This window comes from Hibiscus syriacus, unplaced genomic scaffold (genome assembly GCF_006381635.1).
Source record: "Hibiscus syriacus cultivar Baekdansim isolate YM2019G1 unplaced genomic scaffold, ASM638163v2 tig00111810_pilon, whole genome shotgun sequence".
Classification (NCBI taxonomy): domain Eukaryota; kingdom Viridiplantae; phylum Streptophyta; class Magnoliopsida; order Malvales; family Malvaceae; genus Hibiscus; species Hibiscus syriacus.
In genome coordinates, this window is record NW_024063186.1 from 174,885 (window position 1) to 246,973 (window position 72,089).

Below are 72,089 nucleotides of genomic sequence, written 5' to 3' on the forward strand. Positions count from 1 at the left end.
TAGATTGGTTTAAGTATGTGTACTAGAGTTAAGAATGAAAAGGGGATGATGATATATGAAGTGTTTGAGAGGAAATAAAGTAATTTTCGAGTTAAAAATATGATTTCTGGGCAAGAGGAATCGGTACCCATTCAAGGGGAACCGATACCCCTTCAAACGAACAAAAATTTCCAGAATGTCATGAGGGAATCGATACCCCCTTAGTAGGGAACCGATTCCCCCTAAAGGAAAATTGTAAATATTGGTTTAATAAGTTCGTTTAAGTTGCTAGTATCCAACTACAAGGTGTAGGTATCTAATGATTGCCTCAAAATATACATTTATGTAGATTCTGCGCATAAAGCAATTCCGGAACATTTGGCAAGTAAGATCGATCAAGGGAAAGATAAGAGATTGGAATTTACTAGTGAGGCCAAGGTGAGTGCATACTAGTGACATGTAGTGTTTAATGGAAATAAGACTTGCGATGAGTCTATTTCCTAGAGTAATATGCATGAAGTCATGGACATGGTTATGTGTGGTTATAATTATATATGTGATTATCTGTATTACATTGATTGTATGTATGCATGACTAAAGATAATGATATGCTTTGTATATGCTATATGATTTATGTAAGACTTTATTATGTAATAATGGAAGAACATGGAATAAGTTATATGATATGGTATAAGTGATTATACGAGAAATGTTAGGAGACTCTAAGAGAATAGTATGAATTCGAGGGCATAAATAAGGATACATAAGTTATATAGGGAAGATTGATAAATTAAAGGAAACTATGGTTCATGTATTATAGTGAAGAGCTACAAAGTTTTATTAAAGAGTATTGTAGAAGTCATGAGAAATTGAACTAAATAAATAGATGGTTTATGTGAGTGGAAAAGGAAAATGATATAAAATAAATGGAAATTATTTATAAGATAGCATGAGACTAATTGAATATGTAATATAAACTTTATAAAGGAGTACTTGGGTAAAATCATTATATGATACAATTATAGAGTATTACTATACAAATTATATTAAAATATGATATATGAGAATATGAGTAAGTTTATAGGATATTGATAGGACATATAAGAATATTTAAATGTATGATGATATGAAAAAAGGGAATACAAAGAAATGGAGCATCAGGTAGATAATATGATATCAGTTATTATATATCTATATGATATATGCCATCAGGTAATATGAAAGGACTCTGAAAATTGATATAAGCTATGAGAAAGTGTTATAGGTGTTTCTATGTGTTATATGAAGCATATATGATCATATGTGAACAAGATATGATATGTATGTTTATATGAATATCTGAGAAATGATCTAAGCTATATGATATGTTATGTGACATGTAAATGTGACTCATATGAAAATGTTCTATGAGTAATTGAACTATGTGTTATGTGAAATGATAAGTATAAAAGAAAATGCCCATGTTATATGTCTTGAGAGCTAGGGGTATAGTTGGCATGCCAAGAGTCGAGGGTTTACCTATGTTCTACAGAACATATGGACAGTTTTACCTATGTATTTCGAGACATATGGACAGTATACCTATGTTCTAAGGAACATATGGACAGTTTACCTAGGTTCTTCAGGACCTATGGACAGTTACCGAGGATCTTTATGACCTCTGGATAGTTACTGAGGATCTTTATAACCTCTGGATAGGTCCTTCGGGACATTATATGAGCTATGATGACAGCATAGTGGTGCACAACCTCAATAGACTCACATATCTACAGTTCTCACAGGTGTACATGGGCTAATCAAGAGATATAAACAAATATATGTTAGTGATATGATAAATGTATTACAAATGATATGATGTTGTGTGTGTATAGTGTTTGATTGAAAAGGTTAAGCATAAAAGTATGTGATTACATGATAAACTGCTAATGATGATTTATGTGTATGTATGTATTTATTGTTAATTAATCTGATATAATTTTATATGATATGAGGAAATCATGTAATTTGGTATAGCATGATAGAACAGAACATGCATATATTGATATATGTTATAAAGTGCATTATAAGTTTTTATGCCTCATTAAGTCTTCGACTTAGCGTTTGATTGTTTCACACGTAGGTTTCGAGAAGAGTAAAGAGTAATGCGGAGCAAGACAGGTCAGTTCTCCTTACCAAATGTCAGATTAGAAAATATATGTACTGTATATAGAGTGTGGTTGGCATGTACTCTAAAGATATAAATTGTATGAACTCTGATATATTTTGTAAACGTTTTGAATAAGTTAAGTGTTATCAAAGTTTTTAAATTACTCACTATTTTATACGAATAAATGTTTGAAAAGTCAATGTGACACTTCGAACTCGTATCCGGGTTGGATACAGGTTGGGGGTGTTACATTTAATGGTATCAGAGCTAAGGTTTAGCCGATTCTTGGCATAAACCGAAGTCCAAAGTGTCATAAAAGGTGTACATGCCAACATAGATTGAAAAATTTCTAATCTGATAGTGTAAGGAATATGTTGTCTTGCTAATAGAATAAGAATAGTTTAATACAGTAGAAATCCGATCGTGATAATTTCGAAGTAAGTGAAAGGTGATATTCCTGATTGTGATAGCTATTCACCTTCATTCATTCGATCTATCTCTCGATGTTATTAAATATAATTTTTCATTTGTTTCATAATTTTGGAGGTAGGTAGATCTTATGAAATCAAGATTATCTAGTACAAGCTCATAACGTGTAACATCCGCAATAACGGGTTAGTGACTAAATTGAAATGTTTCAGAATTTGATGACTAAAGTAGAAGAATGAAATAATTCAATGATTATTAGAATATATATAATGAAGGTTATTTAGTAATTATTAAAGGAAATTAAGGGTATTATGGTCTTTTCCTTTAAAAGATATTTCCCCCCTTTTATAAGAGTGAAAAACGTGGGAAGAGAGCTATCTGGAAGCTTTCTTCTTCTTGCTTTCTCTTCTTCACGTGGGGCTTAGCTACAATAGGTAAGTTTAATTTCAGTTGGTTAATTCTTGAGTTTTAAGCTTAGTTTTGATTCTTTGGGTATTAAATAAGCTTAAGGAAAGCTTATATGGGATTTAAACAATAAGATAAATGAATTATGAAGGAATTTGCAATATGAGTTTTAAGATGAAATTTTGATATGGTATGGTTGTTGAAGTTTTATGGATGAATTCGACTTGTCATCAATCTAATTAAGAAGTATGAAGTGTTAGAATTGGAATTAGAACACATTGAAAATTTGGTATGATTCTTGAATCTCATATGGAAGATAGGATTTTGAGGTTTAAGATGAAATAAATGAATATAGATTGGTTTAAGTATGTGTACTAGAGTTAAGAATGAAAAGGGGATGATATATGAAGTGTTTGAGAGGAAATAAAGTAATTTTCGAGTTAAAAATATGATTTCTGGGCAAGAGGAATCGGTACCCATTCAAGGGGAACCGATACCCCTTCAAACGAACAAAAATTTCCAGAATGTCATGAGGGAATCGATACCCCCTTAGTAGGGAACCGATTCCCCCTAAAGGAAAATTGTAAATATTGGTTTAATAAGTTCGTTTAAGTTGCTAGTATCCAACTACAAGGTGTAGGTATCTAATGATTGCCTCAAAATATACATTTATGTAGATTCTGCGCATAAAGCAATTCCGGAACATTTGGCAAGTAAGATCGATCAAGGGAAAGATAAGAGATTGGAATTTACTAGTGAGGCCAAGGTGAGTGCATACTAGTGACATGTAGTGTTTAATGGAAATAAGACTTGCGATGAGTCTATTTCCTAGAGTAATATGCATGAAGTCATGGACATGGTTATGTGTGGTTATAATTATATGTGATTATCTGTATTACATTGATTGTATGTATGCATGACTAAAGATAATGATATGCTTTGTATATGCTATGATTTATGTAAGACTTTATTATGTAATAATGGAAGAACATGGAATAAGTTATATGATATGGTATAAGTGATTATACGAGAAATGTTAGGAGACTCTAAGAGAATAGTATGAATTCGAGGGCATAAATAAGGATACATAAGTTATATAGGGAAGATTGATAAATTAAAGGAAACTATGGTTCATGTATTATAGTGAAGAGCTACAAAGTTTTATTAAAGAGTATTGTAGAAGTCATGAGAAATTGAACTAAATAAATAGATGGTTTATGTGAGTGGAAAAGGAAAATGATATAAAATAAATGGAAATTATTTATAAGATAGCATGAGACTAATTGAATATGTAATATAAACTTTATAAAGGAGTACTTGGGTAAAATCATTATATGATACAATTATAGAGTATTACTATACAAATTATATTAAAATATGATATATGAGAATATGAGTAAGTTTATAGGATATTGATAGGACATATAAGAATATTTAAATGTATGATGATATGAAAAAAGGGAATACAAAGAAATGGAGCATCAGGTAGATAATATGATATCAGTTATTATATATCTATATGATATATGCCATCAGGTAATATGAAAGGACTCTGAAAATTGATATAAGCTATGAGAAAGTGTTATAGGTGTTTCTATGTGTTATATGAAGCATATATGATCATATGTGAACAAGATATGATATGTATGTTTATATGAATATCTGAGAAATGATCTAAGCTATATGATATGTTATGTGACATGTAAATGTGACTCATATGAAAATGTTCTATGAGTAATTGAACTATGTGTTATGTGAAATGATAAGTATAAAAGAAAATGCCCATGTTATATGTCTTGAGAGCTAGGGGTATAGTTGGCATGCCAAGAGTCGAGGGTTTACCTATGTTCTACAGAACATATGGACAGTTTTACCTATGTATTTCGAGACATATGGACAGTATACCTATGTTCTAAGGAACATATGGACAGTTTACCTAGGTTCTTCAGGACCTATGGACAGTTACCGAGGATCTTTATGACCTCTGGATAGTTACTGAGGATCTTTATAACCTCTGGATAGGTCCTTCGGGACATTTATATGAGCTATGATGACAGCATAGTGGTGCACAACCTCAATAGACTCACATATCTACAGTTCTCACAGGTGTACATGGGCTAATCAAGAGATATAAACAAATATATGTTAGTGATATGATAAATGTATTACAAATGATATGATGTTGTGTGTATAGTGTTTGATTGAAAAGGTTAAGCATAAAAGTATGTGATTACATGATAAACTGCTAATGATGATTTATGTGTATGTATGTATTTATTGTTAATTAATCTGATATAATTTTATATGATATGAGGAAATCATGTAATTTGGTATAGCATGATAGAACAGAACATGCATATATTGATATATGTTATAAAGTGCATTATAAGTTTTTATGCCTCATTAAGTCTTCGACTTAGCGTTTGATTGTTTCACACGTAGGTTTCGAGAAGAGTAAAGAGTAATGCGGAGCAAGACAGGTCAGTTCTCCTTACCAAATGTCAGATTAGAAAATATATGTACTGTATATAGAGTGTGGTTGGCATGTACTCTAAAGATATAAATTGTATGAACTCTGATATATTTTGTAAACGTTTTGAATAAGTTAAGTGTTATCAAAGTTTTTAAATTACTCACTATTTTATACGAATAAATGTTTGAAAAGTCAATGTGACACTTCGAACTCGTATCCGGGTTGGATACAGGTTGGGGGTGTTACATTTAATGGTATCAGAGCTAAGGTTTAGCCGATTCTTGGCATAAACCGAAGTCCAAAGTGTCATAAAAGGTGTACATGCCAACATAGATTGAAAAATTTCTAATCTGATAGTGTAAGGAATATGTTGTCTTGCTAATAGAATAAGAATAGTTTAATACAGTAGAAATCCGATCGTGATAATTTCGAAGTAAGTGAAAGGTGATATTCCTGATTGTGATAGCTATTCACCTGCCCTGGCCAGGCAGGATGAAGAGCGGACACCTCGGGAAATGCCTAGTAAGATCAAAAGTTGATTTCAGAAAGCTGAAATCATATCTGAATAATGATAGAAAGTTTTCATTGTTTTGAATCGGAAACACGATATAGAGTAGTTTTGTTATTATGTGGATAAGATAGAATATGGTGAACAGGTGTCACCATAAGAATGTTAAAAAGATCTAATGACATGGTGAGTACGTATAGAAGAACTCAAGGATAAGTGCATCAGTGACAAGTGTATAAGATGTATAAAAGTCAGAGCTTATGAGTTTGAAACAAAAGTGATAGTATTGCGCATAAACAAGAGTATGTTTATAATAAGGATTTGCAATTAAGATGGAAAGAGTTAGCATTGGGTAACTAGAGTATGTGATAAAAATGTACTGGAATTATAAGATTATAAGATATTGTCAGGATATGATAACCAAATCTGCAATGGATCTGGATATAGTTGCATATTTGGATAGTAATGTGGTATAGTAAAGGAAAAGGAAGTAAGAATTTGTATATTTAAATAAAGCTGAGGATTGATAAGAAGAGTTTGAGAATATGTATATCGATGATCAGATTATAGGACACAGGAAGTCAGAATGTTGAGTTTGAGCAAAAGAAATTTCAGGATGTATGAGAATAGAGGTGAAATTGATAAGTTGAGTAAGCGAATTTTGAGATAATTTAGATTGGAAAGGATGTATATGATTGGTATAATAAGGCTTGTGCCCTAGATTGAACAAAAATTATTATCTAGCTGTCAGAGTAAAGGTGCTAGAGTTATAAGATTGGAGAAAAGATAAAGTGGAGTTAATCAAATATGATAAAGGGTTATAAGGAGGTACAAATTATAAGTTTGATTAGAAGTAATAAAAGTATGTAAGGTTATATGAAGAGATTATGTGTATCGTAATACAGACAAGGATGAAAGAATGAGTAAAAGTTTGGATTGTGGAGAATTAATTAGAGAATGAGGAAAGAAATCAATTGATTGATTTTTGATTTTGAGTTATAAGAATTGATGTTACTGTCTACAGGATAAGTAACATTATATGAATGAAATCAGAGTTATGAATTTGAAACAAAGGGGTAGTATTGTGTATAAAAAAGAGTGTGGAGATGATAAGGATTTGTACTTTAGAATGAAAGAGTTAGCGTTGACTAACAATATTTGTAATGAAATTGTATTGGATATAGTTGTATATTTTGATTACGTAAATGTGATATAGTGAATGAAGTGAGGATTCGTATGGAAGTATAAATGATAAGTTCGATATAGAAACACGAAAAGTGTGCAAGGTGATGTGAAAATACTGTTTGACTCCTTAAAGTATATGTTTAATCACAATGGAAGAAGATTTAAAGTTGTGTTTTGGTCAAATGATGACGAAATACAAGTTTGGTATGGTTATAAGGTAATTAGAGAGTTATGAAGAAATAGATGGATTTATGATATAGAGTGATGAGATGAATGTATAAACGAAAAAGATAGTTGGAAAACTAAAGGATTGTAAGTTTCTGATGATGACAAGAAAGAATAAGTCAGGGAAGCAACATAAGAACATTAGAAGATATGTTCTTATTAAGATGTTCAGTGAAAATTCGAGGGCGAATTTTCTTAAAAGGAGGGGAGATTTGTAACATCCGCAATAACGGGTTAGTGACTAAATTGAAATGTTTCAGAATTTGATGACTAAAGTAGAAGAATGAAATAATTCAATGATTATTAGAATATATATAATGAAGGTTATTTAGTAATTATTAAAGGAAATTAAGGGTATTATGGTCTTTTCCTTTAAAAGATATTTCCCCCCTTTTATAAGAGTGAAAAACGTGGGAAGAGAGCTATCTGGAAGCTTTCTTCCTCTTGCTTTCTCTTCTTCACGTGGGGCTTAGCTACAATAGGTAAGTTTAATTTCAGTTGGTTAATTCTTGAGTTTTAAGCTTAGTTTTGATTCTTTGGGTATTAAATAAGCTTAAGGAAAGCTTATATGGGATTTAAACAATAAGATAAATGAATTATGAAGGAATTTGCAATATGAGTTTTAAGATGAAATTTTGATATGGTATGGTTGTTGAAGTTTTATGGATGAATTCGACTTGTCATCAATCTAATTAAGAAGTATGAAGTGTTAGAATTGGAATTAGAACACATTGAAAATTTGGTATGATTCTTGAATCTCATATGGAAGATAGGATTTTGAGGTTTAAGATGAAATAAATGAATATAGATTGGTTTAAGTATGTGTACTAGAGTTAAGAATGAAAAGGGGATGATATATGAAGTGTTTGAGAGGAAATGAAGTAATTTTCGAGTTAAAAATATGATTTCTGGGCAAGGGGAATCGGTACCCATTCAAGGGGAACCGATACCCCTTCAAACGAACAAAAATTTCCAGAATGTCATGAGGGAATCGATACCCCCTTAGTAGGGAACCGATTCCCCCTAAAGGAAAATTGTAAATATTGGTTTAATAAGTTCGTTTAAGTTGCTAGTATCCAACTACAAGGTGTAGGTATCTAATGATTGCCTCAAAATATACATTTATGTAGATTCTGCGCATAAAGCAATTCCGGAACATTTGGCAAGTAAGATCGATCAAGGGAAAGATAAGAGATTGGAATTTACTAGTGAGGCCAAGGTGAGTGCATACTAGTGACATGTAGTGTTTAATGGAAATAAGACTTGCGATGAGTCTATTTCCTAGAGTAATATGCATGAAGTCATGGACATGATTATGTGTGGTTATAATTATATGTGATTATCTGTATTACATTGATTGTATGTATGCATGACTAAAGATAATGATATGCTTTGTATATGCTATATGATTTATGTAAGACTTTATTATGTAATAATGGAAGAACATGGAATAAGTTATATGATATGGTATAAGTGATTATACGAGAAATGTTAGGAGACTCTAAGAGAATAGTATGAATTCGAGGGCATAAATAAGGATACATAAGTTATATAGGGAAGATTGATAAATTAAAGGAAACTATGGTTCATGTATTATAGTGAAGAGCTACAAAGTTTTATTAAAGAGTATTGTAGAAGTCATGAGAAATTGAACTAAATAAATAGATGGTTTATGTGAGTGGAAAAGGAAAATGATATAAAATAAATGGAAATTATTTATAAGATAACATGAGACTAATTGAATATGTAATATAAACTTTATAAAGGAGTACTTGGGTAAAATCATTATATGATACAATTATAGAGTATTACTATACAAATTATATTAAAATATGATATATGCGAATATGAGTAAGTTTATAGGATATTGATAGGACATATAAGAATATTTAAATGTATGATGATATGAAAAAGGGAATACAAAGAAATGGAGCATCAGGTAGATAATATGATATCAGTTATTATATATCTATATGATATATGCCATCAGGTAATATGAAAGGACTCTGAAAATTGATATAAGCTATGAGAAAGTGTTATAGGTGTTTCTATGTGTTATATGAAGCATATATGATCATATGTGAACAAGATATGATATGTATGTTTATATGAATATCTGAGAAATGATCTAAGCTATATGATATGTTATGTGACATGTAAATGTGACTCATATGAAAATTTTCTATGAGTAATTGAACTATGCGTTATGTGAAATGATAAGTATAAAAGAAAATGCCCATGTTATATGTCTTGAGAGCTAGGGGTATAGTTGGCATGCCAAGAGTCGAGGGTTTACCTATGTTCTACAGAACATATGGACAGTTTTACCTATGTATTTCGAGACATATGGACAGTATACCTATGTTCTAAGGAACATATGGACAGTTTACCTAGGTTCTTCAGGACCTATGGACAGTTACCGAGGATCTTTATGACCTCTGGATAGTTACCGAGGATCTTTATAACCTCTGGATAGGTCCTTCGGGACATTTATATGAGCTATGATGACAGCATAGTGGTGCACAACCTCAATAGACTCACATATCTACAGTTCTCACAGGTGTACATGGGCTAATCAAGAGATATAAACAAATATATGTTAGTGATATGATAAATGTATTACAAATGATATGATGTTGTGTGTGTATAGTGTTTGATTGAAAAGGTTAAGCATAAAAGTATGTGATTACATGATAAACTGCTAATGATGATTTATGTGTATGTATGTATTTATTGTTAATTAATCTGATATAATTTTATATGATATGAGGAAATCATGTAATTTGGTATAGCATGATAGAACAGAACATGCATATATTGATATATGTTATAAAGTGCATTATAAGTTTTTATGCCTCATTAAGTCTTCGACTTAGCGTTTGATTGTTTCACACGTAGGTTTCGAGAAGAGTAAAGAGTAATGCGGAGCAAGACAGGTCAGTTCTCCTTACCAAATGTCAGATCAGAAAATATATGTACTGTATATAGAGTGTAGTTGGCATGTACTCTAAAGATATAAATTGTATGAACTCTGATATATTTTGTAAACGTTTTGAATAAGTTAAGTGTTATCAAAGTTTTTAAATTACTCACTATTTTATACGAATAAATGTTTGAAAAGTCAATGTGACACTTCGGACTCGTATCCGGGTTGGATACGGGTTGGGGGTGTTACATAACGAATAGGCATTTATAAATGTCTCTCATTCCATTGTTGTATGTATATAGCGTGCTTCATCAGCCAATCATTTTTATGCTTCCTAAGCACATCTATTTTGCAGATCAATGTTAAATATTTACATTGTCATCGGCTGATGGGACCTAACCTTTCGCAACACTCTATCTACGATGTGAATCTTAACAATGGTGAAATTAAACAATGATGGTATGATACACCTAGTCTTTGCTCGTTCAAAAAAGAATGGTGGTAGACATCGTTGAATCTCTGACTCATAATATGAAATCCAATTAAACTGTAAACATACTACATTAGTATAAATAAAACAACATTCTCTTAATTATACAAAAATTTAGATTATTTATCGCATGTCTACAGACAATATTGATCCTCATGTGTACATTAATTTTCGTTGCACATGCCAACTCTTTATCAATAATTCTATACTTCCATCTAAACAGCATAATAAATACAAATTAATAACTACAATATTGATTCAAATTTTCTAAACATATTAATTGATAATATAAATTTACTAAAATATTAATTTAAGAAATTACTTTACAACGTGAAGAAACTCAACCGGAGCTATTGTAATTGGCATCAAAAATGGAAAGCGGTAACCATGCCCACGGTTGTAACAAAACTAGACAACCCACTACATCCGTTTTTTGACCCCTTTTGACGATTGTAGTATTGCAAATTTCACAGTATAAAAATACCAAAATTGTAGAATCCTAATTATATTGACGACACTCACTAAAAACTTTTAGCATCGAAAGATACCGAGTGTGCACAAAATTATCAAAGCAATCAGTTGGAGAATATATATTCAGGCTGTATACATGACCTTTTACTCGTAGAATGTTCATCCACTTGAAATACACTCTCAAACCACATCATTCATATTCAAAACCTATTTGTGATATCTATCGGTGTCACATTTCCTAATAATCGCTCGCAATTCTCGTCTTGCTTGTAATTGTTATGTCTCACCAATGTCGCACCTTTTGTCGGAACATCGAGTTGGTAAGCCACATCCTCTAAAGTAATTGTCACTTCACCACTAGAAAAATGAAACATATGAGTTTCGAATATCCAACGTTCAATCAACGCCAAAATTAGTACAAACATCACCCTAAACCCACGAAGAAATATGGTAGGATACAATCAAGATTGTTTTATATAAATAACAGTACGCTTATATGGCTCATTGTTTAGTTAATCGATCAACGAATATAGCCAAGAGGGGGTGAATTGGCAATTAAAAATTTGGTGGATGCTTTTGCAGAAAATTGAAAATATTTGCACAATGATTTAGAGTGGTTCGACTTTCTCAACCAAAGTCTACGTCCACTACCCTAGCTATCCACACTAAGGATTTTCCACAAATTCACTAATTTGTCTTTCTTTTGAGGACAAAGAGTAACCTTACAAATCCCTCAAGAATTATACCTCTAATTCTTGAGAACAATCTCCCAAAGAGAACAATACAAATTTTGCAAACTTACAAGAAAATCCTCACAAGGCAAGATGTTTGCACAATTCTAGAACAAAGAAAGAACACTCAAGAATAATACAATTGAGCATAATAAGTGTTCTTGAAAGCAAGGATGAATATTGAATGAAATTTGGCTTGAAATTGCTCAAACTTGAGGTTTGATGCTTTCTCTTTGATTCTCTCTTGATTCTTGTTTCTTGTTATTGATCAATGGCTCCAAAGCTTGTTTAAATACTCCTTCAATTGATTTTGAATGTTAGGGATGATTAGTGGGGTCAATAGAGCCATTTAAGTGTGAAAACAATTAATAAAATCAGTTGGGAGTATGTGTGCATCGATGCATAATCAAGGTGCATCGATGTATCAAGTGTAAAATTCAAATATTTCAACCCTTGGAACACTTTGTGCATCGGTGCACTAAGGGTGCATCGATGCATAAAATGCATTTGATGTTTTCATAAAAACCTGAGTGCATCGATGCATGGCAGTGCATCGATGCATAAAATCCATTCAAAATGGTGTGTGCATCGATGCATCAATGAGTGCATTCGGTGCATCCCTTCACAAATTTTATTTTTGGCTCGTTTTTTGTTTGAAATACATTGTGAAATTTGTTTCAAAAATATTTTAAGTATAAAACACAACTTTACACTTTAGTAAGGATTGAAATTGAACTTTGAAAGACTTAGAGTAATATTTAGATATTCGAATAATTATATCGAATATACTTAGAAAATCTTTTATAAAATCTTAAAATTAATTTATCTTAATTTGTTATATCGAAACATCAAAATGTTTTCAACAATCTCCCCCTTTTTGATATAACAAAACATCTAAGTAATTTTAATATTTTTAAGAAAATCATTTTTGAAATCAAATTTGAAAATTACTCCCCCTTACTATGATACATCTTCTCCCCCTTTTTGTTAAATAAAAAAGACTCTAAAAGGATTTCAAACAAGAAAAGGAAAATTCTAGCCAATTGATTTTCGTAAATATAGCTTAAGCTGCAAATATCACAATCAAGAGAAAGGTTAGCCATTAGTTTCATAATTCAATATTCATAAAAAACGTATAATGGAGAATTGGTCATATATGTCTAAATGATGTAAAAATTAAGATAAAAATTCAAACACACCAAATATGAATTAAGTTCAAATATCCAAGCATCCAAAACATAAATCCAAACATATAATCATCCAAAATCAAACAATCCAAGAACATCAAAATGTTTATCAATCCAAGTTCTACATCCAAGAAAGCAAGGCAAGAAAAGACTAATGAATAGAAGGGATACGTTCATCTCGAATTTTGTAGGATTGAAAATGTCTAACGAACCTATCATATAAATCAACTATACGACGACCGGGTTGGTTGAAGCAAGACTTAAGAATGGTTAACTCGGGTTCGTTTGGGTTTGGATTTTGTGGTGGAGGAGGAATAGGAGGGCGGTTAGATCGACTTGAAGAGGACCTAGGTCGTTTTGGATTAGACATGATTTAAGGAATGGAATGTGATAGGTAACATGCAATTTGAAAAACATGTATGCAATATAATCAATCCCAAAACTCAATTGAGTCTGCAATAATTCAAGGTTCTCTAAATTGAATCCTAATGGGCAAAGTTTTTGAAAATTTTTGAAAACAACGTTTGAAAAATCAATGTGTAGTTTTCAAATCAACATAATGAAAACAAAAACATCAAATTTAAAATTAAATTAAGATTCTCGAAATTTTTTTTTTTGAAATTCTTGAATAATTCTTGAAAATTTTAGTGTTTTTGATGAAATTGATTATAGAATCTAGTTTCTAAACACTAAACAATCAATGCCCGATGTTCATCTTAGAACTAATCAAAACTAATTCTAAGTTCATAAATCAATAAAATAGAGGTTTTGAAATATTACATTGAAAAAATCGGATTGAGAGGAATGTGATGTTGTTTTGCACGATTTAATGATACAAGCAGCATTTGGAGTTGAAAACGATTGAAATCTATCAAAAATACGTTGATTTGAGGTAAATGGAGAGTTTAGAGAGAGAGAGGGATGAACGGCAACTTGGGAGTGTTTAAGAGTGTTTGAGAAAATGAAGAAGAAATAGGGTTTTTAACCAAAAACCCGACGGATGCATCGATGCATGGCATTGTGCATCGATGCACATTCAAGGAGTGCATCGGTGCATCTTCATGATGTATCGATGAACATTCAAAGGGATGCATCGATGCACATTCATGGCGTATCGATGCATTATGCACAAAAATGTCAAAAAGCCGTTTTAAACACTTAAAATGCTAAATAATTTAGCTCTAGTGGTATTGGCAACTTATATATTTAAAATTAATCATGTTCAATCACTCAATTTTATCTTTAAACTACATTTGAACATATAATTAATTCTCACCAAAGATCATAAACTCTCCCTAACTATTAGCATGAAATGCATTCAAAATGTTATTTTATAAGCATTTTCAAATCTAATTTAAAAGAGCTAAAATTATTTTAAACACTAAGTGAAGATAGGTTAGTTAAACCTAATTCTCTCCTAAGTGTCCAAAATCTTTCTTTGTCTAAAGGTTTTGTAAAGATATCCGCTAATTGGTGCAAAGTATCAACAAATTCTAGAACTACATCTTCTTTAGTGACATGGTCTCTAATGAAGTGATGTCTAATTTCTTGTGCTTAGTTCTAGAGTGTTGGATGGGATTTTTAGTGAGAAAAATAGCACTAGTATTGTCACACTTGATAGGAATGGTACCTACTTCAATTCCATAATCAAAAAGTTGTTGTTTCATCCATAAAACTTGTGCATAACAACTACCGGTTGAAATGTATTCTGCTTCAGTGGTAGATAATACAAAACAATTTTGTTTCTTTGAAAACCAAGAAATCAGCATATTTCCAAGGAATTGACAAGTACCGGAGGTGCTTTTCCTATCTAATTTACATCCTCCATAATCCGCATCAGAGAAGGCATGCAAGCTAAAACTAGAGTCACTAGGATACCAAAGTCCTAAACTAGGAGAGTCCTTAAGGTATCTAAAGATCCTCTTAATAGCTAGTAAATGTGATTCCTTAGGACAAAATTGAAATCTAGTACATAAGCAAACACTAAACATAATGTCCCATCTACTTGCGGTTAGATAAAGAAAAGATCCAATCATTGAACTATATAATTTAACATCCACACATTTACCTCCTTCATCTTTGTCAAGCTTTGTTGATGAGCTCATTGGAGTGACATGAGGTTTCCCATTTTCCAGTCCAAACTTCTTGAGCATATCTTTGACGTACTTACTTGATTGATGAAGATGCAATCTTTTCTTTGCTTGATTTGGTGTCCCAAGAAAAATGAGAGCTCCCCCATCATGCTCATCTCAAATTCACTTTGTATTAGCTTAGAAAATTCTTGGCAAAGAACATCATTAGTAGAACCAAATATTATATCATCAACATAAACTTGAACTACTAATAAATCTTTACCTTTATGCTTTAAAAACAATGTAGTGTTAACCTTCCCTTTTGAAAAACCTTTTTCAATTAAAAATTTTGACAATCTTTCATACCAAGCTCTAGGAGCTTGTTTTAAACCATAAAGTACTTTTGTCAATTTAAAAGCATGATTTGGAAATTTTGAATCTTCAAAACCAGGAGGTTGTTCCATAAACACTTCTTATTTTATAAAACCATTTAAAAATACACTTTTAACATCCATTTGATATAATTTAAACTCGTTGAAACATGCAAATGCTAATAATATTCTAATTGCTTCCATCCTAGCTATGGGAGTGTATGTTTCATCATAGTCTATGCCATCTTCTTGAGTATACCCTTGAGCAACAAGTCTAGCCTTGTTTCTCACTATATTGCCACTTTCATCAAGCTTATTTCTAAATACCCATCTAGTACCTACAGTAGACTTATTACTAGGCCTTTCAACTAATGTCCATACTTTACTTCTCTCAAATTGATTTAACTCTTCTTGCATAGCCATAATCCAATGTTCATCATTTAATGTTTCTTTAATATTCTTAGGCTCTATGCATGAGATAAATGCAACATAATTACAAATATTTCTAAGAGAAGATCAAGTTGTTACCCCTTTGGATGGATCACATATTATTTCACCATCCTTGACATAGTTGTATTCCCTTGGGTAAGAGACTTCCCTTTCTTCAATGATTGGATTCTCGAGAGGATCTTGAGTTTCCTCATCTTTCGTTTCTTCCTTTGATGATAGTTCTCCAACGTTATGTCCAATGGCATTTATGTTTATAATACCTACATCATCATTCACACAAGAATCCTTCCTCGGAAGGGGATTATCATCGAAAACAACATGTATAGACTCTTCTACAACTAAAGTTCTTTTATTAAATACTCGATAAGCTTTAGAATTTAATGAATAACCCAGACAAATTCCTTCATCACTTTTAGCATCAAATTTGCCAAGATTTTCTTTACCATTGTTTAAAACAAAACATTTACATCCAAAAGGATGAAAATAGCTAATGTTAGGCATTTTATTTTTAAAAAGTTCATATGGAGTTTTCTTCAAAATAGGCCTAATCATTACTCGATTAATAACATAACAAGCGGTATTGGTGGCTTCCGCCCAAAAATATTTTGGCAAATTGTTTTCACAAAGCATGGTTCTAGCCATTTCTTCTAAAGTTCGATTTTTCCTCTCAACAACTCCATTTTGTTGAGGGGTTCTAGGTGCTGAAAAATTATGGCTAATACCATTAGAATTACAAAATTAAGTAAATCCAAGATTTTCAAATTCAGTTCCATGATCACTCCTAACACTAGTTATAGAGTAACATTTTTTATTTTGAATTACTTTTGAAAACGTGATGAATTTTTCTAATGCTTCATATTTAGTACTTAAGAATAGAACCCAATTATATCTAGAATAGTCATCTACCAAGACAAATGCATATTGTTTTCCACCCAAGCTAGTAGTCCTAGATGGCCCAAAAAGATCTAAATCGATCAATTGTAATACTCTACTAGTGGATACATCATTAATGGATTTAAAAGAAACTCGCTTTTGTTTTCCCTTAGCACAAGCATCACAAATTTTAGCTTTGGCAACCCTCGAACTAAATCTCCTTGAATTATTCGTTGCAAAACACTCATACTAGCATGTCCTAGTCTCCTATGCCATAACATATTATCATGCTCATCCTTAGCAACTAGGCATAAATTTGTCATATCTATAGAATCTAAATGCACCATATATATGTTTCCTATTCTATGACCAATAAGCATAATCCGATTAGATGCAATGTCAATGACTTTACAACCATTAGTTACAAATATGACATTGAATCCCTTATCGCACAATTGACTAATATTCAATAGATTATGCTTTAATCCATTCACATATAAAACATTATTAATTTGTATGGAAGAGGTATTACCTATAGTGTTTATACCTTCAATGTGACCTTTTGATTTATCACCAAAAGTCACCTCTCCTCCATTTTTGGCGTTGAGCTCTATGAACCGGCTCTTGTCTCCGGTCATGTGTCTTGAGCATTCACTATCAAGGTACCATGAGTTTGAGTTTGTTTCCCGTGCCTTGTAGCAATGCTCCGTTTCCTACAAACATAAATTAATTTCTAATTTTTGGTACCCAAATTCTTTTGGGTCTATATTCATTAGTTTCCAAAATCCTAGTCCCCTTAGGTATCCATTTGTGTAGGATATCTTTATCTTTAGTAGTAATGAGTTCTTTAGGAACCCATATGCTTCTAACAATTTTTCCATTAGAGGTTCTTCGGGGACCTCTATGATTATAGTTTTAAAACTTTTTCTAACAAAGTTGGAGCTTGAACTTTCTCCATTTCCAAAACATTTTATTCCAACTTTATCAAAAGAAGCTTTAAGATCATCAATTTTCTTTTGATGATCATCATGAACTTTTGAAAGTAAGTTATGCAAATCATTATTTTTATTTTCAAAATCATCAATTTTGATTTTTAATTCTTTAATCTTACTTTCAAGCTCCTTGTTGGTTTTGGACATAAGACTGTTTTCATTTTTCAATTTTGAAATATCATTTTTGTATTTTGAAAATAGAGTCTTATAATCCGAAGCTAACCCATTATAATCCTCTAATAACTCATCATAAGATAAAACATCTAAATCGAATAAGTTAGAGGTTACCTGAGAGTTTTCCCCGATAGCCATTAAGCACACGTTTGTTACTTCTTGTTCCTCTTCATCGGATCCTTCTTCATCCCTCCATGTAGCTATATGAGCCTTATGCTTCTTATTTGATTAACCCTTTTTCTTTAATTGAGGGCAATCGTATTTGCCATGCCCCGACTTTTTGCATTAGTAGCAAATGATCGGGTTCTTCTTCTTTGGTTCAGTTTTGAAGCCTTTATTTCGTTTGAATTTTCTTCCTCGGTTGGGCCACATTAATTTTCTGAACCGTTTGGCAAATAATGTCATTTCCTCGTCATAGTCATCTTCATCCGAATCACTCTCATCTTTTGTGGATTTAAGAGCAACTCCAATGTTCTCCTTCTTCTCCTTCTCCTTTGGTGTCTCATCAATCTTATCGAGGTCTACCTCATCTTGAAGCATCATTTCATGAGTGAGGAGTGAACTGATTAGTTCTTCAAGGGTTAAGGACATTAAGTTCTTAGCCTCGATGATTGTCGTCTTCTTTATTGCCATGATTTTGGAAGTAAGTAAACCAACTTCCTCATAAGCTTTTCATTTAGAATGATCTCTCCATATGATTTGAGACCATTGACAATCACGGAAAATCTATCCATCGTAACTTTAATGTCTTCATCTGGTTTCATCCTGAAATTTCCATAGCTATAAGTTAGAAGACTAATTTTAAATTATTTTACCTCGTCGGTGCCTTCATAAGTGTCTTGTAGTTTGTCCCATATTTCTTTGGCAGTTGTACAAGATGAAACTCTTCCATATTCATCTGGTCCAAGAACACAAAAAATAATATGGATGGCTTTGGAGTTGAGCTGGAACATTATTGTCTCTCATTCACTCCACAATCTTTGATGAGTGGAAGGTTTGATGAATCCATCTTCTATGACATTCCATGCTCTCATGTCACTTGCTTGAACGAAGTACATCATTCTATTCTTCCAATAAGCATAGTTAGCTCCATTGAAGAAATAAGGCTTGTTGACGGGCATTGAATCGAGAACGAATTCAGAGTTTGAAGCGTCGGCCATTGATGACTTGAATATCAATGTAACTCTTCCCGAATAGACTCAAAAGGCGATTAAACCTTCAAATGAGTGAGGCTCTGATACCAATTATTGAGTTAATCGATCGACGAATATAGCCAAGAGGGGAGTGAATTGGCAATTAAAAATTCGGTGGATGCTTTTACAGAAAATTGAAAATATTTGCACAGTGATTTAGAGTGGTTCGACTTTCTCAACCAAAGTCTACGTCCACTACCTTAGCTATCCACACTAAGGATTTTCCACAAATTCAATAATTTGTCTTTCTTTTAAGGACAAAGAGTAACCTTACAAATCACTCAAGAATTATACCCCAAATTCTTGAGAACACTCTCTCCCAAAGAGAACAATACAAATTTTGCAAACTTACAAGAAAGTCCTCACAAGGCAAGATGTTTGCACAATTCTAGAACAAAGAAAGAACACTCAAGAATAATACAATTGAGCACAATAAGTGTTCTTGAAAGCAATAATGAATATTGAATAAAATTTGGCTTGAAATTGCTCAAACTTGAGGTTTGATGCTTTCTCTTTGATTCTCTCTTGATTCTTGTTACTTGCTTGATCAATGGCTCCAAATCTTGTTTAAATACTCCTTCAATTGATTCTGAATGTTGGGGATGATTAGTGGAGTCAATAGAGTCGTTTAAGTGTGAAAACAATTAATAAAATCAATTGGGAGCGTGTGTGCATCGATGCATAGTCAAGGTGCATCGATGCATCAAGTGTAAAATTCAAATATTTCGACCGTTGGAACACTTAGTGCATCGGTGCACTAAGGGTGCATCGATGCATAAAATGCATTCGATGTTTCAAACAAGCTTGAGTGCATCGATGCATGGTCTGTGCATCGATGCATAAAATGCATTCGATGTTTTCATAAAAAACTGAGTGCATCGATTCATGGCAGTGCATCGATGCATGACAGTGCATCGATGCATAAAATGCATTCGAAATGGTGTGTGCATCGATGCATCAATGAGTGCATCGGTGCATCCCTTCACAAATTTGATTTTTGGCTCGTTTTTTGTTCGAAATACTTTATGAAAATTGTTTCAAAAATATTTTAAGTATAAAACACAACTTTACACTTTAGTAAGGATTTAAATTGAACTTTGAAAGACTTGGAGTAATATTTTGATATTCGAATAATTATATTGAATATACTTAGAAAATATTTTATAAAATCTTAAAATTCATTTATCTTAATTTGTTATATCAAAACATCAAAATGTTTTCAACACTCATCATTTTTAATTCCTCGATGACATATGCCTCGTTCTTCTTTCTACAATTTAAGACTCAAACAATTAATAAATTTTTGTTGAATTATGTTTCGATATAACAAATTTAAGGAAAAATATTTTTGGACTTGAATTGATTTTATTCAAAGTTTTAAAAAGGTTTCAAAAATAATTCAAAGTCCATTAAATTCAGATTTGAGCAAAAATGCTAAAGGGTATCCATACACCCAGCCGTGTATCCATACACTGGTGTACCGATACACCCTGCAGGTGTATTCATACACCTATGACTGCTCAAACACCGATTGCAAAAATGGTACCGATACCCATATGAGTGTATCATACACTGGTGTACCGATACACCCTGCAGTGTATCCATACACTCTGACTGCAACGACTAGTAACAGCTAGTTTAATTTGAATTTAATGAAGGGGTACTGATACCCCCTGTTATGGGCATCCTATTTTTGCAGAAAAACAATCCTCAAACGGCTCCAAAACATCCACATTGGCTATATACGACTTTAAACTTATTTCAAGCTATAAATACAAGCTGACGACACTTGAAGAAGAGAGAGAACACCTATCCAAGCATTCAAACACAAGAGAAGAGTTTTTCAATCTTACTTTTCTATTCTCTTATAAATATTTTGTTCTTGTGAGCTTAAATTTTGTAAACACCCTACATTTGAGAGGTTTTCTTGTTTACTTCTTTTATCCTTTTGTAAAAGGAAAGGTTCTAGCTGAGCCCTTGAAAAGCTAGGGATAAGGTTCTAGTTTAGCCCGTGAAAAACTAGGGAGTTGTAAAGGTTATCTCTTTGTCCTGCAAAAAGAAAGAACAAATTAGTGAATTTGTTGGAAAATCCTTGGTGAGGAGCTAAGGTAGTGGATGTAGACTTGGTTGAGAAGTCGAACCACTATAAATCGATGTGCAAATTTTCTATCTTTCAATCTCCTTACTCCCTAAACACAATAATTATCCCGACCCCTCTTGGCAAACTCTTTCGGTTGTTGATTAAAGCTTCTGCAAATCCCAACAATTTTTCATAATAACAGCATTAGTATTATAATTTGAACTTTTAAAAATATAAAAATAAATCTTATACCAGTCACTTCAAGTGATTAAATACGAACATTATCATAATGTAACATTTATTATCGGGTAGACATTTTACCGCAAAATCTTTAAAAAAACATTTTTTTCTCGCAATCATCTATTTTTCTCCTCAACAAATCACAATACAAAGCTTAAACCCCAAGTTCCTATATATAGTATCAAATCCAAAGGCCATAAATGACTAGTTCATGGAACTCGTCACGCCCACATGACGAGTTCCAATGGACTAGCTGTTATGGCCGTTGAAATCTGTCTGTTGCCTAACGTTTAGCTAACAACTATAAGTTTTAATTTTAAGTAGAACTCATCACACTCACATGACGAGTTTTAAAAAATATATTAAATAATTAGGTTCCACAGGCCCCACAGACATGGATCCATTAAAAAATAATATTCGGGTAAACTTGTCATGTGAACGTGACGAGTTTGTCTTATATTATAACAAATGTCGTAGTTTAGAAATTAATGTTAGAATTGACCTATTGAAACGAGTAATTAATCCACTTGGATTATTAACCCAATTGGATTATTAACCCAATTTTAATGTTATTTATATATGGAGAAATATGTGTTTTGTAGAAATCATACTCATTGAAAATTTTAATTTTTTTATTGAAAAACACAATAATAATATTGTGCCTTTATTCTATGGGATTGAAAAAGATATTATTTTTTATTAATTTATTGACAACATACAATATTATTTTTGATTAATTTATTGACAACATACATACTTATTATGTAGATACAATTATTTAAATTTAAATGATTTAAAGAGAATAATATCTTATTTCATCACTAAAGTTTTAAATTTTAATTATCTTATTTATAAATAATATATTAGAGCTAGATAATATTAAATTATTTTATTTATTAATAGTTGTAATTATCCTCTTAAATCACCTTTTTAGCTTATAAATTTTATTAAAGGTTAACTCGAATTAGTTTAGAGATGATAATTTAACCCAAATTCGATGGTTCTTACTCGACCCGACTTAGTATGATTGGATTTTTTTTAAACGGGTTCAGGTCGGGTTGGGTTGGATATTTTAAAAGGCAGGATCAGTTCGAGTTCGGGTAGAGGGTGAAAAAACTCCAACCGACATGAGGATGATAATGTAATTTTTTAAAAAATATTATTATTTTAATTAAATCATTATTTTTATCAGATCAAGTCTAACAATACTCTAAAATTCAGGTCAGATAAGAGTTAGATAAAAAAAATATTTTTTCTGTTAAATTGAATCTGGTAAAAATTATAAATTTTCAAATCAAATCAAATCAAATTCGAATGATAATAAATATTTTCAAGTTAAATCAAATCATTTAAAAACCAGGCAGGTTGTCATTCCTAGATTAATCTACCATCATTACCATTTCTCTGCCTATGATTTCAATTTTCACCATTTTTACCAAAATGTCTTCGCGAACTAACAAATAGGGGCCCTACATTTTTGCAAAATGCATGGGCAGAAAATTTTGTTTAAGCGAGAAGGAGACCGATTTGTACTTTTTATAGGTGAAACTACTTGTTAAATCCCTCTAATATACGAATTGATTTAAATTAATCATTTCCCTATAATATTTAATTTTATATTAGTCAAAAATAAAATAAAGTTTTAAAAAAACTCATATGATTTATTTAATATATTTTATTTACATTTAAATTATAAAATTTATAAAATTCCATACATAAAATTATGATTTATCTTCAATTAAATTGATTTCATTTAAACATAAAAGATTAATTTCAATCGATCCCACTATTAGAGGGATCTGTCTGGTAGAGTACAAGATTTTTAATCTTGGGGTCGTAGGATCGAGTCCAACGGATAATATTTCATAATTTGGATGTCTTTTACAGAAACTGCTCTCAACCTGGTGTTAGGGACAACCTACTATCCTACCTCTCTCTTATCACATTACATATGAGAATAAGAGTTAGCTAATTTTAAAAATTGACTCGACTCCCTCCGTTCAGTTATCCGTCGTTTTAATGTGACCGCTCACCATTAACGCGCCAAAATGTCATAGGCGGGAAAAACGATGAGGAAAAACTTTTTCATTTAATATTATAATACTTTTCTTTTACCAGTGGCCGTCACTATTTCTTTCTTCAAGGGGGAAAAAAGAAGAGCGAGAACCCAGCTTCATTTTCCTTTTACTGGATTTGGATTTGGTGTGTTCGGGTTACAAACTTACAATGGCGACTTCAGCGCCGATAACCGACGTAGTTCATGATCCGAAAGATCTCATAAGGGGCGGCCAAGATCAACGCAAGAAGGGCCAGAAGCGAAAGAGATCGTCATGGGTTTCGGAGACACTGAGCGGCGAACAAAAAGAGGCACAGATCAAGGGATTGGAGCAAGAGATGGAGGGGCTTTTTAGGTGTTACCGAGAGATGATGGAGCAGAAATTGGGTTTCGGAATGGGGTACAACATGAGATCGGTCGACTCCGGTTGTGCTTTAATTTCAGTGGTGGCGGTTCTGATGGAGGAGAGCGACTTGCCGCTGTCGAAATTGGTGGAGGCGATTCATGATAAGGTCAAGGACAGAATTGGAAATGTGAGTTCAGCCGCGGTGAAAAGCGCCGTGTTATTCGTAGGTCAGAGAGTGAAATATGGATTGGGTGATGAAGATGCTGATGTTTTGGAGGATGATTCTCACTCTTCTCTTTGGTGTTGGGAGGTATTTTTTTTCTTTTCCGTTTTCTTTTGTTTTTCTTTTTGTATTGAACCTATTTACACGCGTACTTATATATATGTGATAGATAAGAGATACTAAATTTATACCAAAAGCTCAGAGAGTCACAATTAAAGCTCGGCGTACTTGTAGAAGGAAGATTAATGAGACGATCACTGCTGTTTCTGGTAAGAAGAAGAAATTTATCCGAATTCTTTGTTATTTGATTCTCTTGTATTGCCCTGATGGCCATCTCCCATACATACTTGCATGGACGGACGGATGCTTGATTTTATATTAGGGGTGCAAAATTATGAATTTAAATTAGAAATTTGGGGTGCAAAATTATATAATTTTAGAGGGTGTGAAGTTAGATTATCAATAGAAAATATAAAGAAAATACCTAAATTATGTGGAAATTCCAAATTTCCTGGTGTGAGATTGTACCCCAGCACCCCCTTGGTCCATCCCTGCTGTCATGTGCTTTGCTTTTAACTAACGGATATGTTCTTTTAATTGATTTACAATTATGTTTAATTCGTTCTCTAATGTTCTCGCATGGAATACAATGAGAAACTTTTCAATTGCAATGCCTTAATTTTATTCTTCAAGTAGCTAATGACATTTGTGGTTCATTTCAGCCATGTTATCTCTGTTACAAAAGCAGGAGAATGGTAATAACTGCAAGCGTGATTTCGTGAAAGCATCAGAAAAGCTAGCCAAAGTATTAAGCGAGGCGGACATTCGCTTGTTAATGAGTAGCATGTTTCAGGAGACTGGTGCTGAGATGTATGTTTTTGTACAGTTCTACAGATTGTGTTTGAATTATTTCCTAAACGGTAAAAGTTTTATCTGTTGTAATAGGGCTGAGAAAGAGAAATTGTTAATAAAGCAACTGGAGAGAACTAAAAGGGAAATTGAGAAGGAGAAGAAGAAAGCTGACCGCGAACTCCAGAAGGAAATCTTGCAAAATGTATCTGCAAAATTCCAAAGCTTGTACATGTGTGAAACTGATTATTATCAAATGTTTTTGTATCTTTAGCATTGACTGTGCTATTGTAGTGTGTAAATCTGAATTATTCCAGGACAGTGCTTCTGTTGAGTATGTTTGCAGTTACAATTCTTTTTACTTGGATTTTCACGAGTGTAGTTTGTTTCAGGAAAAGGAGAAAAAGCGATTGCAGAATGAAACAGAAAAGGATGAAAAGCGTCGTGAAAGAGAGGAAGCTGAGATGAGGAAGCAGCTGCAAAAACAGAAAGAAGAAGCTGAGAGAGAACAACGACGACGTGAGAAGGAAGAGGCTGAACTTAAAAGGAAACTTTCAATACAAAAACAAGTTTCAGTTATGGAACGCTTCCTCAAAAAATGTAAAACATCATGTCAGAATGGGGAAATGACTAAGCCAACCATATATACTCCATCCACCAAAAAAAGTGAAAATGTGCCTGAAACAATTACCCTCTCCATGGACATGACTCTCTCATCTCCAGAAGAAGCTGATACCGATGATCTTCGCAAGTGGGTTTTTTTTTTGTTTTCTTTGACTTGTAAAATTTTACAGGCTTGGATTATATTATATTTCAAGTAAACTTTCTACTATTGTACTTCTCAGGTTGCACTTATCTTCTTGGCGTCACTTAGGTTATTCTCTTCGTTCGAATCAAAAACAGTGTTGGGGGGTGCGAATGAAACCCAAGAGAGAATTGTTTAAGGAACTCAAGTTGACTGTCAATAAAGAGTTATCCCATGATGACTCGAGTGTCGAAAGGCTTGCAGATGGCCGGGAAGAACAGGATTCTGATGATAGATCCTGCCATAATGATGCTGATGTTTCTGTTCATGATGTTAAGAAATGCTGTGTAAGGAAGCAGTTGTTACAGTTTGATAAAAGCAACAGACCTGCATTTTATGGTATTTGGCCTAAGAAAAGGTAGGCTCCTATTTCTTGCTCTTGTTTTAATTTATTCTAAATTAAGCTATATTCAGCCAAGAAAATTAGGATCTGGTTGAAAGGTTCATTGTTAAATATAAAAGAACTCAATTGTTATATCAATATGAGTGAAATTGTCATTTAGGTAGTGTTCTTTGTGACATTGGTTTTGTTGTATCTTCAGTAATGTAGTGAGACCACGATGCCCATGGAGGAAGGACCCAGATTTAGACTATGATGTGGATAGTGATGAAGAATGGGAGGAGGTATTGTAAATTTGTTATTCTCTGAAAATTAGATGTAAACCTGTAAATAACATTTTCATTTAACAGGAGGAGCCTGGTGAAAGCCTCTCGGATTGCGAAAAAGATGAAGAGGAGGAAAATTATGATGGATGCTCCAAAGCTGATGATGAAGATGAAAGTGAAGATGGATTTTTTGTACCAGATGGATATCTATCGGAAAATGAGGTAAAAACTGACATGGAAGATATTCTACCTTGTTACTAGCTTAAAAAAATAAGAATGAAATACCATAATGCAAAAAGCACAGGATCGAAGTGCTTATTAGAGGCTTATATGCAGGGTGTAGAAGTTGACAGGATGGAATCTGATGTTCCAGTTGTGGAGACCCAAACTTCCAATATTAGCGAACAAGACGGGCAAAATGAGGAGTTTGGTGCATTGCTTCGGCAACAAAAGTATCTAAACAATTTAACTGAGCATGCACTTCAGAAAAATCAACCATTGATTATATTAAATTTATTGCATGAAAAGGCATCACTTCTAATGGCTGAAGATCTTAATGGTACTCCTAAATTGGAGCAGACATGCTTGCAAGCTCTGAGCATGCAGGTATATCCTTTTGGTCCATCCGTAGAGATATCTATTGATAGCATGGAACATGACAATCAAGAAGCTTGTACGTCAAGTGGAAAGGCTGGTGCAACTCCAGCCTTAATTCTGAATTCAGATTTGCCTCTTATTGTAAGTTGCAATTCTAACCAGCGTTTAATGTAAACTGTCCATTGCTAATCATATTTGGGAATGATAGCAGCTGTGAGGTGATCTTATGATGGAGCTTACTAAACTGTTGTGATGATCTTGCTGGTTTTAGGTATCTACAATCCAGTCATGCTCCCATGGTATCAGAAGGTTGTTAGAGTCTTTGCAAGAGAAGTTTCCTGAAGTACCAAAGTCTCAGTTAAGAGATAAAGTGCGAGAAATTTCCAATTTCTCTGATAATCGTTGGCAGGTTTGCGACTCTATTAATTTACTTATTTTGATATTGATATGGATGAACATGGAACTGTACCTCCTTTTGAGAATACTATAATACCATGCTTTGGTTTTAAGTAGTTGATTAACCCCTTTAATACCAAGAAGAAAGGATGTGATAGACTAGGGAAACATAAAATCAATGATTTGATACTATGAAGAATGGTTTTAAGTAGTTTATTTCATTTCTCTTCTTGCATTATCAACAGCTGCAAAGGTTCTGATTACTTTTGATTATCCCTGTTGAACATGAAATGACAAACAAAGCTGACCATTATGGCATTATATATGTCCTGATATCACACTGCACATAGCTACTTATGTGGAAGGAAAGGGTATCATATCAAGACATATTGTGAGAGCTGCTAACTGGGAAGCGGATGAGTTGGCAAAAGCTGGTATAGGATGATCTGTGGTTATGAGTTATAGTTATTAAGCTGGGGTGTTCATTGTGTTTTAAAAGGGGTTTGGTTTTTAGTGCTGCAGTTTATGTTTAGGTTGTTAAGTCTTATGTTATAAGCAGACCATGGTTATGGATTGGTTGTATGTTATGTTCAAGATTAATATAATTCAGAGGCGCTCTTTTCCTCCTTCCTATGTCCTTCATGTTACTTATATAACATGTAGGATATGAAGGGGGTTTTTAATGAGGCCTATATTCTATCAAAAAAAAAAGAAATGGTCTTTGATGGCAATGTCAGCTCCCCTCTTGAGTTGGAGGCAAGTTTTTCTACTTACATGGAACGATGTTTCCTTTGCAGGTGAAGAAAGAAATCTTAGTGAAGCTTGGCATGCCGATTTCACCAGGTATTTAACTGATTTGTCTCAACTAGTTTAATTGTTAATTTTTCTTTCAACTGAACCATATCTTCGGACCCGACTAACAGAGAAGGGTGGTGGACATATGAAAAGTATAGCGACATTTTTCTCAAAAAGGTGCTTGCCGCCTCCTGCTGATAAGAGCCTTCCCATTGAAACCTCACCTCTGAAACCAGGTTCTGCTGCCCAGGAGCAACAGGGTTGTGCCTTCGACCATGCATAAAACTAGTAGCTATGGCCAAGTTATTTTGTTAAGAATGAAAAAAGGGGGCGGATGTTGTTACTTGTGTACGGCCAAGTTTTGGATGTGTAATTTACAGTTACAGGACAGCCACCCCTTTACAACTCGCTTTTAATTCTAGAAAACTTTTAATGGAATTTTGAATTCATAAATTTTGGCGGTTGAACTCTTCTTTCTTCTGTTGTAGAGTGTTCACTTTGTTGGCAAAAACTTCCTTTTTCGGCTTTACAGTTTTATTTACAAAAGCTAGCTCAGAATTTACTCTTTTTATTTGAAAAAAAAGTGAGGCCTCGTTAAAAAAAACCCTTTTAACAAGGTTGGGTCTTATAAGGGAAAAAGAATACACAACGATTTATTAATCAATGTTAAAACATGTCCGTCTTTACATCGTGATCAATAAACTTGGGATAAACTGAGCCAAAGAAGAAAGACACCATAGAATGGAGGGCTTGCATGAGCCACTCTATTGGCTTCTCTACGTACAAAATCAATATTACATTGGGTGAAATTAACACGGTTATGATAAATAGACTGCATATGAATCCCTGAAGGAGACCGTCAACAGATTAGCTATGAATTTTGTTTACGACCACGGTAGAATTAAGCTCAAACACGGTCATCCATCATGAGCAATGGTAACTGCTGTAGCGAGTCCACGAAGTTCTGCAAGCCCGGAGTCGAAGCAACCAGCAGAAGGAAGAGCTAGACCTCTAAGAACAGCTCTACGCGCATCACGCACAATGACCCCCACCGCCACCGTACGAGAGATTGGGTCGAATGCTCCATCCGCATTTATTTTGATTGTTCCAACAGGTGGAGGAATCCACTGCTCATCGTGAGACGGTCTGGTAATCGGCAGTTGACAGAACTATGAGTAGCAAGAAAATTCCGGTAAAGTGCCCGAGCATTAGCTACAAGTACCCAGGCAGGTTGAACCCGCCCATCATGAACAACCGAATTCCATCCATTCCACACGTTCCATAGGATCATTAGAAAACCTGCGAATGCCTCAAGATCTAACATAGTGACTGCCGTTTCTAACCAAAGTAAAGGAAAAGTACAAACTGAATCGATAATCGTACCTGGTACAGCAGCAAGCTGCAACACTTCCTTCGCAAAACTGCAGTCTCGTACCGCATGTAAAGTTGTTTCCACGTCAAGTCAGCAACAAGGACATAGTTCATCGCCAATGCCCGCCTCCCGGACCCTAGAACCCATGAGCAAGGCTCTATGCGCTAAACGGCATGCAACAATGCATGCTTTAGGGAGTATCTTCAACCTGGCCATGGTTTTCCATAGCGTGGACACAGCTTAAGAAGAATGGGTACGAGTTTGGAGCCACCAATACCCTGAGCGAATAATTGTCGGAATCATGATTGCTCCATACAATGCTATCATGGAAACACGGAGCTATCAGCATATGAAGCACAGTATCCACATCTTGAGGATGGAAAAAAGCCATGACCTTCGCTTTATCCCAGAAAGGGTGATCATGCATCATGAAGTCTCCACATCGTGCCTCCCTTGCGAAGTCGCTATCGTAGGTACCTGTAAGCATAGTTACCCTAATACCACCTCATCTATCCCTGAACGCACGGGTATCATTGTTACAAGTAATGCGCCAGAAGAAAGCATTCGATAGGGCCTGTAATGCACGTAACGCTCAAGCTAACAATGAATCTGGTACCTTAATAAGCCTCCAAATTTGTTTACCTAACATTGCTAAATTAAAAGATTGGAGGTCGCGGAACCCTAACCCACCCACCCGCTTAGGCTTGCAGATAGCATCTCATGCAAGGAGAGGCTAACCTCGTTCAGATATTTTCCATGTCCATCAGAATCGACGCATGATTCCGTTAATTTCGTTGAGAAGATGCTCTGGCAACAGATACATAACATATTGAGGTAATGCTTGAGTGATAGCTTTAAGAAACACCTCTCGACCTTCGTAGGATAAAAGTCGTTTAGTCCAACCAATAACCCTAGTCAAAACCTTATCACGTAGATAACCAAAAGTCTTCGTTTTATTTTTCTCAATTTAAAGCGGAAGACTAAGGTAATGACCAAGAGAATCAACTGCTTTAATACCAAAAATCTTCATCATTTAAGCACGATGGTTGGCTATCGTGTTGGGACTAAAATAAATAACAGATTTTGAAAGATTAATCCACTGCCCCGAGGACGGCGCTCAGGATTTACTTTCTTTGTCCATTTAGCATACATAATTTGATAGGTCTTGTAAATATCAATATCCATCCATGGTCATCTCACTCGTATTCTGTCCCCTCAATAATGATAATAATATTCATGAAAAAATTTAAATCAATTCTCTTTCCCTTTCCTAGTACATAATTACATCCCTAACAGTTAATTAGTGTAGTTTTTATTACGCTTAATTCAATAAAATCTACAAATTACGACGATCATCTAACCACATTACTACATAATTACACCAATTATACCTAAATTTAACTTAAAATCCAATTACAATATACTCAATTACACTCAAATCCAATTACAATGTCCTTCAAAGTAATAATAAAAAACTTGCATATTTCAGAATTCAAGGCACTCGTGTTCATGAGTTTACAACATAATTGGTAACTTAATCGGCTCAACTCAAACGATGAATGTTCATAATTCAGACTCAAAAACGGTAAAAAAAAAACCTTTTATTTAACACTACAAATGATAAGAATGTCAAGGAAATGGGCAAAGTCAAAACAAAGAAACTAGCATCTTCAACAGAAAACTGAGATATAATTTTACACATTATATATACATACAAATTATCATCCACCTTCATACACTCAACATTAGGACGTGCTATCCCCTCCCCACAGTTAAGCTAACCTATTCCATGACCTAAACAACTAAGTATCAGAAACATTCTGAACAAAATAACTAACCACGTGGACTGAGCCTGAGCATCAGAGACTACAATAAATCACTTTTCCCTGAAACAACCTTCCTATCAGAAACTCGATTTCATGAGCTTTGCTCGAGGCTTTATACAGATATTGTCAAAGGGTTTCACCTGTTCCACATGGATGTAATCTCTTGTTTTAAGAACCTGCAGGTTGCCGAACCAAACATCGAGAAACAAAGAGGATAAGTTCACATTCTTCCACGCCATAGCATCAAACTAACTAGGACAGCATCATTCTTGCTTTCCTACTTCCAACTCTTTTTAAGATTCAATCTTATTATCCATCATGTATTAGTACTAGTGCAAAAGTTATGTACTCGTATACAGGGAAGGTCAGGCTTACAATGATACGATTTCCTTACATGCCCATGTCTTCTTATTTTCCGAAATCAAGTAATGCTCGTCATAAACGAAAAACAGAGATAAAATGAAGGTTTTTTTACTTTAATTTACATGCAAGGTTTAGTATGCTACCCTTGATTAACGAATAGATGGGTGTTGTGCGTTTTAAAAGTTACTTTATAGTTAAGTTTAGTGGACATACCAGTGTTTCAAAAAACATTCTCGATGCTTCTTTTCTTGTTTTACGACCCAATAGACCGTCCATAGAAACTACTTTTTGTCCATTTACAGCTTCATCCTCAAATAATTTCTGGAGATACTTGGCAACAGCCCTGAAAGAAAAGGTATGACCAAACATCAAGATGTGAGCTAGCCTCATTCCAGTTATTCAACTACAAGAAATAATTCGATAAGTAATTCCAAATTCACGTTGAAACTAAAGGGAAAAAGTAAACTGTAAAACAATTGACTACATGGAGCTTACAAACCTGGTACGAGAAGACCATCCACTATTTTCAAGAAGACGACCTTCATCACCACATGGCATGTCATCTTCATCATCATCACCTAGCTCATTATCATCTACATTCAGAAATTCTGGAAGGAAAGATAAGAAAATAAATACTTAGCAACCCAATAGCAGTATCAAGGTTGATTAAGGTATAAATTGAAGTATACAAAAGACAGATTTTCAATATATATTAACATTTTCAATATATAAGTTGAGGGTGTTATTAGATGGGTTGCTAGGGCAGCCAATATCGAGGCTGATGGGTTGGCTAAATCTGCCATTGGCTAATTCCAGTGTATCTTAGGGGTATTTTATTTTGGGTTTTTCAAATTGTTGTAAGGGGCTTATCTTCTTGTTGTAATCTTAGGTATTTTCATTATTGAAGTTTAAGGCACTCTTTTCCTCCTTCCTCTGATGAAGGAACTCATTATAAGTTCCTTATTCAAGAAGGGGGTTTTTAATGAGGCCTACAATTCCTATCAAAAAAAAAAAGAGTTCACAGATTAAAAGAAAATTTTACATCTAAAGTATAACACATTCAGTCAAAAGCTCTTAAGTCATGTCCAAATAAATAAATAATTATAATTTTCAAACTAAACAGTCAAAGACCCAAAGTAGAAGCAAAATAGAAAGAAATAAGATCAAACCTGTATCATTTACAACTGCAACATCCTCACGTTCCTGCAACACACAGGGCCAAATAGTCATTTAGAGATTCTTAATGCCTAAAATAAAATACGAAAGGCCAAAGCAGAAATAGTTTTCATGGGAACATAATAATTAATGCGAGGAAAGCACATCATCAAGACATGAATATAAAGTTGAGAAATGAAAAAGTTATGAGAACACTCAAATGTCCACCATGCTCGCTAGAACATAACAAAGTTATAGTCAACAGTTAATAAAATATATTTCAAAAAAATAAGTTTTTACTTGAGGAAAAAAAAAACCATATTGATGCATAATGCATGTATATACACTATCTCAATTACTGTAGGTTTTCTGCTATAATGGTAGAGCGTTAATTAAATCCATACAAGAATATATATCACCACCAAGTACGAAAAAACTAAAGATGGCAATTTAACCTGAATCCGACAAGTTCCGACCCGACCCGATCTGATAGGTTGGATTTTTTTATAAAAAAATCAGGTTCAGGTTGGGTCGGGTCGTATTTTTAAGGGTTAAATCAGGTCGGGTCACGTGGAGGGTGAAAAAACTCCGACCCGAGGATAATAATTTGATTTCCTTTAATTTTTTATTATTTTTTTAATTAAGTCCTTATTTTATATCGAGTCGGGTCGGATTTATACTCTAAAAATTCAGGTCAAGTCAGAGTCGGGTGGACGGTATAAAATTTTCAGGTCGGGTCGGGTTCTAGTCGAGGGTGCATATTTTCAGGTCGGGTTGACTAAAAACCCGACCCGTTGCCATCTCTAGAAAAAACTCAGCATTTTAATATTTTTAGATCGATAGAAAGTTTTACATGTGTTAAATAACTTACAGCTCGATTATCTGCAAGAGAGATCATTTCCTCATTGACTGCATCAACTTCCTGAAAGATTGGAGTTTCTCCATCAAGTAATGAAGTATTTTTCAGAGCCGTATGGACCTTTTCTGAATACGTAGAATCCAGTTTACATTCTTTGCTATCCTTACAGATAGTGCCTTTGTCATCATGATACAAGACTGCATCCTCAACTTGAATCTCATCTGCTACACCAGCCTTACCACGTCCAGTTTCGTATGCATTTTGAGCGACATTCACAGACTCACCAGTTTCTATAGTTGCACGAAAATCAGTTCCATTCCCAACAGGTGAAGGGTAGTCTGTCATACTAACCTCAACTGAAGTATTGGTTGTACTTTCTTCTAACAATAACTCATCAGTAGCCTTTGACCCAGTTTCAGTTGCAAAGATACCTTCAACATCATGTTCTAAAACTTCAGTAGGATGAGATACTTTGTCATTTCTCATATCCGATTCAGAAGCATCCTCTCCAGGCTGAGTGCCCATCTTTTGATCAGGTAGAAGGCATGTCACATTGTTTAAGATGGAACCATCCATGGTGTTGGTTACCTCCCCAGCTATGATGTTACCGGCATCTCCAGTAACAAGATCAGTAAGGGATGATACCCGTAACTCAGTCAGAACAGAATGATTTGCTGCATTAGCAACTTCAATATTAACTCTGTCAATTTCCATTTTGGTGATCCCACCAAAAGGTTCATGTTGCAGAAGTTGAGGTACATCATCAACAGCATAGCTATCCTGCTGAGCATTTAGAGTGCCAGAAGATCGTGCTTGCTTGTCATTTCCAAGAATCACAAGCACAGAACTCCCTTCAGTTCCACCTTCAGCAATATTAGGTTTAACTGAACACTCTGGGTTCTTAGCTACTTCAGATGATGCATGGTTTTCCTCGCCTTCAGAAATCCTAATACTGCTTAGATCATAGGACTCACTGTGCAAAGATGCCAAGTCACCCGAGATACCTGAAAGGTACACCATGAATTAGTAAACGTATAAAGTACTAAAGTTACAATCACTATGTTAGAAAGTTCTTCACTAGCAGAGGAAGAATGATTTCAAGAATCAAGACGTGTGCACAAATATTGGGATGGATCACAGATAAATCTGGTCATCCATACCATTCTAGAACTTGAGTGATCATTCATACATTTGACATCAGTACCACAAAACAGAACTCCACATTTATAAAATTTTTATTATGTCCACAGAAATGAGGCAACAACATACAAGCTTATAGGAAAAACATATGTAGAAATAGGATCCTGTCCTCACTAAGGCCTGAGAATGCCCAAGATTAGATAAACATTAAGAATAACTATAACTTTCCTCAATGAAAGAAATCCACTTTGATCAGGGCCTTAAGGAGATATATTTTGAGTTGTATCCATACATTTTCCTCCTCTTGGAGTAGTAGTAGATGTGGTTTACGCATCACATGACATCATTCTCCCTCTTTTCCTACTTGTATTTTACAAACCCCAAAGCATATAATGGATTTTCAGGCCCATTGTATTAACTGACAAGTTGAAATTCTTCCTAATCAACGCAACAAAAACACAAGATACAATGAATTATAAGTTATAAGCACTTGCTCTCACCAGTAAATATAGGTTCACTAAAGATTTCATCTTCCAAGAATTTTCTCTGAATCAATGAAATTTCAGGGCGAGTGCAAGGTGCTTTCTTGCGTATGCGGCGTATATCTTCAGTATTTACCAACTGCTGCCGTATTGTACTTGATAGGGGGGGGGGAAAGCCAAATCAGTACTTAAGTACATGAACCAGAATTCAAAATGCATAATTTAAAAAATAAAAAATGCATGTCATACTGCAAATATATTGCCATTTTCTATGCTCAGCAAGTAATAAAGAGTTTAATACCGTCAACAAAAGCCACTACTGTAAAACTTGTTGACTACAGAAGAAAACAAAAAGATAATTCAAAGGAATACAAGTTGAAAGATATAAACATGAAAGCACAGAAATTTCCAAGTGCATGAATTCCGTAAACAAAAGTTGATTCATTAACTCATAGACGGTAGAGGGCTCAAATAAGATAAAATTTAATATTGACCATGCAAGAAGAATAACGGTGATAATTATCAAACTTCAAATAAATTAGAGAAAAGAACCAGTGATAAACATAAGTTAGTAAGATCTCAAAAAGTGTAAGGAGCACTAGAAACACATTGAAACTTACTCGCCATGTAAGACCATAGTATCGTCCATAAGAACTTTTCTCTTGGTGACACGTGATCTTGGTGCAGATCGTGCACGTTTCATTGATGCAACTTCAAGACGAGGAGTCGGTTTCATCTTGAAAACGGAAGATCTTCCAACTGCAAAAAGTTATATCATTCATGACAGCACATTATAAAGAACAATCCAAGCTATTCTAGTCAATTCTTAGAAGGCAAGCAATAGAAAATTTAGAAATAAAAATGCTGTTACCTAGAATAGAAGACAACAAGTCATCATCATCAGGAACTGAATCTGCAGTTCTCCTTGATCCAGGCCTTCCAAATGATTCAACTGAGTTTATACTCTCTATAGTTAATGTACTTTCAGTTAAACTTCGTTTTTTTCCTGAAATGAGTTTGGTTCCAGCATCAATTTCATCATTCTCTGCTAGTACTTCTTTGTCTGGGGTAGAGTTGCCCAGCAGATCACTTGGTTTATTGAGAGGTCCTTCTGGTGCAGAGAGTAACTTTTCAGGTGCAGGCAAATCATATTTAGCGCAATTATTTGAATTTTCCAACTGATCATCACATAGAGCAGGTTCTGACATCTGAGTTTGGCAGGCTTCAACTGAAAAAAATGGTAGTCAATCAGGAACAATATAACATGAAAGCATCCTAAGAAAATATGGCAACATATGTAAAATTGGGGAAAAATCTACACAATACTACTTTCACAAAACTAGTAAAACAAACCTTGCACCTCAATGGAAGCTCCAGGTGCACGAACTTCCTCCTCCCTTCCGGACAAATCGACCAAGTTTTGCTCTGCAGCAGCCAAACTATCACTTCCAAGAACATGAAGAGACGAGAGGTCTTTGTCAACAATGGGGTTTTTTAAATTTTCAGAATCATTTCTTTCCTGACAAGCTTGAGCTTCACCATCAACAACTGTTGGTCTACTGGGCGACTCCAACGGACAGGAAGGATCTGAAGCTATTGCTTTGGCAGCTGAGCATGGCTCTTCTAAATTGTCAGTGGTTTGAGCACAATTGCCAATTTCAGATTTGAGTGAGGCTTGACCATTCTCCAAACAACCATCTGATGCACGCACATAAATGCTACTTGAACATGTCCTTCGAGAATGGTCCTCCAAATCAAAGGTGACGTTGGAGCAGTTAGGAGATTCTGCACATTCCCCATCAGTTCTATCCATAGAGTGCATAGCACCATTATCCATATCTTCCACCTTATCTAAACCATCAGATCCTCTGATAGTACCAACAACAGATGTGCACTCCACAGACAAGGCATCATGGACAGAATTTCCTTGTTGTTTAGTTTGCTCTTTCTCCATGTCACTAATGTGGCAACCATTTTCAAGAGGCACATGAACTATAGCATCACAATTTATAGCATTGTGCAAAGACTGATCCACTGGACCATTATCCCCATGGAGAAATTTTGATTTATTAGAAGCATTTTCAACATACCAATTTTCTGTTAGATTGTGATTTTCTGATTCCACGTGATCAGCCAATGCCTTGTGAACGCCAGACAAGGAAGGCACTTCCTCTAATCCAGGAGTACCCACATCCTCATCGTTATCCACAAATCCAGAATTTGCAGCTAGACCTTCAACCTAACCGCAAGCAGAACACATTAGTTAAAGCCAAGATGTCCAAAAATCACTAGAATATATAATTTTCTACATCATAAAATCAAATTAAAAGGAAAATGAGATGTCTGTTGAATTGAACTAAAAAAAACCTGATCCCCACTGCAATCCATTGGCACAGCTTCTAAATCACTTGGGTCTTGTTTTTGTGGTACATCTGACCCTTGATCATACCTGAAATGAGAGAAACAAGTAAGGTGAGCCAGAAAATTCAATATTATCCTAATGGTTGCATAAATTACCTAGTGAAATTAATAATGACTCAACAACTGGCAGTGTTTAGCAACCTACCCATGAGGGAGTCAAACGACTACACTATTCAAAAAAGATTAAAGGGGAAATATAGGAGTATGAACATTTCATAAACATGATGATAGGATATATATACACACACACACACACATAGATAACGCTTACTCTGAAACTTCTACAGATCCCGGCAACACAACCTGATCTAGGACGAGCTCCTGCTCAAGATTAATCCAAGACAAGGAATTTCAGAAGGTGATTGACATGATAGGAAAAGAGCACAAATAAGAAGTGAAAAATGGTCAGTCATCTCATCAAGAAGACAAGTTTAATACCACAAACCCAAAGATATCAAACTTTGAAGGGCCTATGAAACCATTCATTCAACAATCCAAAGGTTCTATAGACCAGAAAATGCCAGGAAGAATTTTTCAACTTTAAGGACCAAGTGATCAGGGTTTTAATGTTCAAACCACCTATGAAATAGCTTCAGCGAATGACCCACTTCATGCCCACAAACCCATCCCTAAAAGGCTTGATGCAGTTCCACTTAAAGTAAGAATATACATTAATGCCAATGCTCTGATGATATTATTGCATCAGCTGACAGCTGTTTCCCACCACTGTTAATTCAAATAGAAGCATTTCCTCCTAATTTGTTTGTTTTATTTTTCATCTTGTTTTTTTAGGTATGACCCCTAAATCTTTGCTACGTTGGACAGTATTTCTGTCTTGGCCAAAAAGCTTTAAAGTTTAAACACGTATGAACCTTTCTTTTGTCCGATATTAAGACCATCAAAGTCTACCATCAAAAGCCCAAGTAAATTAGCTAAAAATGTGGAAAAATTGACAAGGTATTAAACAATAGACACTAAATCATGAAAAAAATTGCATTTATATTAAGGGGGAAAAGTAAAATATTAATTAATGTACAATTGGTAGTCTTAAGTCACCTATAAACTAGTGGTGAAGTTTGTAAACCTCACAAGCAAGGTTAGAGGATTGTAACATATTCGATTATGGTATATTTAAGAAAATCATTAAATGGACATGTCACGACATTCTAAACTCACTTGTGGTGAATTAACTCCAACTTCGGTGTATAGAGTGATAATCTTTTTTTATAGTGATAGCCAGTTACAGTTAGGGTTTGTCAACACTATTCAAAATTTTCATCTTTGCTGATTTTGGGTCTGAAGTTCTTTATTTTAAGCTGTAGGATCATGTCATTAGCTTATTATACGTCCAAGAGCAATTTTTAATAGTTCCTACCTTGGATCTCGCCTCCTCCAAAGAACAGAAGAAATACTGAAATACGAATATGATTTCTTCTATTAAATGGAGGGGAGTTTATGAAAAATTCAATAGCTATTATGAGTCTGTTTGGTTGTATAAGGAAACAAGCAACCAGTACACAAGCGTAGTAAATATTGCTGCACAGACTAGATCTTCATCATCTTCTTATTCCTAAACCATCAATCCAACCCTAACTATCTTAACATCGTATTTCAACTCTAAACCTGAACACCATTCATTGGTACAATTCACAGATGCTAACAACGTCCAAATCAATTTGGTAATTTTTGTCACACTTTAAGCTTAAATCCTCCTATCCTAAATCAACCATCAAAATATTCAAAACAAATCATATTTTCACATTTATGTAGGCCCTTAAATAAGAAAATCTTTCTTGCTATATAATCACCTTTTCTAATTTCCAGGTCCTACATCACTAAGCCTCCTGCTGATTAGAAACCAATTCCAAAGCAATAACCAAATATCGATGACAACATTACCTCATCAAGAAGACCAATCTGAGAAGTGTCACCATCACCAAACCGCTCTGTAAGTATTTAAAATGCAGAATTTTAGATTTAATAAATTTTGCTAAGCAGATGTAGCTAAAACTAGCATTGCCACAGTTAAAGCATGCACAAACCATCCAATCCAAATTGTGATGTAGAGTAAACCATGTCACCCATGGTATCTTGAAGTGTAATCTGCTCTCTTGAGCTAATGTGATGGTCAACGTAGTTACTGTCAAGAAAATTATGTTTAATCAACATATGGTGGTGCTTCCACAGTAATTTATGAAAATATTCAATGTGTATCTCATAGTACCAAAGCAACACATACAACAAGAAAGGCAATCTAAAAGGTAAAAATATCAGGAACTAACCCCTGAAAAATCTCATTGTCGGGCAGCTCAAAGTCGTCAAGATCAAAAGTCTCGGGCAAAGTGATTGAATGGTAGGGCGCAGTCGATTCTTCCGGTGGTAAGTCAACTGCAGTGGAGCGAAATGCCTGCTTTATCTTAAGCAAGGCTTCGCTGCAATCATCAAAAAGGTAATTCACCTTTCGAGAATATATCCTCACTACTCCAAGTAGAAGATGACTGGACAATCGCAGTGCAATTGGTACATCAGGAAACAGAATAGAGTCTGTTCAAAGGCCATATAAACAACAAAAGGCAATCCAAAAAGTTAGAAGAGCCTAGGCAACTTATCCTCTGCCACAAGGTTGCTCATGAACATGAAAGAAAATAGATAATAGAATGTGAAAAATAACAACCATATCCTTTATCTAATTTTATAACTGCAGAGATATGCATGAGTAACAAAATCAAAGAATGGGCTGAACACGCTCAAAGAAAATTTGCTCCACTAAGTAACCAAGTAAACCACATTTTAAGAATATGTAGTTACCATGTTCCAGAGGAAAATTACTCCTACATGACCACAGGTTTCCAAAGAAACCAATAGAAATTCCAGGAACCCTCCATATATGCCAGAAAGGAGAAGAAGCATAAAGGACTTAAAGAAGATTAGTTCATGCATCACTAGGAATGGGAGAAAAAGGATGCTATGAGCTTCTAAAAATTATCCCATAATAAAATTTCAAATGGAACTAAGGAATCAGATTTTCTGTTTCAAGAATCGAGGAACAAAATATATGCATACTGCCCCATAATTTTCTGGAGTGTGCATGTTTTACTAAATTGACTGCCAGATTTAATAGTATGACCATGCTACCAAGCATGCTGATTTTCGAACTAATCAGGAATCTATGATTTTCAAATCTAAAATACCACTTTTAGAATTTAGTAATATAAGAGCTGAAACTTTTCTAATTTCATGAAGCTGCTGGAACTTGGAAGTACTCAACACATAAAACTATGTCCAAAACATTCTAGAGCGAATTAGCCATAAGAAGATTTAGATATTGCATCATTAAGGGGAAATGAATAAATTAATACAAGTAAACCGAGATAGATATATTTGTAATTTAGATTCAAAGATATCAAGCTAACGAGTAAAAGGGAACTAAAAAGTACTAACCAACAGAGTCACCAATATCGGTATCAGCCACCTGATTCTTTCGCAGCTTCCTCTCCAGGTGTGCTGCTATCCATATTGTCCCCAAGGGGCCTTTCTTCGCCAATATAAACTGTGAATAAAACATTTCTCTCCCACTATAATCCTATTTTTTCATACAACTTCCTGACTTCTAAATATAACAATACACTGTTTTTATAGCCTACAAATTCTTATCCTATTAAAAATAACAATTTCAAATTTTCACTACAAAATTCAACAATCTAGCAGAGCTCACAAGAGAACCCTAAATTTATAATTCTCTGACAGATCCCTTAAAATTATCCGCTTCAGCTATGGAAATAAACAGATTAAGTTGAACACATCCCAAATAATGAATAAAAAACAAAGAAACCCTAATTAGTCCCCATCCACCAGACAACCTTTGAAACCCTCCCAAAACTCCGTAATCCAGGAAAGCGATACCATTCCAGTTTAATTCATAGAGCGGCCACTTGGTAGAACTTCAAAATACCAAACTTCAAGAATCCGATAGAGAAATTCCAACTGAACTTCGTTATCTAAACCCTAGGCTTCGACGGAATGGCTGCGTTTAGGGGGAAACCTCGGCTGAATAATTGAGTCGAGGGAGGAATTGGAGAGAGAACGAGTTAGAGTAGCAAGCCAGATCGGACAGGCATTACATAAACTCAAAGGAGAAAGATGTTTGAATCGAGTCGTGCCGTGTGTGAGATATGTTGGAAATTTTTATTTCTAATATTAATTCATATAATTAATTGATAATTGTTGTTGTACAAATTAATATAGTAGTAAGGAGGTAATTATTTTGTATAAATTATTTCGTTTCAGGCTTTTGAGCGAAGTTATGTGTAATTAAAAAGTAAATGGGTGTTCTCGTTATTTTAGTCTTTCGATTATTTTGTTATTTAAAAAATATAATGAAATCAGTTTTTTAAAATTTCATGTACCATATAGTTTTTTTTCAATGTTCTCATTTTCTCTCTTAAAAAAAATAAAAACAAAGAAAACAATAACACTCCCTGTTTTGGAGTTCTGATTCTTTAATCAATAATCAAACAAGTTTTGATATCATCACAAGATAAATTGAAGATTATATAATATTAGAATTTGATAACATTTATTATTTCTTGCTTTTGGGATATTCAAATATCATAATAGAATCATCAAGTAAGTTTTTCATTTCTTTTACTGTAATTCTTAATAATTATGTCATGAGCTTGATTTTGGTGATTTAATTACCCTATTAAGATCCTTATGTGTTAATTGCTTCCGTATACAAGATTAATTGATTTTAACATTTGGCCTCAAAGATAGGTTTAATAAGAATTAAATCACCAATTTAGATTTCATAAGAAATTTGAGTATTTTTTCTTATAAAGGTTTCATTAGAAATTTTAGTATTTTCTTATTGAAGATTAATTGAAGTTGCAAACTGATAATTGATTATGATATTAATGTTAGATTTATTGTGAATTGATAAGGAACAATGATATGATCCCAGTTTGATGGTGAATGATGTTGTCGTGGCAAGTAGAGATGACGTTGTCGTGGCAAGTAGAGATGATGTTGTCGTGACAAGTGAAGTTGTCGAGGCAAGTAGAGTTAATGATGTTACCGTGGCAAGTGAAGTTGTCGTGGCAAGTGTATGATCACATTAAACAATTTTGGATCATAATTTAAATCATTAATATTTTAGTGATTGGGTTAGTCACCAAAGTAGCCCACTCGAAATTCATTAAATGATTTATATTATGTTTATATATGTTTATTTGATGTAGCATCATAAATGACATTTAAGAATAATAAACATTTATAGTTATTAACATGTAGTTATACGATTTCCCAAAAGTAGAACTTACTCATGATTAATAACAATTGAAGTAGGTTATGAACTTTGTTTAATTAATATATAAGTTACATCCAAAAATGACTTGTATGACTCAATGATTGACCTTATATATGTTATAAGAATGATGCATGTTTGATGATTGTTGGTTATGTTTAGATTTAGCCCAAAGGTGAATTTAAATGCAATGTTTTGTTATATATTATAGTTGGAATTGTGGTTTAAATTCAAAGCAATTAATATGTAAGATGTAAATGTTTGCAGTGGTCTTTACTATGTCAAATATGATTGTCAATGGTATCAAGTTTAATGGGCAGAACTATGATGATTGGATCTAATATGTCAAGCTAAATGTTGGCCTTTTGGGACTCGATTTAGCTCTAGTTATGGATGAGCTCACTAAATCAATCGATACTAATACAGAGGCAAACAAGAAACTGTGGGACAACTGGGAGAGGTTGAATAGGCTTATGATGAGCTTTCTTAAGCTTAGCATAGCACCTAATATTAAGCCTTCCCATCCCAAGACTGAGAATGTGAGGGAATTTGTGGCTGAAATTAAGAAGTGTACTATGACAGACATTGTGGATAAGTCTGTTGCTGCTCTTATTGATGATTTGTCTAATAGAGAGTACACTATAGCTCAGTCAATGGAAGAACACATTAGTCACATGGTGAATACCTAGGATCTTGGTGAGAGGGTGATGGTTGAGTTCATGCTGAAATCATGTAAAGGTGATTATTTCAAGCAATTTCGGAGAACATACAACCAATTTAAGAAAAAATGGTCTCTTTCATATACTAAGGCCATGCTCTTGCAAGGCAAGGGGAAGACCTTAAGGTCAAACTTCCCCCAAGCCAACTTTGCCTATTGTGGTAATTCAAATGTTGGTTCTAGTGGCAGTAAAGCTCTATGTAAGAAATGTATAATATCCATTATTCTTCTTTAGTCGGGAGTTTGATGTTTGCTCAGACATATACTAGGCCGGATATAAGCTTCGTGATCTGTATGTTGGGTCATTATCAATCAAATCCTGGATTGGTTCATTAGAAAGCTGCAAAGAAAGTTTTAAGGTACTTGCAAGGCACTAAGGATTACATGATCACATATAGAATAACTAGTGACCTTGAGGTTGTTAGTTACTCGGACTCGGACTATGCCGGATTTCGGATACACCATATTCGACTATGTGTTCCTTATAGCTAATGGAGTTGTCTCATGGAAAATTGGTAAGTCGTTTGTCATTGATATTTCCACTATGGAGACTAAATTTTTAGCATTCTTTGAAGCTACATTTTAATCGTTATGGTTGCGTAATTTTGTTGATGGTTTAGGCATCGTTGGTATCATTGCTAAACCGATGAGGATTTATTATGATAATGTGGCAGTTGTATTCTTCTCTAAGAATGATAGATACTCCAAGGGTGTCAAATATATGGATTTAAAGTATCTTTCTTTCAAAGAAGAGGTAAACTCAAAGAGTTCAAGTAGTGCACATTGGCATCAATAATATGATTGCAAATTCGTTGACTAAAAGACTAGCTCTTAAGACATTTATTGGCCATGTTAGTGAATTGGGAGTAGTCGTGAAGTCCTTGTATAGCGGATGATTAGTCATACATGTATGAATATATGTCTTACACATTTATGTTTGTTTGATACTCTAGATATCGATATTTGTTTGGATTTTTCATATCTATGAATCATATTTCAGTTATGCATATTTTGTTATGATTATAGATGTTGGATCTTATTTTAAGACATTGTCGGACAAGATATTTTCGGGTGTCATCTTATTAAATTGTGTCTGTTTGAATTGGATTGACTTGTAATACATGGAAGGAATCGAGACGTTTTCTAGGCCCGTGACCGCTATGAGTCAGTTGGTTTAGTTCTTACGAAGTTGTGACTTGTATATTACATTATTTACGTGAGCCCAAATTCTGTTAATATGTTATATACTTGTCATATATGAATCAAGTGAGAGAATGTTGGAAATTTTGATTTCTAATATTGATTCATATAATTTAAGTAATTGATGATTGATATTGTTGTACACACGGTGGTGATTAGTGTAGTATTGAGAAGGCAATTATCGGGTGTAAATCCTTCCGTTCCATACCGTGAAAATATAAGTTTGAGTGGTGTTATGTGTAACTGAAAAGTAAAGGAGCCTTTTAGTTGTTTTGGCCTTTCAGTTATTTGTGATTTAAAAAATATAGTTGAATTAGATTTTTAAAAGCTCGCGTAGCAGACATTTTTTTTTTCAAGACACTCTTTTTCTCTCTTAAAAAGAAAATATCACTCTCTGTTTTAGGGTTTTGATTCTTTCATCAAAAATCAAACAAGTCTTGATATCATCACAAGGCGAATTGAGAATTATATAGTATTAGGATTTGATAATATTGATTATTTATTGCTTTTAGGATATTCAATTATTATAATGAAATCATCAAGTAAATTTTCATTTGTTTTACTGTAATTTTTAATAATTATACTATGAGCTTGATTTGATTAATTTAATTAATCTATCAAAATCCTCATGTATTAATTACTTCCACATGCAAGATTATTTGATTTTAACAAGAGAAAGACAAGCGGTCTTTTGAATTTTGTATTAAGGATAAAAACACCTTCTTCTTTTTTAGACTTTCAAGCCTTGCTGTGTACATTTCGTTATTAGTTTATCATACAGTTCTTCTCGTTGGTCAATCAGTATTTATCATCTCAATTATTTTAATTACAGTAATTTATGGAAGTTAACCCACAGTTTTAAAAGTTTAAATACGAATATCTCATTTTAGCAATTAATTGTTTTATTAAAAAAATTAATTTTTATTCATTATTTTTTTGTTTCAATAACTTAAAAGTTTATGTCAGGGATGGCTTCCCAATTCAGGTTCAGGCATATCTAAGACCCAATTGAGATTTACATAGTAATTTACAAATTGTCCACCAAAAGTGACGGCGGTAGAATTCGAACTTAGCTTTACAAACTCAAATTCTTGAATCCCAACCACTTGTACCAACTTTAGTTGCCAATTTTTTATTCATTATTAATTGATCTAAAATGATAAGATGTTTGTGAATAGAGAAAATTAAATTGCACTCGTGATAAGTACATATCATATTCAATTTAAATTAATCGATAAATAAATTGAATACAATTAATTATACCAAAAACTCATGAATGAAAAGAATTTTATACTTAAATATACATTTGATCCTCTAATTGTATTGAAAATTAAATGATTTTTTATTTAAGAATTGTATCAATTAAATCGCTCTAATTGCAATCATTATTAATTACACTGACGACTATAAAGTTTATTGATTTTATAATATTTAATTGATTAAAAATTGTTAATTTCTTAAGAATATTAAACATTTAAAAATGAAAATTAATAAAATTTAAAATAAAAGTTTACTTCAAATTATAAATATTTTTAATGATTATAAAATTATTAGTAATTTAATTTCATTAATTTTATTTATTTGAGAACATAAAAAACAATTAGAATACTTTTCGTGTGGATGTGATAATTATATTTAACATTGTAGTAAAACAAAGTAAATAAAAAGTTTAAGGGTAAATTACTCACTTAACTTTATTCTTTCCTATTTTATTCACTAATTTAAAAAATTTCAATTTAATAATTAAATTTTATATATTGGGTTTTATCATTCGGCCTTTAACTTTATGAAACTATTATGACGTGACTTGTTTTATTAATAAAGCTCAACTATATATAGGCAGTAAACGAATTGAACGTTCAGCGAACCGTTCATGAATCGTTAGGCGAGAAGTTCTTTTATGTTCGTTTATTTATTAAACAAATGAACACGAACAAGATTTTGTGTTCGTTTAATTAAATGAACGAACACTAATAGAGGGCTCGTTCGTGAACGTTCGATAATATGTTTGTTTATGCTCGTTCATTTATGTTCGTTCGTTTATGTTTGTTCATTTATGTTTAGTCCAATGTCTCTAGACCCATTTAAAATATTAAGACCCAATAAATTTTAATCTGATACCCATTAATATTTTAAATTTAAATAATTTTAAATACAAATAAAAAGCCAAAACAATTAAATACAAATTAACTATGAAGTTGCAACTTATACTAATGAATTTATGTGATTATTGTTGTTAAGCGTATAAAAGTATCATATTTTCTACCCTTTTACCCATAATTATTGCTAGATTTAGGTTCGATTTAGTTGCATTATTAGTCATTCATGTATAATTTCATAGTTTCCTTAATCGTTAAGTTTGATATTGCATTGTGGTTGTTTTTATGGAAAAAATATTGCTGGTGTGTTAATTTGTATATGATAATGTTGATTGGATAAATTCACCTCATCTAACTCAAACTCCACAAAACAAGGGATAAATCCTAGAAATCCAGTTTTCACCATGGCACGAATATTTCTTGGTGGAAAAGCGAGTGAATAAATAAATGGTTTTTGAAAGAAATGTTTTGGAGTCGTCATCGAACCTTTTGGATTAGGTAGGTTGAATACCTAAAAATCATCTTTTAAAAGAGTTTTTAAGAAAAAACTATTCAAAAGATAAATCGGTCTGCGTATAACCAAAAAATCATTCTTTTTAGTATATAAGAGGGATTCGTGGTCGGTTATGTTTGGGGAAGGATTAGGACCCCCACAACGCCCAAAATTGATACCCGTTGATTATAAATTGTCTCTGATAATATAAATTTAAGAATTCGAATATAAATTTAATTTACGGTTCTATTATTTCAGATTCAATCACATAATTTTATTTAACAGTAAATTCTAAGGAAAATAGAAAATATTCCAATATTTCCAATCGAAGAGAAACTAATCCCTAAAATAATTTAGGACGAATATTTCTCTTTCTGACTGAAATAATAAGAATATAATAATTCTTCCTAAAAAATAATTTGATATAACTAAAACTAAAAAAAATATTTTTTAGTTTTTTTATAAGAGAAAATAACCTCAGTGACCAAAAATCCCATATAATATACGATTTTAACCAACTTTTTTCTGGATTTGCCAAAATGACCAACAAAATCGCAATGCGATCGCTAATTCGCAACGCGATCTCCATTATCGCAAATTCGCGTTGCATTTTCGCAATGCGATAGTTGGAAATCGCATTGCGATGGTCTACAGTGTCGTTGCGATTTTCCCAATTCGCAATGCGAATAAGTAAATCGCAACGCGAATTGGGAAAATTGCAATGCGAATAAGTAAATCGCAACGCGAATTGGGAAAATCGCAATGCGATACTGACTATCGCAATGCGATAATACAAAATCGCAACGAGATACTTACTTTCGCAACGCGATACTGACTTTCGCAACGTGATTCTGACTTTCGCAACGAGATAATACATAATCGCAATGCGATTTTCAAAGCGCCATTAGTATCCTGGCCAAGTATTTTATTTTTAAATTCCAAACACGAATATTAATATATTGGAACACTGAACCGTCTACAGTATATCCCGTAATCGCAACTCATAACTTAAAACCTAAAATCACAACTCAGTCCCATCTCCATCTCTCACTCTCTCACCCATCTCCGACGAAATCCGTCCCCATCTCCGGCGAAATCCGTCTATCTCCATCTGTCAGAGCCACCCTCACAATCAGAAATGGAAAATCAACCAAATCAACCAACGAGGGTTAGTTTTTTTAATTATTTTCTTTTTAAAATTTTTGCATTATTATTAGGTTTTTCATATTGAAATTGATGATAAGTTTACTGGTAATTTCAATAATAGATTAACCATTTCACTTAGATTGCTTATTAAATCAACCGAGAATCGCAACGCGAAATGAAAATCGCAACGCGATTTTAGTTTCGCGTTGCGATTCTCTCGTTGCGATAGTCATTTTCGTGTTGCGATTTTCATTTTCAGAAACTATTCTTCTTCTGCAAATTGAAACTTGAATGAATTGCATTACTTCAACCAAAAAACAAAGACAAATAAGAAATTCACAGTGTTGCAAATTTAAGTTTGAAGAATAAACTACTACTCTTTATGTTTATTATTGTTTTTGGTATATCTTCACAGTGTAGTTTTTGGTATATCTAACTTAGTATGTTTATTGTTTTTGTAGAACTTTTATTCGGCTCAATTAACCTTAAGAAATAAAGTCAGCCTGGCCAAAACAATTGCGTCGAAGCTTTCACCTGCACAAAGAAAAATGTTTGAGGATACTTGCTTCGGGCCATGGCTGAAAGTACAACATCCCGGTGGAGATGCGATGTTGGCACACCTATTTCTTCAAACCATGACTAGGGATCTACCAGATATTATACAACGTCGTGATGAAGAGATATGGTTTGATTTTCCATCGGCGTATACGTGTTTTGGGCGGGAGGAGTTTTGCTTAATCACCGGTCTACGCTTCGGACACGATGATGTAGGTCGGTACACTAGACACATTACCCGCCCATCATGGTTATCCCGGGTTTTTCCTGAGCTGGAGAGGCCGAATCTACACGTGGAAGACCTGACGATATTATTGAATAAGAAAGATGGTTTTACTCGGATGGATGACGTCGAACGTTGTCCGAGTATGCCTTCTAATTCTTTTGCATGCCGGCTTTTTAGGCAGAGAGGCCAGACAACCTATTCCAAATGATCTAATCAAATTGGTAGAAGACCTAAATGCGTGGAACCTGTTTCCGTGGGGCTCGTATTTATGGAAAGCTACATGGAATAAGTTATCGTCTGCCTTGTATGATCGAAAAAGTTTGCATGGCGATGGGTCCAAATACACTTTGACAGGCTTTATTTGGGCCTTTAAGGTAAGAATTTTTATATAATGTTTCCAAAATTATAAGTAATTATTTAACAATTACTAATGTTTGTTATTATATTGTTTGTAGATTTGGATATTTGAGGCCTTTCCCGCCATGAAGACATATGCAATAAAAACTTCAAATAATATTCCTAGGGCTATTTCCTGGAAGAGGAAACGAACCTTGCAATGGGAAGATTTACTACGGTATATGACAATAAATAATGTAAGTTAACATAAATACTACCATATGTTTATAAACAAGTTATTACTAGTACACGTTTAACTTTGTTTGAGCTTTTATATTGTTAGGAGGCCAACACTCCTCTACAGAGGCTGACACCCACGGAAGCTGAGCTTGCCACTGATTGGTGGCAAGCTAGTAAGCGTTTTTTTGATGGAACGGTTGATGAGCAGCCTCCACTTCGGGAGCCATCACCTCGCCCAGAGCTATCACCTCACCCAGAGCCATCATCTGATCGACCCGGCTATACACCTCCACAACGATAGCCATCACCTATTCTGTCACATCATCGAGCCTCTTCTCCACCATCACCGCAAGATAGGCGACCGGCAAAGATGCCACGACGTTTATCTCCCTGTTCTCCACCTCAACGGGATGAGTTAGGGGAGTTACGTGATGAGGTCAATGCCTTGCGTGAGGAGGTCGGTACTTTACGCAAAGACGATGGTGCATGGCGTGTTGAGGTGTCTACATTACGCGGTGAGGTAGCCGATCTACGTGAGATGGTAGCATCGTTACAGAATGAGGTTCATACTCTACGCAACGAGGTAAGTTTAAGATTTTTCATACTCGTAATTCATTCGGTTGCTGCCAATACTGCTAAACTGTTTTTGTTAGTATTTGTTTTTGGTTTTGTTTTTGTCTTTTGGTTGAAGTAATGCAATCCATTCAAGTTTCAATTTGCAGAAGAAGAATAGTTTACTTTCGCAACACAAAAATGACTATCGCAACGTGGAAATGGCTATCGCAATGCGAAATGAAAATCGCAACGACAAAATCGCAACGCGAAATGAAATCGCAACGACAAAATCGCAACGCGAAATGAAAATCGCAATGCGATTTGTGTTTCGCGTTGCGATTTCATTTCGCGTTGCGATTTCATTTCGCTTTGCGATTTTGTCGTTGCGATTTTCATTTCGCATTGCGATAGCCATTTCCGCGTTGCGATAGTCATTTTCGCGTTGCGATTTTAAGTTTCGTGTTGCGAAAGTAAACTATTCTTCTTCTGGAATGTTTATATATGTTGTCCTTTTAAATGTTTATATAAGTGCTTACTTCTGGAATGTTATCTGAGCATTTTGTGAACTATGATAGAATAATGACTTGGGTGAATACAATGCTAGTTTGAAACATATTTGTCTTTGTTTAATATCATGTCTGTTTATTTACTGATTTATGTATTAATTTTTTTAGCGGCCCGATAAGGTGGATGCTTTACGTCGGGTTTTCCTTGCACGACGGAGTTCACGCATCAGACGGCGTGGACGTGCTATTACGTCTCCGTTCACCCCAATGGTACGAAGACTCCGCAAGAAGAAGCCCGACTCACCAGTCATCCCTCAAGAGTCCCCTCCAATCGTTCAAGAGGCCCCTATTCTCCCTCAAGATTCCCCCCCACCGTTCAAGAGGCCACTGTCATCGTTGAAGAGGTCCCTCCCACCATTCCAGAGCCCGATTCACATGGGGTAATATATCGAAGTATTGAGAAACCCCCACCGGTTCCGGACATGATGGATGAGAGTTGGCTCTCGTATGAGTTACCGGCTAGTACCCTTCCGGTATCTGAAGTGGAGAGGAGACAACTACCGGAAACAATTGTGGATAATACCCTTTGGGCTAAGACCGCAGTTGATTTTTATCTACATGAGCGGAGCCAAGGGTGTTACACTGACATCAGCAAACTCAACGATGAAATGTTTTTGTTGCTTGATCGGTCTTGGTGGGGTGTGCTATTAGGGGTTGAAGACAGTGGCTATTTGGATGGGGAGGTAAGTCTTATATTTGTCTTATATATGATTTTGATTAATTTGTTTAAAAATTAATGTAATTCACTAATATATGTATTTTTTTGTAAAACAACATATCGATGCGTGGGTGTCACGTCTACTAATAATAAGGAAGCTTAGGAAAAATAAAAAAATTTCGCTATATACAATAATGCCGACGGCTTTTCACGCAGTTCACTTGAAGAATCAACGAGATGAATCATTTTTGTTGGGCAATGGACAAGCTAAACTTTATCCTGCATGGTGGGAGGTCGATAAGGTTAGTGTTTATTTTTTAAATTTTTTAAAGGTGTTCATAAATAAGTGCGCAAATAAATGAATTATTACTTATGATCGCAGGTGTTTATCCCTGTTTTAGAACGTCGTCACTGGCTTCTCGTCCAACTTCAGCTCCCATCCCTGAAGATAATAGTGTATGACAGCATGATCAATTACATATCACTGTCTGATTTGAGAGATATTTTCAAGGGATGGAGCTCTCATTTGGCTAAATTCTTGGATGTGATTAAGTATTGGAGTCATTCTGGACACAAGAAGCCAAAGAAGTTCAATGTCACAATTGTCAGAGACGAGACCGCGCCACAGCAATCGCCGGGAGCTAGAGGGGATTGTGGTCCTCTCGTATGCCTTTGCTTGGCGCGTTTGACGACGGGAAGCACAGAGTTTTTACCTCCCACCGATAGAGATAGAGCTGCAGTAGGCTTGTGGTTTCGGCATTATATGGCTAGAGCAATATATTCGAGACGCTGCCTACCTGCATCCACGTTATGAAAGTGTCCATTGTTAATTGGTAAGTCAAATGCAAGTTTTGTTAACATATATACTTCTTTTGGTTTGAAAATGTTTGGTTAAGTACCTAGAATTCAATAATTTGTTGTTTGTAGGTTTTAGATGTGTAGGAAGTCTTGTTTGAGAAAATGTTTGGTTTCTGCAGGTTAATCCTTAAGTGAGCTGCGTGAAATGGATGTATGGGGTCACAAAGTTGTGGTTTCATTGATTCAATAATTGATGAAGAAATAAGAATTATTATTATTTTTTGATTGTTTAATTGATTTGTAAAAGATGATTTGTAAATGTTGATTTGTTTAATTGATGTGTACATAATTTGTGTTGAAATGTAATAGTTGATTTGTTGATTTTCAATCTGCTTTATGTTGAAGGCAAAACAGACTATCGCAACGCGAAATGGCTATCGCAACGAGAAAATCGCAATGCGAAATGAAAATCGCAATGCGAAATGAAAATCGCAATGGGAAATGAAAATCGCAACGAGAAAATCGCAATGCGATTTTCATTTCGCATTGCGATTTTCTCGTTGCGATAGCCATTTTCGCGTTGCGATAGCCATTTTCGCGTTGCGATAGTCAAATGAATGTCTAATAAGTGATAACAACTGAACAGATCATAGCAATGTTCAAACTCAAGTTACTAATACATGCCTAACTGAAAATGTCAAAAGTGCACACATAAAATACACATAATGCAAGTTTTGTTAATATATATACTCCTTTTGGTTTGAAAATGTTTGGTTAAGTACCTAGAATTCAATAATTGTTAAAAGTTTATGCATGTTAATCCTCGTTGCCTTTTTCATTTCTCATTGCGATTCTATCGTTGCGATTTGCATTTCGCATTGTGATGGTCAAATGATTGCCTTTCGCAACGCGATTCTGACTTTCGCAACGAGATAATACAGAATCGCAATGCGAGTTTCAAAGTTCGCAACTGGTTTTAGTTTCGCAAGCCAAATTTTTTGTGTATATATCTACGCAGCAGCAACAACTCATAACCTAAATCCCTAAATCGCAACTCATTCCATCTCCATCTATCACTCTCTCCGGCGACATCCGTTCCTATATCCAACGACATCCTTCCCCATCCGACAACAGGTCTTAGTTTCGCATCTCGTTTGTTTAGTTACAACCATGAAATCATCTAATGTTGATCATGTTTGGATAGATTTGTGTTTTGGAGGGTCATGGGAGAATGTTCATGGTGTTTTACAATATATGCCTTTACCCATGAATCTTCAACTAAAACTGTCATTAAAGAAGTTAACTTATGAAACCCTAATGTTATGTGTTTCAAAGAAATTGAATTTAGAGCCCCTAAGTGGATTTAGGCTATCTTATCAGAGAAATGGTAAAGTTTATTTGTTAACCGACAATGAAGATGTTGAACGATTCATTGCTCACATTAATGTTTCAAGTGATGATGTTACATTGTATGTTGTTGAACCTAGAAGTAGTATTGTTGGGTCAGTAGCGGGTAGTAATCAACTAAGTGGGTCTCAAAACCCACAGCCTTTCTCTAATCCAAATCCAAATCAACTTTCAGCACCAAATTCCGGTTTTCGTATTGACCAATTAGACGATGATGAGCCAAGAGAAAAAATTGTGAGTACTAGTCAGTATTCGAAATTTGATCTTGGTCAATACCCGGACTTTGATATTGGTCAATACACGGATTTTGATGATGTTTCAGAAGAAGAAACAGACCCTGCGTGTAATGATTTTGATATTGGTCAATACCCGAATTTTGATGATGAAACACCCGTTGCCGAGGAAGATGTTGTTGATGATAATGAGGAGGAAGTTACGACTGTGAATGAACATGTTGAACATCCATTCTGTAATTCATATAATCCTGAAGATGAAAAAGAAGAAGAAAAAGTCCCCGAAGAAAAGAAAATGCCACAGGAGTATAACTGGAATATGCCAGAATTACTTCAGCTACCGGAAGAAGAGTTGGCAAAGAAAGCAGTTGATTGTTACACAAAAGTTATTCGTATCAAGAAAGATGATTGTTTTGATACAAAGGAAGACTTGAAGATAGCTTTGTATACGAAATGTGTGGAAGATGGCTATCAACTAAAAGTTAACAAATCAAGCAAAGATCGTTTCGAAACAAGGTGTACGATTGACAAAAACTGTACGTGGCGTATGATTGTAAAGAGGATAAAAGATTGCGCAATGTTTCAAGTTAGGACTTTTATTGATAAACATACATGTTCAAGAACCCAAGTTTTTCCTCACCATAGACAGACAAACAAAAAGGTGTTGGGTGGTTTTCTGGCTGAGTTAATATTTTTGAATGGCAGGGTATATCGGGGACATGAAATTATGACTGACATGAATGCTCGGTTCAAGATTAGTATATCATATTCTCAAGCTTGGAGAGCCAAATGTTATGCCTTGGAATTGTTGAGGGGGTCGCCAGAAGCATCGTTTGTCCAACTGCCGGCTTATTGTCACAATTTAAAGCTGAAAAATCCTGGGTCGGTAACTCATATCAAAACAGATAGAGATGGACGCTTTAAGTTGCTGTTTATCGCCATTGGTGCTGCGGTTAGTAAATCAATATAATTCTGTTGACTCATTTCTGTTAGTTACATGCATTTCACATTTAAATGATTATATTTCTTGTGTATATTATTTTGTAGATTCGTTCGTTTATTACTTGCATGCGCCCAGTTATTATAGTTGACGGAGCACATTTGAAAGGTCGATACCTTGGAGTAAACTTATTAGCAGTAGCCATGGATGCTAACAATGGGATATTTCCAATAGCTTACGGGGTTGGCAAATCTGAAACCTCTGATTCATGGACATTGTTTATGGGGCATCTTAGGGATTGCATAGGTCCTATTAGCAATCTGACAATCATATCCGATAGGGCAAACTCAATTGACAACGCTGTTAGAAGGTGTTTCCCAGATGCTTTTCATGGACTTTGTGGTGTTCATTTGTATAGAAATCTAAAATCAAGGTCTGCTGGTATAAAAAAGCACAAATGGACATACTGGAAGGCTGTAAAGGCTTATCGGGAAGTGGATTTCAATAAGCATATAAACTGTTTAAGACGTGTTTTGCCTCAGTGTGCTCAAACACTAGAAGATGTCGAGTTTGAAAGATGGTCAAGAGTACATCAACTTGGAGCAAGATATGGTTTCATGACGTCTAATAGTGCAGAATCAATTAACGCTCTAAGTCGTCATTCCCGAAAATTACCCATTACTATGTTAATGGAGTTTTTTCGAGCCTCTATTCAACAGTGGTACTACAAGAAAAGAAACCATGCAGGTATTATTTCTTTGAATTCGTAACTTATCATATATTTTACTAAGTATTATTTATTTAAATTTACAGGAACATTGGAACATCGTGTTACACCATGGACAGAAAAAAAGATAACGAAACGTGTTGTGAAGTCAACGTCATGGAGAGTTGAACCATGTTCAAACACTTTGTTTGAAGTACTGGATAATAACTTAAATGGGCTTGTCGATCTAAATGCAAGGACGTGTAGTTGTATGAAATGACAAACATCTGGTTATCCGTGTGGCCATGTTATAAAAGTTGATCTTCATCTAAACCAAGATGATTCAAGCACATACGCTATGGATTGCTACACTACAGAAGTATATCGACAGACTTATGCCGAGATTGTCTACCCTATTTCACATCCTTCTGAGTGGGACATACCAGATGACTTACAAACAGTTTTGCCACCAGCCATGGACAGAAGGCTACCTGGCCGACCAAAAAGTCACGATCGTATACCATCTAAGGGTGAAGAGAAGAAGAGATCGACATGTAGTCGGTGCAAGGAAAGTGGTCATACAAGGTTGACATGTCGATCACCAGTGCCATCACAATCATCTTTTCCTCTACCAAAATATGGATCATCATCAAAATCCAAAGCTCATATGGTGTCAAGAAAAAGGCAATCAAAATCGCAATCATCTTTAAAATCCCAATCACAACTGGCTTCACCTTTTGGGACTGTTAACTTAGGTGATTTTTAAATGCAAACATTGTATTATGTAGATTTTATGTGTGAACTTTTAACATTTTCAGTTAGGCATGTATTAGTAACTTGAGTTTGAAAATTGCTATGATCTGTTCAGTTGTTATCACTTAATAGGCAATCATCTTAATGTCTATCGCAACGCGGAAATTACTATCGCAATGCGAAATGAAAATCGCAACGAGAGAATCGCAATGCGAAATGAAAATCGCAACGCTAATTTCGCATTGCGATAGTACTTTTTGCCTTCAACATAATGCAGATTGAAATCAACAAAATCAACCATTACATTTCAATCAATTAAACAAGCACAAATAAGAATTATGTTAACATCAATTAAACAAATCAACTTTTACAAATCACCTTTTACAAATCAATTAAACAATCAAAAAATAAGCAATAATTATTAGAGAAAATAACACTTCTACTATTGAATCAACTTTTGCAGCCATACATCATTTTCACGCAGCTCACTTCTGAGATTAACCTGCATAAACCAAACATTTGCTCAAACAACACTTTCTACACATCTAAAACCTACAAACATCAAATTATTGAATTCTAGGTACTTAACCAAACATTTTCAAAACACAAGCCTATAAACATACCAATTGTTTATGGACATTTTTATAACACGGATGCAGGTAGGCAGCGTCTCGTATATATCGATCTAGCCATATAATGTCGAAACCACAAGCCTACTGCAGCTCTATCTATATCGGTGGGAGGTAGATACTTTATACTTCCTATGATCAAACGGTCCAACGCCAAGCATACGAGAGGACCATAATCCCCTCTGGGTCCTTTCGTTTGTTGTGGTGCGGTCTCGTCTCTGCTAACTGTAATATTGAGCTTCTTTGGCTTCTTGTTTCCAGAACGAGTCCAATAATTTATCGCATCCAAGAATTTAGCCAAATAAGAGCTCTATCCCTTAATAATATCTCTTAAATCAGCCAATGATATGTAATTTATCATGCTGTCATATACTATTGCCTTAAGGGATGGGATCTGAAGCTCGACGAGAAGCCAATGGTTACGTTCCAAAACAGGGATAAACACCTGCAATCATAAGTAATAATTCATTCATTTGCGCACTTATTTATGAATACCTTTAAACTCAATCTAAAATAAGCACTAACCTTATCGACCTCCCACCATGCAGGATAAAGTTTAGCTTGTCCATTGCCCAACGCAAATGATTCATCTCGTTGATTGTTCAAGTGAACGGCGTTAAAAGACGTCGGCATAATTGTATATCGTGTATTTCTTTTATTTTCCTTAAGTTTCCCAATTATTAGAAGACGTGACACCCACGCATCGATATGCTGTTTTACAAAAAAAGACATATATTAGTAACTTACATAAATTTACAAAAAAATAATCAAATGAAAATATAAGAAAAATATAAGACTTACCCCTCCATCGAAATAGCCATTGTCTTCGACCCCTAATAATACGCCCCACCAAGACCGATCAAGCAACAAATAGATATCATCATTGAGCTTGCATATGTCAGTGAAACACCCTTGGCTTTGCTCATGTAGATAAAAATCAACTGCGGTCTTAGCCCAAAGGGTATTATCCAGAATTGTGTCCCAAAGGGTGTTATCCAGAATTGTGTCCGGTAGTTGTTTCCTCTCCTCTTCAGATACCGGTATGGTACTGGCCGGTAACTCATACGAGAGCCAACTTGAATCCATCATGTCCGGCACGTCAGAGGGTTTCTCAAGAATCCTACATATGACGCCATGTGAATCGGGCTCTTGAATGGTGGGAGGGACCTCTTCAACGATGACAGTGGCCTCTTGAACGGTGGGAGGGGACTCTCGAGGAATGATAGGGGCTTCTTCAACGATAGGAGTGGACTCTTGAGGGATGACAGGCGAGTCGGGCTTCTTCTTGCGGTGTCTTCGCACTATTTGGGGTATATGGAGACTTAATAGCACGTGCACGCCGTCTGATGCGTGAACTCTGTCGTGTAGGAAAAACCCGACGTAAAGTATCCACCTTATCGGTCCGCTAAATAATTAAATACAAATATGAGTAAATAAACAGACATGATATTTAAACAGTGAAAACAAAGATAAATATATTTCAAACTTTCAACCAAAAGACAAAACAAAGACAAATACTAACTTCACAGTGTTAAAGTAAAAAGTTTAGCAGTTTTGGCAGCAACCGAATAAATTTACTAAGCAATCTAAGTGAAATGGTTAATTTAAGTGAAATTACGAGTAAATTTATCATCAAGTTAAATATGGAAAATCTTAAACTTACCTCGTTGCGTAGAGTATGAACCTCATTCTGCAACGATACTACCATCTCACGTAGAGCGGCAACCTCACCACGTAAAGTAGACACCTCCACACGCCATGCACCATCGTTATCAAGTAGAGTACCGATCTCCTCACGCAAGGCATTGACCTCATCACGTAACTCCCTTGACTCATCCTGTGGAGGTGGAGAATAGGGAGATAGAAGTCGTGGCATCTTTGTCGGTCGCCTATCATGAGGTGATGGTGGAGAAGAGGCTCGATGATGTGACGGGATAGGTGATGGCTCTCGTTGTAGAGGTGTATAGTCGGGTCGATCAGGTGATGGCTCTGGGTGAGGTGATGGCTCTCGAAGTGGAGGAAGTGGAGGCTGCTCATCATTCGTGCCATCAAGAAAACGCTGACTAGCTTGCCACCAATCAGTGGCAAGCTCAGCCTCCGTGGGTGTCAGTCTCATTAATGGAATGTTGGCCTCCTAAAAATATAAAAACTCAAACAAAGTTAAACGTCTACTATTAATAACTTGTTTACATATGATAGTATTTGTGTTAACTTACATTATTTATTGTCGCATATGGTATTAAGTCTTCCCAATCCAACAGACGTTTCCTCTTCCAGGAAATAGCCCTGGGAATATCATTTGAAGTTTTTATTGCATATGTCTTCATGGCGGGAAAGGCCTCGAATATCCAAATCTACAAACAATATAATAACAAACATTAGTAATTGTTAAATAATTAATTATAATTTTGAAAACATTATATAGAAATTCTTACCTTAAAGGCCCAAACAAAACCTGACAAAGTGTATTTCGACCCATCGCCCCGCAAACTTTTGCGGTCATCAAAGGCAGACGACAACTTAGTCCAGGTAGCTTTCCATATATACGAACCCCACGGAAACAGATTCCATGCATTTAGGTCCTCTACCAATAATATTAGCTCCTGAGGAATAGGTTGTCTGGCCTCTCTGCCTAAAAAGCCGGCATACAAAAGTAGTAGAAGGCGTACTCGGACAACATCGACGTCATTCATCCGAGTAAAACCATCTTTCTTATTAAACAATTTCTTCATGTCGTCGACGTGTAAGTTCGGCTTCTCTATTGACTCATCAGGAAAAACCCTGGATAACCATGATGGGTGGGTGATATGACGAGTGTACCGACCTACATCATCGTGTCCGAATCGTAGACCAGTGATTAAGCAGAACTCCTTCCGCCCAAAACAAGTATACGCCGGTGGAAAATGAAACCATATCTCTTCCTCACCACGTTGTATACTGTTGGGTAGATCGCTAGTCATGGTCTGAAGCCACAAATGGGTCAAACTAGCATCTCCACCCGGATGCTGTACTCTCAGCCATGGCCCGAAGCAGGTTTCTTCAAACAATTTTCTTTGTGCAGGTGAAAGCTTCGAAGCAATTATAGTGGCTAGGCTAACTTTATTCCTTAATGTCAATGAAGCCGAAAAAAATTTCTACAAAAAAACAATAAACATACCAAGTTAGATATACCAAAAACTACACTGTCAAGATATACCAAAAACAAAACAATAAACATAAATAGTAGTTTATTCTTGAAACTAAAATTTGCAACACTGTTTTTGTCTTTTGGTTGAAATGAAAATCGCAACGAGATAATGAGAATCGCAACGCGGAAATGACTATCGCAACGAGAGAATCGCAACGCGAAATGACTATCGCGACCAGACAATCGCAACGCGAAATGAAAATCGCAACCGCGAAATAAAAATCGCAACGCGAAATGAAAATCGCAACGTGAAATGAAAATCGCAATGCGATTTTTGTTTCGCGTTGCATTTTTTATTTCGCGTTGCGATTCTCTCGTTGCGATAGTTATTTCCGCGTTGCGATTTTCATTCTCGAAACTATTCTTCTTCTGCATTACTTCAACCAAAAGACAAAACAAAGACAAATACTAACTTCACAGGCTAAACAGTTTAGCAGTATTGGCAGCAATCGAATGAATTTAATAAGAAATCTAAGTGAAATGGTTAATCTATTATTGAAATTACCAGTAAACTTATCATCAATCTCAATATGAAAAACATAAAATAATGCAAAAATTTCAAAATAAAAATAAGAAAAACTAACCCTCGGAGGTTGATTTTCCATTTCTGAATGATTGTGAGGGATTTTTGACTGTGAATGGTTGTGAGGGATTTCGCCGGCGATAGGGACGGAAATCTTCGGAGATGGGGACGGATTTCGCCGTAGAGAGTGAGAGATGGAGATGGGACTGAGTGTTGTGATTTTGGGTTTGAGGTTATGAGTTGCGATTACTGTGGACGGTTCAGTTTCCGATTTATTAAGAAAAAATTCGTGTTTGGAATTTGAAAAAAAAATACGCGTTAATACGAATGGCGCTATGTAAATCGCGTTGCGAAAGTCAGAATCGCGTTGCGAAAGTCAGTATCTCGTTGCGATTTTGTATTATCGCATTGCGATAGTAAGTATCGCATTGCGATAGTCAGTATCGCATTGCGATTTTCCCAATTCGCGTTGCGATTTACTTATTCGCATTGCGAATTGGGAAAATCGCAACGACACTGTATACCATCGCAACGCGATTTCCAACTATCGCAACGCGAAATGTAACACGAATTTGCGATAATGGAGATCGCGTTGCGAATTAGCGATCGCATTGCGATTTTGTTGGTCATTTTGGCAAATCCGGAAAAATTTGGTTAAAATCGTATATTATATGGGATTTTTGGTCACTGAGGTTATTTTCTCTTTTTATAAGCATGATATTTATTTATTTTAAAATATTAGAATAGGACATTTAGTTATTTTAAGACAACCCTTTCTTAATATTTAAAAATAAATAAATTTAAACCTTTCATATATATTTTCACATGATTAAAATAAAATAAAAATTAAATACTAAATTAAAATATTGAAACATAATAAAATAATTTTCAATTAAATAGTGACAAAAATAAAATATAAGATTAAATTGCAAAACATATAAATTAATAGTCCTAATTCAAAATATTAAGAAACTAGGTACTAAAAATATAATTTAACCATAAATAATAATTCGAGATCAAAATAAAAATTATTAAAACAATAGTGACTAAATATGTTATTTACCCTAAATATATATAAATATAGTGCAGTGACTAAAATATAAATTAAATAAAATTTGAAGACTAAATTAAAAGGAACAGAAATATGATTTCAGTGACTAAATTGAAAAGATTACAAATCTAAGGGACCATGGAAATGATTTACGCATTTACGAAATTACACAGAAGTCCCTCCTCAAAACGACATAGTTATGAGGAGGGTATAAATAGGCCTTAAATAACCTAAAATATAGTTTTGAGGGTGTTCTGGTCGCCGGCCACCGCCGGTCACTATTCCAACCACAGTCGGTCACTATTCCGATCATCGGTCACTATTCACGGTGGCAGAAAAATATAAAAATATCCCAAATCGTAGATCGAAACACCCTAAAGCCGAATCTGACCTCCGTTTCTTCTAAAAATTCTATAATTTCCTAGATCTAAATTTATACATTCGGATTTTGGTTTTCCGAGGACTCGTAGAAGCTCCGATGACTGTGGTAAGCTTTTTCTCCTTCCTTTTCCTTTCGGTTTTTTACTACTGGTGGTGGATTTGTTTTTTTCGCTTACTCTCTATATTTTTTTCTTTGCAGATTCGAAGGCCTTTTATAGGCTAAAAAACCATTCATTAAGTGGATTTTCAGTGAGTCATCGGATTATGATGGTGACTCACCATAGATCCGTGAGTTGTGCGGCCGAAATCGTTTCTTCTGGAGACTTCAATGTTGTGGCAGCAGCTAGTTGGGGAACATGACGGCGGATCAGTTAGAGTAGAGGCAGCGGAGTAGTTGGAGTAGAGGCGGCGAAGCAGTTGGAGTAGAGGTAAAAATGGTGATTACAGATGCCCCTCTTTGTTCGTTGTTGTGGAACAGGAATGGAGCAAAGACATAAAGCACCATTTTTAGCTTGAATTGTTCAAACTTCTGAACTATAAGTTCTTCTCATTATGAACTTTTCGCTCACTTCAAACGAGTTCTTCTTATTATGAACTCTTCTACTAGGAATGATGATTTACCTATATCTCCTTCTGTGATAGAGTTGATCAAAAAGTTGAATAACTTCTTCAGATTATGAAATTCTTCTTCTTCATACGAGTTCTTCTTATTACGAACTCCTTCTGGAAATGTCGATGTTGTGCGATAGAGTCAAGCAAAAAGGTTGAATACGTTCTTCAGATTATGAACTTCTTATTCCTCTTCAGAATATGAACTCCTGTCTGGAAATGGCTTTGTTTCTCTATCTCCTTATGTGATAGAGTCAAGCAAAAAGGTTGAATAAGTTCTTCAGACTATGAGCTTCTTCTTCCTCTTCAAATGGGTTCTTCTTATTACGAACTCTATCTGGAAATGTTTTAAGAAAAACAATCTTAAGTGAGATAAATTACTATTTCGAGTGAAACTTTCTCAAGTGAGAAAAAGTTTGTTTTAAGAAAAACAATCTCAAGTGAGATAAATTGTTATTTCAAGTGAAACTTTCTCAAGCGAGAAAAAATTTGTTTTAAGAAAAATAATCTCAAGTGAGATAAATTGCTATTTCAAGTGAAACTTTCTCAAGCGAGAAAAAGTTTGTTTTAAGAAAAACAATCTCAAGTGAGATAAATTGCTATTTCAAATGAAACTTTCTCTAGCGAGAAACAATTTATTTTAAGAAAAACAATCTCAAGCGAGATAAAATTTATTTGAAAACATCATGCACTGAATGTCTTATGGATGGCCCGCAGGACTGCAAATCAAGAAACCCCCGAAGGCTTAGTTTCTTAGTTTCTAAAATCCCCGAAGGCTTGGTTTCTAAAATCTCATTTGAAAACATCTTGCACTGAAGGTCTTATGGATGGCCCGTAGGACTTATTATCTTGCTGAAAAAGCTTACAGATGACCCGGAGGATTTAAACATCAAGAAACTCTTGAAAACCAAGCTTAGTTTATTGGTTGTCAATGAACCCCTTAAAAGGCTTAGCTTCCTTTAACAGCTCTTTTGAGATAATTAGTAAACCCCCGAAGGCTTGGTTTCTAAAATCTCATTTGAAAACATTCTGCACTGAAGGTCTTATGGATGACCCATAAGACTTATGAATCAAGAAACACTCGAAGGCTTAGTTTCTTAGTTGTCAAGGAACCCCTTTGTTAAGCTTAGCTTCCTTTAACAGCTCTTTTGAGATAATTAGTAAAGCCCCGAAGACTTGGTTTCTAAAATCTCATTTGAAAACATCCTACACTGAAGGTCTTATAGATGGCCCGGAGGTCTTATCATCTTTCTCAGAAGGCTTACAGATGACACGGAGGATTTAAACATCAAGAAACTCTTAAAAATCAAGCTTAGTTTCTTGGTTGTCAAGGAACCCCTTAAAAGGCTTAGCTTCCTTTAACAACTCTTTTGAGATAATTAGTAAACCCCCGAAGGCTGGGTTTCTAAAATCTCATTTGAAAACATCCTGCACTGAAGGTCTTATGGATGGCCCATATGACTTACGAATCAAGAAACCCACGAAGGCTTAGTTTCTTAGTTGTCAAGGAACCTTGTTAGACTTAGCTTCATTTAACAGCTCTTTTGAGATAATTAGTAAAGCCCCGAAGGCTTGGTTTCTAAAATCTCATTTGAAAACATCCTGCACTGAAAGGTCTTATGGATGGCCCGGAGGTCTTATCATCTTGCTCAGAAGGCTTACAGATGACCCGAAGGATTTAAACATCAAGAAACTCTTGAAAATCAAGCTTAGTTTCTTGGTTGTCAAGGAACCCCTTAAAAGGCTTAGCTTCCTTTAACAACTCTTTTGAGATAATTAAGAAACCACTGAAGTGCTTAGTTTCCAAAATCTCATTTGAAAACATCCTGCCCGGAGGTCTTATGGATGGCCCAGAGGTCTTACAAATTCGGGAAATAGTTTATTAAGTAAGAAACTTTGGAAACTGTTTTCTTACTATTTAACAATTTCATTTTCAGAAAATATTAAATGAGAAACTTTGGAAATCGTTTTCTCATTATTTTTTTTGAAATAACTTGTTAGTTGGGTAACATGCCCCACTTTAAAATAATATTTCTTCTGTGGATTGTGACCATCTATTCTTAAGATGTTTACTTCTCTTGAAGTGATTCCTGTACTTGAGGCTTGAATTCTACCTTACACTTGTAAGGTATTTTTCATCATTAATCTTCTTTTTTCATTTGAAAACCTATAAAACTTCATATTTGAATACAATCAAATGTATCAATGTAATGCATTTTCTATTATGCAAATGATGTTCTTATGAATGCAAAAATGTTGATGCAATTTTCAAAGTAGCGAACTCAATCTTCCTTCATTTAGTCAAAATGGCATTTCAAAATGGCATTTCTGAAGAACCATCTGATCCACTTGCATCTTTGTGTCTTCTTTGTTTCATTAAAGTCTCAGGAGAAATGTTTCATTTATGGAACTCCTGCCGTAATCAGAATTACAACCTTGATACCCCCATTTTGTTTTCGATAAAACCAACTTTCTTTGTCTGAACTTGTGTAGAAATCCAATAAATCTTTCATCTTTGAAAAGAGAATTTATCATCTTTGAAGAATGTAGATGTAGATATGCCCAACTCAGCAGGGATTAATTAGGAGAGCAATGTCTATTCTGATTTGACTCTTGAAACACATCATAAGGAGGATTTATCCTAATTCTTTTCATGTCTCCACATCTAATTAGATCTCAAACAAAGCCATTCAGACCATATCATGTCGAGATGTTTAACAACAATCTATTGTTCAACCTTAGTTGGCTCCACTAGTTTCTTGTTGTTTAAAATTTCAACTTTCTTTTTATGGAAAGAAATCTTCATCATATCTCACTTCTAAGCTTGGGGTTGAAGAAGTTAAACTTCATCTCGGATCAACAAATAGAAACACCATATGATCGCAACATTGGTTCAACACCATAATTACTAGTTCATAAAACATTTTACAACACATTCATCCTTTCCTGTGGTTTCTGCACAGATGTTCGTAAAACATTTAACAACACAATCATCCTTTCATGTGGCTTCTGCCTAGATTTCTCGTAAAACATTTGATAACACATGTGAGCTTTCAAAAATGTCCCAACGTTTTTTCATACTGATGTAAGCCTTTGAAATGCCCCACATGAATTTTTCTAAAGTGGCCTTCAAAATGCCCCAACATTTGCTGATACATATGTTAAAAATGTGTTCAACATTACTTCTTGCTGAGATGAGCCTCTAAGAATGCCCAAATATTCATATTGTTGTGAGCCTTCAGAATGCCCCACCTAGATCATTTCTGTTTGAATTAGGCATTCAAAATGTCCCAACATTCTATTTCTGGTTGAAATGGGCCTTCGAGATGTCCCACATGGATCATTTATGTCTTAATTGGGCCTTTAAAATGCCCCAACATTCTAAACTGTAAGGCTTACTCTCAATGTTTGTTTGATTGAATCTCATGATCCCCACGAGATCCAATTTTGCTAATGCCCAATTGAGGGTACTCATAGCACTATTCGTGCACAAATTTGTTAATCTTGAATGCTCTCATTCAGGTGTTACTAAACAATCATGTTGTTAAGTAACTTGAGGGATTCTCTTTATGTTGTCACAAACTTAAGAAGTGATCAATTATTCTAACAGAAATGTCTGAGATATGTTCCTCTTCTGAATGAGGTGGTCATCTCCTTCTTGACTGGTCGCATGCTTGTCTTTTTGTTATGCACTAAGATATGTGACTCTTTTTTTCAAGACAATCATCTTCTTCTTATCAGGTTGCTGAAAATGTCACAAGAGAGTGTTACAAGTTCTCTCCTCCAGCCCTCATCTTCCAGACCACTTACTTTCAAGAATGTAAAGTGCTTCATCATTTTGGCATTGCTCATTCTTTTTCTCAAATAGAGGCATAACAGGCATCAACTTGCTTCAACGACTTTTCTCATTTGAGACTGCCATGTTTGAAAATGTTTTCCTCCTTTCTTTATCAAATAATGAAAGAATTTTGTAAAGTATTACCCCTTACAGGTTCATAATTGTATCAAATCATAAAACATGAGTTTAATGAATATCAAATAAATCAACTACACTTTTAAATTAAAAAAATCATAGTCCTATGACAAGTGTCAAAATTATTGACTGATTTAATTTGTATGTAACACCCCAATTTAGGGGCTAAATTTAAGAAATTATAAATTGGTGGATTTAATTGGTATTTTGAAAGAAATGGTGGATTAAATTGTAATATTTCAAAGTTGGAAGACCATTTTAAGAAGTACATGAAATTCAGTGGCTAAACCCATGATTTAACCTTTTTTATATGTTGAATTATAAACCCCCTCCGTGTTCGCAGGTTCTCATTTTTCCAGTTTTCCCTTCTCCAACAACCCTCCTTTCAACTCCGATCTACTCGCCGTCCGACCTCCGATCGACGAGCCAAAACCATCATCGTGTTCGTTGTCAACCGAGGAACAAAACCCCTCAAACCTTTCGTCATGAATCATCGTCGTTCGTCGTTAATTTCAGTCGGAAGTATCATCGGTAATAACCCGATTTCAGTTGGGTTTTCATCTATTCACGATGATCCGAGCATCCGTTTACGACACCTCCCGCACCATCGTGTTCCTTGCATTGTTTCGAGTCCGTCGGTGTCATCCTATGTCTCCGTTGACGGCGGTGTGTGAGGAGGTGAAGCACTCAAAGTTTTCGATTCGTTGAAATCGAGCTCTCCGCCATTCAAAATTGTGAACCGAGCTTTGTAAGTATCTCGGAATCGCTCAAAATAATTTTAAAGAAATTTTCCATGATTTTTAGGTAGCCGAAAGGGGCCCTATGCGCCGCCACTGCGCGTGGGGATGGTCTAAATGACCGGTTTGACCGGTTTTGGAGCAGAGTTGACCGGTTTGACCGGTCATAACCCGACCCGTTTACCCGACCCGTTTACCCGACCTGACCTGTTGACCCGACCCGTTGACCGTTGACCGGCGTTGACCACTGTTGACCAAAACTTTGACAGGCTTTGACCGGGCATTAAACGACCTTTGACTTTGACCGAGTATACCTATCCTGACATTTTTTGACGTTCCAAATCCGATTCTGTAGTCTGTTTTTCAAAATTCGAACCCGAAGGCTTCAAAATTGCCGGTTAAACCCGTTGACTTTGATTTTGACCAAAAATTCCAAATTTCTAAAAAGTCATATTTTAGGCTTTCGACGTCCCGAATCCAAAGTTTGTTTCGCCAAATTCGAACCCGGTAAGCTATTTTCACTAATTTATCACTCGATTTGATCCGTTTATCGTAATTAAGCTCTGTTTTTATATAATTTATGTTAATATGTATATGAGGAATTATTGGAAGTTGAATTGAAGATCAAAGGCGTTCAAATGGAATTTTTATGGTCGATCAGTATTGCACGAAAATTGAGGTAATACTTTACTACCTCTGTATGCTTTATGGAACATGTTGATATTGGTAAATGCATGAATAAGATAATGTTGGTCACTTTTATGGAGTTGAATAATTATACACTCGATATGAATGTGGTAGAAATTTGATAACTGAATTCAGATCGAATGATTAATATAAGAGATTGAGGGAATGTTAGAATTAAATTACAAGTTGTGTGATTTGTGATAAAGAAATCAGCCATGAATTTGTAACTTATATTTTAAAGGTTAAATGTTAAAGGCACTTGGATGGGAAATTATGAGAATACTCCGGTAGGGTAAAATTACGAAAATATACTTATGTTTGTGGATGACAAGAATTGTCCCTGGAAGTTGGTTAATAACTCTGAAAAGACATATTGATCCGATATAATTACAAATGTGCATAAGAAATGCTAGTTTTACTTAGAAAATTTAGATAATTGGTTTTTAACCCTAAAAGGGTTTGTATAAGATACTATAAGTCTGTTAAGGAATCATTTCGAGATCAAAGAATGTTCAAGAAAGCAATTAACCATTGGATCTCTTAAGTATAATTATTTTCGTTAAGAGTTAATACCGAAATTATCTGATTAAGAAATTACAAAAATGCCCTTGAGAGGTAAAAATAGTCCAAGTTGACTCTGAATGAGGAAGTAACATGAGAATTTGTTTTTAAACCGATAAATTACTGATTTGATTGTTGAGATCCTATTTTTGTATGGAAAATTCTGATAATCCGTTAGTAACATCTGAGAAGGCATTTAACTTGGAAATCTCCAACTTGAGTAAGTACGTGAAGAATAATAATTTATCGATGGTGATATTTTGTCAGAATAGTTCAAAGGGACTGGCATAAATGATAAGTTTGAATTAAATAATAAGACCGAACAGAAGGAAATGATTGAAATATTCTAGATTTATAAAATGACCAAAATACCCCTGGAATGGAAATGACTCAAGAATGTCACCAGGTTCAGGAATGAATGGATATACTCAAGCTTTGAAATGAATAGAAAATTGTTGAGCACCAAAATGACCAAAATGCCCTTATGACCTAGAATAAGTAAATGTCTTGGATTAATTAAGAAATCCAAATAAACATGGATGTTGTGCTACCAGTAAAAGTTATGGAACGCAACTTAAGTGATCAACCAACGTTAGTCCTATATCATTACCTGAATGATATAAGTACCACTTGAATGTTTGTTCATCTTCTCAAATTTGGATCGATGATAATTCTGGAAGTACTTGGCTCAGCTCAACTCTAGAGCGCATACAGTACTAATAAATGGGTATTCGTGAGTCAAATCAACCATGAATACCAGAATAACTTTATTATATGAATAAATTGAACTGAAATGAAGTACAACGTGTATTTGAAATTCAGAAATGTTTGAATTATTCTGGAAAACTTTAAAGTAATCGGGATAGACTTACTTACTAAACGAACTAAGTAACATCTATGATTGAGGATTAAATAGGTGATTGGATGAGTTTGGAAACACTGTTGAACTTACATGATGAATTATCCTTATGTGTTATGAGCCATGGATCAAGTACGTCCGTATTTCCTGATATTGTTGAAACATGGAAATGAAATAAAGACCGTTGGAAGATTTATTCAGTGATGATTATGGGGATGATCTATGGATCTGCATTATGGTATTAAAGAGTGAATACACTGGAAGGATAATAAATTGACTTGTTGGCATGCATCAGTTTGGGAGTTGTGTAACTCGAGTTGTTTGATAATATGATCGATAGTCATAGATTGTAAATGACTTGAATCTTCGATTCTATATTTTCATCTAAAATCACTTCGGTCATGTTGGAAAACGCAAGTAACGCAGAAGGAAAAGATTCTGAATACCTCATTTGGTTCAATTGAGCTGAAAACCTATGAATTCAAAGTATATTCCTGAATACCCCTGATTGTTTGGGTAATGGAATCACTCACAGTAAATCTAAATTTAGAATTATTCTGTATAAAGGTTCCTGAACATTTTCCTAATGCATATAGAAACTTAGTGGAATTCTAAAAGTATCAATCTGAAATGTCTGATTAGATCAGTTAGAAATCGATTCTCTTCAATAAGATCTTATTATTGGAATCTGATCAAATTGCACAAGTTCATGTTATCCATATTGTTAACTACAAAATGCATCTGAAAAATAATTGGATTCTCTAGTGTGTTCCTTATATTTTGAAAAATTGTTTTATTGTTTTAACATGTGGTACACTAAAATCTATGGTTACTGTTTTATGGATGCACCGACTTAACGGTGATGGCTTATGGATTTGTATCATTGTATAAATTGTATCTTGGAGATACAGATTTGTAAAGTACAGCTCTGATCAAGCTGGAAAATTTTCATAGACCTAATGTGACTCTTAGGTAGGCTTTGTGGCCCTGAGATCATTCTCGGGTAGGCCCTGCGGCCCTAAGATGTGTTCTTAGGTAGGCCCCACGACCCTAAAATCTATCTTGGGTAGGCTCTCAGGCCCTAAGATGTTCCCTTAGGTTAACTCTTTGTAAGATGGTTTTAAAATATGAGTTTAAAAAGCTCCACTAAGTATGGTTTATGGGATTTTACTGAACTATCATTTGATTAGTGTACCTATTATGGTTTTATCGTACTGATGCAACACACTAGGCATCCTATTCGACCTCATGAAAATGTGATAGTATGAAAGGTTTCTTATGAACTGAGATTCATGGCTTCTACTCGATGAACTACTAATGGAACCCCAGATTATTCCGCAATTGGTATACGTTTGATTCAATAAGGAAATTATGGCTTCCCATTTATTTGCATGTCATGTAGCATCATCTGGTAGTTCTGTATTACTGAGCTTTTCGAAGCTCACTCTATTACTCACCATTACAGGTTAAAAGAATTGAACCAGTGTAGCTATCGACTTCAGTAAGGGAGTTCTTCCAGCGTTGTTGCAGAGTATGGTACATGTGTTTAGGGTCATGTAATTGTATTTTGATTTATATACGAGTCTGGAAATCTGTTTTATTTCTGCATACTGATAAATCATTTTATAAGTTACATATTTTAATAAAAGTTTTAAATTTTTCGCCATTTTTACAGTGGGTCGCTCTGGTGGCCCTAATGTGCACCCCGGATCAGATCGGGCTATCCGCATCAGTCTAGGGGGTTACATTGTAGGTTGATTCTGGTAAAGTAAGGTTTCTTAGGTTGGTCCAGCACATATGTCTCTTTGAATTTCCTCTAATTTGGAGAAATGGTTGTTGTATTCATCTCATAGAGATACTTCTTGATTCTAGAATCTCAAGAACGTCTCTGGGACGTGCGGTGCTTCATCAAGAGCTTAAGATCATCTCCTATGTTATTGTTGTACCATTCAATATTCGAGCCACCTTTTTAGGTTTTCAACTCAAATCCTCATTTGGTTTCAAGATGTTATTTAAAAAATTGACGTCTTGAACCCCTTTTTATCATTTTTCATATCATGCATTAAAGAT

At 34.7% G+C, this 72,089-nt stretch overlaps 2 protein-coding genes across 2 annotated transcripts; one reads left to right on the forward strand and one right to left on the reverse strand.

Moving 5' to 3' along the window:
- Positions 1-23,733: 23,733 nt before the first annotated feature.
- Positions 23,734-28,740, forward strand: LOC120171082 (chromatin assembly factor 1 subunit FAS1-like). The gene is made up of 12 exons (XM_039178883.1): positions 23,734-24,312; positions 24,395-24,494; positions 24,948-25,095; positions 25,171-25,279; positions 25,467-25,825; positions 25,920-26,237; positions 26,422-26,503; positions 26,570-26,707; positions 26,822-27,223; positions 27,354-27,491; positions 28,276-28,321; positions 28,402-28,740. Exons 1-12 carry the CDS (start codon positions 23,827-23,829, stop codon positions 28,554-28,556), a joined length of 2,481 nt encoding a protein of 826 aa, XP_039034814.1. The 5' UTR covers positions 23,734-23,826; the 3' UTR covers positions 28,557-28,740.
- A 2,556-nt stretch (positions 28,741-31,296) lies between these two features.
- Positions 31,297-42,056, reverse strand: LOC120171081 (sister chromatid cohesion 1 protein 4-like). Its single transcript, XM_039178882.1, has 15 exons — positions 41,333-42,056; positions 40,174-40,435; positions 39,934-40,031; positions 39,791-39,837; positions 38,163-38,212; positions 37,838-37,919; positions 36,824-37,709; positions 36,342-36,698; positions 36,091-36,229; positions 35,489-35,625; positions 33,861-34,852; positions 33,004-33,037; positions 32,334-32,442; positions 32,048-32,177; positions 31,297-31,647 (listed from the first exon to the last, which is right to left on the reverse strand). The coding sequence occupies exons 1-15, from the start codon at positions 41,454-41,456 to the stop codon at positions 31,549-31,551; spliced, it is 3,546 nt and encodes a 1,181-aa protein (XP_039034813.1). The 5' UTR covers positions 41,457-42,056; the 3' UTR covers positions 31,297-31,548.
- Between the last annotated feature and the right edge of the window lie 30,033 nt (positions 42,057-72,089).

Bases quoted from the DNA above. Each gene is read 5' to 3' on its own strand.
- LOC120171082 (XM_039178883.1), top strand. From the start codon at position 23,827: ATGGCGACTTCAGCGCCGATAACCGACGTAGTTCATGATCCGAAAGAT. The intron at 24,495-24,947 runs GTAAGAAGAAGA...GGTTCATTTCAG, and splicing joins GACGATCACTGCTGTTTCTG to CCATGTTATCTCTGTTACAA. The intron at 27,224-27,353 runs GTAAGTTGCAAT...TGCTGGTTTTAG, and splicing joins ATTCAGATTTGCCTCTTATT to GTATCTACAATCCAGTCATG.
- LOC120171081 (XM_039178882.1), bottom strand. From the start codon at position 41,456: ATGTTTTATTCACAGTTTATATTGGCGAAGAAAGGCCCCTTGGGGACA. The intron at 37,920-38,162 runs GTAAGCGTTATC...CTCTCATTTCAG, and splicing joins GGATCTGTAGAAGTTTCAGA to GTATGATCAAGGGTCAGATG. The intron at 36,699-36,823 runs GTTTGTTTTACT...CATTTTTTTCAG, and splicing joins AGCTTCCATTGAGGTGCAAG to TTGAAGCCTGCCAAACTCAG.